This window comes from Cryptomeria japonica, chromosome 9 (genome assembly GCF_030272615.1).
Source record: "Cryptomeria japonica chromosome 9, Sugi_1.0, whole genome shotgun sequence".
Taxonomy (NCBI): Eukaryota; Viridiplantae; Streptophyta; class Pinopsida; order Cupressales; family Cupressaceae; genus Cryptomeria; species Cryptomeria japonica.
Window position 1 is genome coordinate 212,522,058 of NC_081413.1, and position 72,089 is coordinate 212,594,146.

The window sequence follows — 72,089 nt, forward strand, 5'->3', positions numbered from 1 at the left end:
TGAATGAATAAATAATGCATTTGGCAAATGGTCAAATTTTCACATAAGAAAATAGGATGGATAATCAAACATTAAGGGATGCATTAACTCGGATTAGTTTTTATTAGAATGTAAACATAATGGTTAAATCTCCTTATTAAATAATTTAGTTGAATTGGGAAAATGAAGGGATAGAAAAAAAAAATATTTCATCAATGATACACTTACACTTATTCTATTGTATTGGTTATCTTCTTCATGTGTCACTAATTAGTCTCAAATAAATCCTAGTAGTAAATTCCATCAAGACATTCCATGCATTTCGAATATTTAAGTTCTTTATTTATTAGACTTCAAAACTAACTTTTGCAAGGTAAAATAATTTACCTACCAACTAAATAGGTTTAGATTCATAGTTACTCTTTTATGTATTTCAAACGATATGAAATAACGTTTAGTTTTCCCTCAATTCAAGAAGTTAAATATTTGATTGGGCAAGGTTAAATTTCACAGATATACAAGTCAAGTCATTGAGAATAGTCAATTCTATTGATAGTCAAAAATATTTACCCTCTAGCTATAAAGAAAACATAAGACTAGTAAAAGGGAGAAATTTTATTTGAAACTAAATAGCCTTAGCATATGGAATGAAATAAAAACCGAAATCTTTTACGTGAAATTATTAAACTTGACCTATCCTATGAACTTATCTTTTGGTGTAAATGTCTAATGGAAGATGAAATAAGGTTAGAAATTCATCATGCTAGATTATTGGGTCCTTACCCTTATCAAATGAATGAGTTTAAAATACCCAAGGATGAAATTAACGTTCCTTCAAGTGAAAGAAAAAGTTAGTTATAATTTTGCAAATGATTTGGCATTAGTTCAAAGCAACTAGAAGTAGATTGATTAGAATTATTTATTAGAAGACTTAGTATTATTTACTTTGGTTAACTAGCAAGTGTTTACACTCTTTTCTAATCTCTTTTTCAAACAATTAGTAATTAAGAATAATGTGGTTATTTTGAAGCTTATTGTTGAATAGTTTTTCCCTACAAACAAGTGACTATTAAATTCATTCCCAAAGTATTATTATTTTATTTCAAGCAATTTAGTACCTTTCAAGTATTAGGATTCACATTTAAAGTAGTGTTATCATTTGTAGATGAAATTTATGTTACTTCATATGGAAGAATAAGTTGGGCTTATTATTAAATAGTTTTCACTTCAAACAAGTAGGTGTTAAAATTCATTTCCAAAGTATTGCTATTCAATCATTTAATTTTCTTTCAAGCAAATCATTACTAGGATTCATACTTAATGTGTAAAGGTTTGTTCCAAAACAATTATTTCTTGCAAGTAATTCAAATCATTTTCATAAGTTGTCTTTGAAAGTATCATAGTTTCCAAGCAATTAGTACTTCATGTATTTAGTTCAAGTTTCAAAGTTTTAATAATCATCATAGTTTTCCTTCAAATAAAATACTATTCCAAAGTATTTGATTTGTTATGTTCCTTTCATTTACGTTGTATATAATAATTTATTTTTCAAGTTGTATTAGTATATTTCTTTGCTTAAGTTTTAATTAATTCAAAGTTAAATTCCTAGTTAGACAACTAAACAAGAGGAGTTGAAACCAAAAACCTTAGCAATGTTCGGTATCTATGGTGCCTCTAGGTCACTCTTACAAGTAATGTCGTTGTGTTGAACTATTGCACTTAATGCCTAATAAAGCTGCAACAACGACGTATGTGGCATCGTCCCTATAAACCATCAAGGAGAAATAAGGGTCATTTGGAAGTTAAAATCCAAGGGGCGGGTAATCCCCCTTGGATCGATAATCTAAAAAGATCAATTTAAAAATGAATTTACATCCGCTCAGTTAAACCTTAGAAAACCCCACTAGGGTTGGTTGTGTGTGATGTTTTTTTTAGAATTTACATATCTTGATGGATTTTGGTGGATGAGAATGGGTTAAGGGTGGCGCATTTAATAGGAAATAGGACCTAGTTGTTTTAGGCTATAAGCATGAGGCCACCTTAAGCCTTTTTTCTATAGAGATACCATCGTGGGTAGCAACCATAGGGAAGCTATCTAGGACATTGACCCTAGAAAGGATTGCATACCCACCAAATAGTTTACATTAAACCATAGTTAGAAACTAGAACTACATACTTTACACTTTGATCTCGTGCCGAAATGGGTATGTAGGCAGTCTAGGGATGGAGTTGTACCTTATACTCAGGTGTTTGGGGATGGGGATTAGGATTTCGTTATGGGTGGGTAGTTGGTTCTTCAAACTCCTTGGTCTTTTAATCAAATGGTGCAAATACTAATTGAAAGGTTAAAGATAATTGAATGCATACTCAGAAGGAATATCGTATGGATTCTCTTGACTTCTCGAGACTTTAGGCCAAATTTTGAGGCGAAACTCAAGCTTGTTTATGTAATTATTTTTGTATTCCTAAGGATGACAACCTTGGTGCACTCCTAGTAGGGGAGTGTAGTCTTTAGAGAGTGGCTCAAGACCTTAATGGTCCCAATGAGTCTAAAGTCTCTTGCCAAAGAATATCTTATTCTTATGAATAAATGCCTACCCCGTTTGGGTAGATGCCTATCCCGGATTGGATAGATGAAACCTCTTGTCCTATATGGATAAATTCCTAACTTGTATGGTTAGATGCCTAACCCATATGGTTAGATACCTAGTCTCGTATGGATGAATTCCTAACCCGCATGGTTAGATGCCTAAGCCGTATGGTTAGATGCCCATCCCAATTAGATGGATGCCTATCCCATTTGGATAGATGTACCTGAGTATGTGATTGAATCAAACACAATTAAAAATAAGTAATTATAATTTATATATATATACTCAATTGATATTTTTTTATTAAGTTAAGTGGGTTATTACACTTCTTCCCCCAACAGTGAGACTTTCTGAGCAATGAGCCCTCCGATAGTGACCACCCTGACAATGAGCCCTCCAGCAGTGAGCCTTTCTGGCAATGAGCCACCCTTTGTAAAAACCACCTTAACTGGTGTTATATATTGAGAACTAACATTATCTATAGTGTTTCCCTTCTTGGGTTTTCCCCATCATATCTGGTGTTCATTGTGATCTATTTTGTGTATGAGTTTGTTGGCATAAGATACTATTTCGATGATGCTCTTGTTAAGATTGATAATGTTTGGTGCATGAGATTTCTTAGGAGTTGTCATTGATGACAACTTAGCCTATTGATCTTATCTTGTATGGACTTTGGGATATCCAGATGTCTTGAGCAAGTTTTGGTAGAAGTCTATCAATGATACTTAGTGTACAGTCTTGGTGAGCATTTCTCATTTTTGGTGATGTATTTTTGGCTTCAGTGATTAGAGTTAAGTTGGTTTGGTATAAGAAACAAATTATCACACAATCCTATCCTCTGGTGTTGTTTCTTAACCATGTTACAAGGTCTGGTATCTAGTAGAGCAGTAAAACAAGGTTATCTTCATTATTGGTGATGTACCATGTGGACCGGATTCTTTGAGGTGATTCTGGTGGTTATTGGCAAGTTTGAGTTAATTCAACTGGTTTATGGGAAGCGTGTGATCATATCTTTTGGATCTGGAATATGGTTTTGTGAAAATTTGAGCTGACTTGAAGCTACACGTTTCATATTTTGATATTTTGAGAAGCCGACTTGTGGAGATCAATTTTGTTAGTGTGGATATATAAGATTGAATTGGATAATGTCTTTGAGTGATGAGATGATATGTGAGATGATTTTGGGAGTGATTGAGCATAGTTTCACATGTGCACATTAAGTTTTGTTGATCTAGTAATCAGTAGCAGAGCAGAATAGACCAGTTATCAGAACAACAATAGCGGATTACTTTTTGCCTAACCAGAACTATCATTTGGCATAGTTAGATATTTTTCTTCATTTCATTACTCATTATAATCATTTTGTATTAGATTTTAAGGCAGTGAGCCTTACTTCGGGTTGTAGCCCTTTTGTAATTAAGCAGAGAGCTCTAGGTAGTGTGCCTGAATGCATGTGTATTCCCCTCATATGATATTGTTTTACTATTGGCCATAGTATAATAATATTGTGGGTTCAAATCCCACCATGGTTTTTCCCTTTCCGGGTTTCCACGTAAAAATATTTGTGTTATGGTTAAGTGTTTATTTACTTTGTGTTTCTACATTTTATTTTCTTACTTGTGCATCCATTGGATAAAGAATTTGGTTAACAAATTTGATAATTTCATAACACTGATTCACCCCCTCCTCTTAGTGTTCATTGATTCCAACAATTGGTATCAAAGCCTAGTTCCTCCAAGGAATCCTAACAACTTGAGGAAGATCCAGAAGATTGAATCAATGGACTCCAATTTGCAGAGACAACTTAGTGTGGCACTTGAAGATCTTGATACAGCAATGAAGGAAAAGAGTAACCTAAAAAGAAATCTGAATGTAGCTAAAGACTTCATTAAAACCCTAAAAGATCAATTAAACACTTCTTGGGAAAAGATAAAGGAGTTGATGGACAAGCTGAAGGAAAAAGAAGAACAAAGTGTTGACAATCAAATTCTACAAGATAAGACAAATGAATTGAGAAGTTGGCCAAGGAGAATGCAGTTTTGAAGAATGAGATGCAATCTATTGTGATGAAGCTGACTATGGAGATTGAAGACCAGAAGAAGAATGAAGAAAGCTTAACTCAATCATTAAAGGAAAGATCAGATGAATGTAGCAGACTAACCTATGAGAATGACCAGTTGAAGCTTGAGTTGATGCAAACAAAGAATGATGGGCAAGAACTTGAAAGACAAATTATAATCCCGAGAGATGAGCTGACTACTACTAATGAATTCAAAGAGAAGTTCCAAGCTAGTTCAGCTTGGTTGGATGAAATTTTGGATAGTCAAAGACATGGAAAATACACAAGAGGACTTGGATATGAGAAAGGAGAATCCTCCAGTTCTGGACAGAGCAATGCAAAATCTAAACATCAACAGAACAAGAAACCTCTAGTAAGACAACCTAATTCCTATAAATTCAATGGTAGATGTTTTACTTGCAATAGATTTGATCATATGGAAAATCAATGCAGATGTAGGATGTATAATGGGATAATGAATAATATGAATAATGGCCTACCTTTACCGGTCAATGTTTCAAATGCAACAACTTTGGTCACAAGTCAAATATGTATCAAATGATGAACAATTTCTAGAATAACAAATATTTTGCATGTGTGATATTTGGACATATCTCTAACCAATGTAGGAGGAGACCAAATCAAATGAATTTGAGGCCAATGCAGAGAAAAGTTGTCTGCCATGCATGCAACAAACTAGGTCATATTGTAAGACATTGTAGAAGCAAGAATGGTATGGTCAACAAGAACAAATCTGATGAGAAAGGCAAAGCAAAGGTAGATGAAATAAGAGATCAACATAAGAATATGTGGGTTAAGAAAGAAGATCAAAATGTGCATAATGGCTCCACGGTGATGGAACCTCATCCGGTAACTAGGGATTTTTGGCCTTAGGGGGAGTTTTTCATACAGATTAATAGAACCCCCTCTTTGAAGATCAGTAATTGGTTCTAGAAGGTTGCAAAATATTTAGATCAAGCGTGCTAACAATATCCAAAAGATTTCATGGAGATTGGAGACTCAAGTAGGCAATTTCATGAAAAGTAAGGTAACTGGAAGCTTTAAGGATGAGTATTAGGTTTTCAAAGGTTAAAAGAGAATTTAAAATGTTTATTCTTCATAATGCAAATGAGAGAGAAGAGCACAACAACAAACAGAAAGAGATTTGACAACAAAAATTGAGCTTGAAGTGATCATTCAGCGATTTGTTGCACCCAATTGTGAATCAAGAGGTATTTATCCATTCATGAGCTATTGCTTTAAAACCTTAAATTTGTTAATGGCATCTGCAATCGGTATTGCTACACCTCTGGTAGTTGAAATTTTTGATCGAGAAAGGCTCATTTTCAAAAAGCACCCCTTCAAATCTATTGAAGATGATCTAGAAGGAGCATTTTCTTCAGTCACGTATGGTGTTCTTCACAATCAACATATCAGGGCATATATTCACTATGATATTAAAGAACTTGGCAATGCAAATATGCTTACACTCTATAACAAGCATGGGGTGGATAGATTGGGAAATCTGAAATCAAAATACAAGATTCTTCACGACAAGGGTTTCACACAGTTTATCAATTTCCTCGTATTTGATGAAGCGAAATGGGTCTGGTACATTCTGAGTATGGTTCATGATGAGTTCATATGACTAGAAAGACCTCATCAGATTACAAAGAAGGCCATTCAAGTAGTCACATACTTGAGTGCAAGCGATGAGATTGCTAGTATGCGGAAAGTACAAAACACCACTATGGCAGTTGTTACCGGTTCCCAATATGAGAACCGATCGATGAGAATCAATGAAATTGTCAAGCATGATGTAAGATTTGCCTCAATGGTGGTGGGCTACAAGGTTTATCAATCCTATTGGCAAAACTTAGTCTCAGGTACTTCCATATTTAGTGCATATTAGATGCTCAAGGAGGATAAAAGGTATGATCTTTGTTTAGTGAATTGATGATCAACTTGAAGAAAATCAAGGAGGACAAGAAACACACCTTCAAGTTTGGATCCCTTATTATATATTTAGCATTATACTTCATGAATGAGATCCTCAGTATAGGGAAAGTCCAATGGGGTTATGAAAAACCGGTGGCTATGCAAATTATGGAAAGATTGTCGGGTATAGGTGACAATGTAATGAGAATATCTTCCTTATGAGGATATTTCAAGAACTTCCAAGCCACTATGAAAGAAAGAGAGAGAATCCCTAAGACCATAGTAGAGAAATATGAGAAAAATATATGTTTTATGGTGGACAAGGATCAATGTCTGATGGAGACAGTTGGGCCCATAACTGTGTTGATCATGCCCATGGGGTATGAGGTTGATGATAAAATGCTTGATGCATATGCTCAACACATGTTGATCCAACCGGTGGACCCAAAAGAGCTGAAATTTGGCATATTTAAGGAGAAGGATATGGACTTGCACAAGAAATTCACTGCACCAGCAAGGAAAAGGAAAATGAGAAAGGAGGTTGAGGAGCTTGCTGAGTAGATGGAGATTACAAGACAAGAAGTGTAGAGAGAAAGAGAGAGAAAAATTATGGAGTAAGATGTGGTGAAGTGGTGCAGGACCACCTAGGTCCTAGTTTTCTTGTCTTTACAAATTTTGGCTTGTACTGACCCTAGCCAAGTCAGTAGTAAATAAGAACTCCAAGAGGGTCCAAGAGTGAGTATTTTGTCAATGTAGGCCTAGGTGGAGTTCATTTTACCTAGGTTTCCATTTTTGTGTAAATAGTGTGTTTGAGAAGGTTTTTGGCCTTTTTGTTGGTCAAAAGTGTCAAATATTATCAAAAGCCTTAGAGAGGGTCAAATAGGTCTTAGGCATGTTTTAAATTTCACATGTGAGGAGGTCTGAAAGTGTCATTTGATATTTTTAGCATCTTAAGCTAGGCGAGTCCAAGAGCAACTCGGGTAGAGAAGGCAAGATGAAAAGATAGCAGAAATTGCAAGGGTGAATGTAAATGAAAGTCCCAAGCTTTTGGGAAGTTGTAATAGGATTATATAGATTTGGTTGTGTAGGAGGAAGCCTCAAGAGTTCCATTTGAAGGTCCAAAAACAAGTTTTACTTGTTGCTTCCAGTCAAGTGCCTAGAAGCCCTTGAAATTCTCATTTTGGGGTTTGTGTATGCAAAGAAGGGTTGGAAGCTTAAAACCATTGAAATCCCTTGGAGTTGAGTGAATCATTGAAGAAAATCCACTCTTGTTTGAGGGTCCTTTGGATCATTTTAGCACAAGACCTCAAAACCGGTTCTAGGAGGCCTAATTGGGGCTCTTTCTCTTGTAACCCTTTTCTAGACCAATTTTTGAAATCAATAAGAAACCTTTAGACTGCAAACCACAAATGGACCTTAAAACCATCTAAAAACATGAGAGAAGAACCCTCTACACCTCTGCAACATTTCAAGACCTTTGGAGGGCAGTTTGATGAATTTGAGCTAAGAAGCCATCATGGAGCATATGGGGAACATAATGAACTGGTAGGGTTCCTAGCAAGGACACTTGAAACAAACACCTTAGAGTGAGTAAGAGTCAAACCCTAGAAGAGATTGAGAAGGAATTGTAGGTCTAGAAAACAACTAGGCCTGGTGAGTTGGTGGAATTGAGCAACATCAACTTAGTGAAGTGTTGAGCAGGCTAGGTGAACCCTACCAAATTGGTATCAGAGCCTACAAGATTTGGGCTAGTAAGGTTGATGTCCTTGTTGTCAGGAGAGTCAGTTGGAGACAACATGGTGACCAATGCTGAATTGGCAAGGAAAGTGGAAAATTAGGAGGAAGAGAACAAGTTCCTGAAGGAAAAATCTGAAAGATTGGAGAGTAAGCTTGGTGATATTGAGGCCAAGGAAGAAGAAGTGTATGTAAAAGTTGAAGGAGTAGAAGGGAAGGGCAAGGAGGTGGCTGAGGTTGATAAGGTACCTACACCTGATCCTGTTTAGGGGCAATAACCCTTCACCAGAGCATTGAAGGCCTTGAGTGGGAAGTCACTAGAAGGAATACCATTGTTCACTGGAAAGATGGAAGTGGAAGTGGTCCTAGAATGGATAGAAGGCATGGAGAACTATTTTGAATGTGAAGGTATAACTGAGGCACAAAAGGTCAAGGTGGCCAAATCTAGGATGAGAGGTGCTGCTCTCACATGGTGGAAGTTTGTGCAAGATGAGCGGAAGAAAATAGGCAAGGAACCTATCTCCTCTTGGAAGGGAATGCTAGTTAAAATCAAAGAAGCCTATCTCCCTGAAGACTATGAAGTACAGATCCATAGGAAGAGACAAAACCTAAGACCAAAAGACCTTGATGTTAGCAGCTATACGAAGGAATTCCAAAAACTGTCTTAGATATCAAGTGGTTGAGGAAGAAAGTCTCAAGGTTGCTAGGTATCTCAATGGACTGCGGTGGAACATCCAAAAAGAAATCAGTTTGATGAGTCCAAAAATAGTCCATCAAACCTTTCAACTTGCCCTTAAGGTGGAGGAGAAACTAAAAGGAAGACATGATTCAGGAAGCAATAGGGGCAGGGGTAGAGGAAAGGATAATAGAGGCCATAGGTGTGGCTTTGGAGGAAGGAGTTTTGAACAAAGAACACAAGGAGAGTCTAAACTCATAGAGCAACAAGAGAGTGGCACTAGTAGAGGGGGACATAATAGAGGAAGGGGATCAACCAATAGTTCTAGAGGAAGATCTAGTGGCCAAGGTAGAGGTTCCTCATACTTTGCAACAATGAAGTGTTACCATTGTAACCTGCTTGGTCATCTAGCTTATAGGTGTCCAGAGAAGTCACAAGGTGGTGAGAGAAGAGTGAGTTATCTTCAGGAAGAGTCTTCAAGCAGCAAGACATCAGAAGTTGCCTTAGAGTTAGAGGTAGGTGACAACTTGATGATAAGAAGAACCTTGATCAAGGGACCGATCAGTGAATAACCAAGCCAAAGAAGGTCCTTATTTAGGATCAAATGCAAAATAATGGAAAGGTATGCAAAGTAATCATTGATTCAGGATCCACAAACAACATAGTGTCACAAGAGGCAGTGAGTAAGCTTAGATTTTAAAGGATTCCTCACAATGATCCTTATAGAGTCACTTGGTTGAACAAAGGCCAACATGTTTTGGTTGATGAGAAAGCATGGGTTGATTTTACCATTGGAAGGTATAAGGATAAGGTACTATGTGATGTCCTGCCCATGGATGCATGTCATCTTGTATTAGGAAGACCATGAAAATTTGATCGACAAGCTATCCATGATGGAGCCAAGAATGCATACTCATTCAAGAAAGATGGAGTCACATTCAAGATTCAGTCTATCCTTGAGGTAGGTGGAAAAAAGGCAGCAGGTCCTAATGGCCTTTTGGTGAGTGAAAAACAATTCTTGAAGACACTTGAGGAAGGTGAAGGTGTGGGGTTTTCACTAGTGATGAAGCCTAAACATGAAGGTAAGAAAGAGTAGCAAGTTCTACCAAAAGAAGTGCAAGATTTGTTGGAGAAGTTAAAAGGCATTGTAAGTGATGGGCAGCTAGCTACATTACCTCCCAAAAGAGCCATAAGCCACCAAATAGATTTCATTCCTGGAGCATCCTTACCTAACAAAGCAGCCTACAAAATGACTCCCCAACAAAATATTGAGATTGCCAAACAAATCCAAAAGCTTTTAGATCAAGGCTTAATTAGGAAAAGCATTAGCCCTTGTGTTGTCCCTACTAGGTTAGCACCAAAGAAAGGTGGTACTTGGAGGTTGTGTACTGATTCTAGAGCCATAAATAGGATCACCATCAGATATAGGTTCCCTATTCCTAAAATAGAAGATCTAATAGATTGTTTAGGGGAAGCCAAGTTCTTTACCAAGATAGATCTCAAAAGTGGATACAACCAAATCAGAATCAAGGAGGGTGATGAATGGAAGACAACATTCAAAACAACAAAAGGTCTTTATGAATGGCTTGTAATGTCATTTGGCTTGTCCAATGCTCCAATAACCTTCATGAGGCTCATGAATGAGGTGATGAAGGACTTCATAAGTAAATTTGTGGTGGTTTACTTAGATGATATTCTCATCTCCAGTAAAGATAGAGCAACACATCTTAGCCATTTGGAAAGTGTATTAAAAAGGTTATATGACGGAAAGCTAACCATGAATTTGGAGAAATGTGAGTTTGTTAAGTGGGAATTGGTTTACCTTGGTTTTTTGTTATCTCAAGGAAACCTCAAGATGGATCCCAGCAAGGTTGAAGCCATAGTGAATTGGCCCACTCCTAGATCAACAACAAAGGTGAGAAGTTTCCATGGATTAGCTCAGTATTATAGGAAGTTTATTAGGCAATTCAATGCTATATATGTCCCAATGCTAGATATGATTAGAGGTGGTATGAAGGCCAAGTTTCAGTGGGATGAAGCAGCAAACAAAGGTTTTGAAACCTTGAAGGAGAAAATAGCTACTCAACCGGTGCTAGTGTTGCCTAGTTTTGAGAAACTTTTCATTGTGGAGTGTGATGTAAGCAATGTTGCAGTAGGTGTTGTCCTAAGCCAAGAAGGAAGACCAATAGCCTTCCATAGTGAGAAGCTAAGTGATGCCAAGAGGAAATACTCTTTTGACCTTGAGTTGTATGCTTTGGTGCAAGCATTGAGAAAATGGAGACACTATCTCTTACCCAAGGAATTTGTGGTATACATAGATAACCAAGCATTGAGTTTTCTGAATCCCCAAGACAAACTCAGTCACAAACACATGAAATGGGTGGAGTATATGTAGGCCTATACATTCACCATTAAGCATACGAAAGGGCAGCAAAACTGGGTACCTGATGCACTAAGTAGGAGGCTCTTGATAGTCCAAGAAATCCAGTTGAGAAGCATAGGTGTGGATAGTTTTAAAGACTTGTATGGAGAGGATGAATACTTCTCAAATGCCTACCAAGTGTGCAAGGAGTATCAAAATCATTTCCATAGGAGACTTGCATAGTTTGCCAAAAAGCCAAGGGTACTTCAACAAATGTCGGTTCGTATCAACCTCTTCCCATACCAAGTAGACCTTGGGAATGCATTAGCATGGACTTTGTGGTAGGTTTGCCAAAGACAAAGAAAGGATATGATAGTATTTATGTCATTGTGGATAGATTTAGCAAAATGGCTCACTTTGTGCCTTGTAAGACCACTCATGATGCATGCCACATAGCTCAGTTGTTTTTCAAGGAAACAGTAAGGATACATAGTTTACCATTGAGCATAGTTTTAGATAGGGACTCCAAATTTATGAGTCATTTTTGGAAAACATTATGGAAAAAGCTTGACATAAACCTCTCTTTTGGATCAACCTACCATCCTCAAACAGATGGGTAGACTGAGGTGGTGAATAGAAGTTTGGGAAACTTATTGAGGTGCCTTACCAAGGACTATGGGCAGACATGGGATCAAATACTTGCACAATCTAAGTATGCATACAATGACACCATAAATATGACTACCGGTAAAAGTCCTTTTGAAGTAGTCTATGGTGTGCACCCAAGAGGCATTTTTGAGTTGAGGGATTTAGGAAGTGCAGTGATCATAAGTGGATATACAGAGGACTTTTCTCAGTCCATGAAGGAGGTCCATGAATCAGTTAGGCAAGCTTTGAAGGAGAACACAAGCAAAATTAAACAAAATGTTGATGAAAATAGGAGAAATATACAATTTCAAGTGGGGGATCTTGTTATGGTTCACTTGAAAAAAGTAAGGCTACAACAAGGAGTGCCAAACAAGTTGTAGATGAGGATGATAGGTCCATGTGCCATTCTAGCTAAGTATGGTGAAAATGTATACAAAATGGATCTACCTAGTGACATTGGCTTGTCACCGATTTTTAACATAGCAGACTTGGTTTCATACAAGGGGTCAGTCCAAGGTGCAGAATGCAGTCACTCAGAGGTTTTAGATGATGTGCATAACCTTCAGTTACTAGCCAAGCCTAATCCTCAGGCCGAGAAGGGGTTAAGTTCAAGAATTGCCCAGAAGACTAGGCATCAAACCTATTGGGAACACCTCATTCAATGGTAGGGCATGGATGATGTTGAGGCTACATGGGTGATGGAGTCAGAGTTTTAGAGGCTTGGAATTGATCCAACATTGATTCTTCAAGGGGTGACATGATCTCTTTTTGTTAGGGAGAATGGTGCAGGAGCACCTAGGTCCTAGTTTTCTTGTCATTACAAATTTTGGCTTGTACTGACCCTAGCCAAGTCAGTAGTAAATAAGGACTCCAAGAGGGTCCAGGAGTGAGTATTTTGTCAATGTAGGCCTAGGTGGAGTTCATTTTACCTAGGTTTGCATTTTTTTGTAAATAGTGTGTTTGAGAAGGTTTTTGGCCTTTTGGTTGGTCAAAAGTGTCAAATGTTGTCAAAATCCTTAGAGAGAGTCAAATAGGTCTTAGGAATCTTTCAAATGTCATATTTGATGACTAGACATAGGTCTCTTAGGTTGGAGAGATCAAAAGTGGAAAAAGCACAAAGTTGCAAAAAGTTGTCATGACAACTTTTGTCCTGAATTTGGTTAGCATTGAAGCTAGGGATTTCCCAATGCCATGGAAGGACTCCACATGTAGGAAGGATATATAAAATCTCTCTTGAATGTTTTCCAAGGTTTCTGTACTTGGTTTTTGGAAGCAATAATTGAAAAACAAGATTTTGGACTGCACTTTTCCTTATTTTTGTCAAATTTTGCATTTATTGAAGGTTTAAAGGATTGAATCTGTGAATCCAATGATGGATTGAAGTTTGGTAGTGTTTTCTAGGGTATTAATTTCAATTTCAAGCTTTGTACATAACATTTACTACTGTTTTGGTGTTTTGTTTCACAAATAGCCAGTTTATGCTTGTAATTAGTAGTTTTTGCTAAAATGGGTGCCCCATAAAATCCCACCATGTGTTCATCACGGCCTATTGGGAAATGGTAGCTAACAAATTTTATAATGTACATATGGAAGGAGGAGTTCTAAAAGTGTAATTTGATATTTTTAGCATCTTTCCCTAGGCGAGTCCAGGAGCAACTCGACTAGAGAAGGCAAGATGAAAAGATAACAGAAATTGCAGGGGTGAATGTAAATGAAAGTCCCAAGATTTTGGGAAGTTTTAATTGGATTATAAAGATTTGGTTGTGTAGGAGGAAGCCTCAAGAGTTCCATTTGAATGTCCAAAAATAAGTTTTACTTGCTGCTGCTAGTCAAGTACCTAAAAGCCCTTGAAATTCTCATTTTGGGGTTTGTGTATGAAAAGAAGGGTTGGAAGCTTAAAACCACTGAAATCCCTTGGATTTGAGTGAGTCATTGAAGAAAATCCACTCTTGTTTGGGGGTCCTTTGGATCATTTTAGCACAAGACCTCAAAACTGGTTTTAGGAGGCCTAATTGGGGCTCTTTCCCTTGTAGCCCTTTTCTAGACCAATTTTTGAAATTGATAAGAAACCTTTGGATTGAAAACCACAAATGGACCTTAAAAACATCTAAAAACATGAAGGAATAACCCTCTACACCTCTGCAACAATTTAAGACCTTTGGAGGGCAGTTTGATGAATTTGAGCCAAGAAGCCATCATGGAGCATATGGGGAACATAGTGAATTGGTAGGGTTCCTAGCAAGGACACTTGAAAAAAACACCTTGGAGTGAGTAAGAGCCAAGACCTATAAGAGATTGAGAAGGACTTTTAGGTCTATAAAACAACTAGGCCTGGTGAGTTGGTGGAATTGAGCAACATCAACTTAGAGAAGTGTTGAGCAGGCTAGGTGAACCCTACCATGAAGCTACAAGCTAAGCCGACTACTCCCAAGAAGTCCAAGGTGAAACCCAACAAATCTGCACCTACCTCTAGTGTGAAAATGTTGGTACCTCTGCCCAAGCCTAAACCAACAACATCTATTGGTGGAGCTACGAAGAGAAAGAAGGAGAAACCTACAAGGCAATATGTTGTAGCAGAAGAGGAAACAAAGTTGGATGAAGAGGTGAGGGAAGTAAAGAAGACTGCCACCTATGCAAGGGTAGTGCAGAAACCTACTTTTGGTGATGCTCGTCCTACTAAGAAAGCTAAGTCACAAGGATTTCCATTTGGAAGGACAAGGGTAGGCAAGAAGAAATATGAGTTAGATGAAGCTCTTAAGTCCGGTAAGCTTGAAGGCCCATATAAAATTGTGCCTCCTATGAATTTGCAATAGTTAATTCATGAGCTACCTCTTCTACAGTTATTCTTAATGGACCTCCTTCCAGTTTCTTCAAAATTTCTAGAGGTTTAAGATAGGGGGATCCTATTTCTCCTATTTTGTTTACTATTCTGGCTGAAAGTTTGGGTAGATATATTATGAGAAGTGTGGAAGAAGGGAAAATCAAAGGCCTTAAACCTTCCTTGTCCAACTTAACCTGTACTCATGAACAGTTTGTTGATGATTCTATTACTATGGGAGAAGCTACTATAAGAGAAGCGAGAAACATGAAGAGTGTTATGGATTCCTATGAAGCTTCTTCTGGTCAAAAAATAAATTGGTATAAGAGTTCTATGTTCTTCATCAATACCCCTATGGATAGACAAAGAAGGATTGAAAGGATCCTTGGATGTAAAATTGTTGAGTTCCCTTCTACTTATTTGGGTCTCCCTCTGTGCTTAAAGCCTTCAGAGAATTTATGGATGAAGTTGGTTGATAGATTCAATTCCAAATTGGTTGGATGGAAAGGAGCCCTCCTTAGCCAAGTGGGTAAGGTGACGATGCTTAAGGCTACTCTTCAAAATTTCCCTATCTATGCCCTTAGTCTGTTTAAATCCCCAAGAAGTTTGTTGAAGCCATTGAAAGAATTCAAAAAAAAATCTTATGGTTGGGAGTGGAAGATAAAAATAGAATCCCCCTTATTACCTGGAATAATATTTGCACTCCTGAGGCTTTTGGGGGTCTGGGAATAAGGAACATTATGACTATGAATAATGCCTTGTTACCTAAACAAATTTGGAGAATGAAAGGGGGGGAAAGGGACTGGAATTCCATTTGGAAAAAGAAATACCTTCACATGCAAGCATCTAAGGAAGAATTTATGGATAAATATTTTCTTGTGGAAGGTTCTGCAACTTGGAAGGCAGATCAAATGGCTAAAGTTTGGGTTGCTGCTAGAAGAAAGTGGAAACTGGGGAATGGAAGAATTATTAGATTCTAGGAGGATAGATGGTTAATGGATAAACCACTGGAGGAAACCCTCATTCTTAAGGAATGGAAAGACTGGTTTAAAAGTGGGTATGGAGACTTTGTCAGGGACTACTGGAGAAATGGGAAGTGGATTAAGTTTAGCCAGCTTTTTCCAAGACTAAAATTTTTGGAGACCTTTCTTTCTTCCAAAATATTTATGGAGCATTCTGAGGATTGTTTGATTTGGAAGAAAACTTCTGATGGGAAATATTTTGTGTCTTCAGTGGTTTCTATCCATTACAAAGTTCCAGAAGAGATCCCTTTGTGGGTGAAAGTGTGGATAAAGAAGTTGACGCCCAAAGTTAATATCTTCTTTTCGATTTTTATCAAAAATAAGGTGCTAACTCTTGATAATCTCCGTAAGTGTGGATTTGTTTTTCCTAATAGGTGCTCTCTTTGCTGTAGGGAGGAGGAGTCTGCCTACCATATCCTCTACCATTGCAATTTTAGTTAGGAAATATGGAATATTATTCTTAGTAAGTGAAAGTTGAGCTAGGTTTTCCCGAACTCTTTGGAAGAGTTTTGGCAACAATGGTTTTGCCCTAGTTCTAATTCTAAGAAGTTTGAGCTTTGGAAACTTACTCTCCCTATTTTCACCTGGAACATCTGGAAGGAGCATAACAACAATATTTTTAGGGGAAAAAAGTGTGAACCCTGATGTGGTGGTGGATAAAATCTATAGAGGGATCCATGAATGCTTATATGGAATTTATAATGGTTTAGCTGCTAAAGAAGACTTTAATGAAAGATGGAATCTTTTCAATAGTATAAACAACAAGGATAAAGGTAGAGATGGTCTTTTCTGGTGCTTTCCTTCCTAGGGATGGATCAAGGCTAATTTTGATTGGGCCTCTCAGGGAAATCCTAGCAATGTTCGTTATGGGGGCATTGTCAGGAATTTTGCTGGAAGTTGCCTTGTGGTTGTTGTTGGCCCTTTGGGTAACCAAACTAGTCATTATGTTGAAGGCTTAGCCGCCCTAAATACATTGATTATAGCTAAAAATATCAATCATGATAATCTATGGCTGGAGGGAGACTCTTTTAACATTATTAAATGCCTTAAAGGGATAATTTTTAAAGCCAGAGAAATTATGTCTAGCTTTAAATCAATTATTATTGAGCATGCTTTTAGGGAAAAAAATGTCGTAGCGGACGGTCTGGCTAACCTTGGCATTATTTTCGAAGATCAAAGCATATGGAATGGGGAAGATAATATCAATTTTAATATTAAAGACCTCATTAGAAAGGACAAATTTATGGGGAAAGAAGGATGACACATTAATCATGGAAGTATTAATGATTAATCATCAAATATTTAGAAAGGTAATGATAGCTCGTCAGAAGGGCAGAGTGCTAAATAAGAATATTAAAAATTTGCACGCTTTGTGGGTGTGTATTTTCAAAAAGCCCAGTGTCATTAGGAAGATAGCTTTGAAGTTGCAAAAGCAAAGAAATAGTAGAACGAATTCTGAAATGGGAGGTAATCTTAGAAGAGAGGAACCTGATAATATTTCCAAATGGCGGGAGATGCCTAAGGTATGGACAAAGCTGGAGAAGGGTTTCATGACGCATTTCATGGAAAAACTAGTGGATTATGACAAAATCAGAGTTAACCTAGCAGTTACCAAAGTGATTGAAAACTAGAAAAATGGCTCCTTCAAAATTCATGGTGTTAAATTCAAGTTGGATGCGGAGCTCATCTCTACAGTCACAGGTATGCCCCATTCTGGTCTCAATTTCTTTAGGGACCTGAAAGTGTCTAATAATGTTGTGAAGCTCTTTCCACACAAAGAGAAGGAGAGAGCGAAATTAGGCAAAGCTTCTGGGGGGTATTATGATGCATCTAATATTAAAAAACTTTAGGGTTGTGTTCTTAATTCTATTATGGAGTATATCACAGTGGAGGGTCATTTTACTAGGGTCTATACCTACCACTTTGTGCTTCTAAATCACTTTAGGATTTATCTTCCCTATTACCTTTCCAGGTCTATGTCGCGGTCTTTGAACAAGCACAGTAAGAACCCCTCTTCTCCTGTGCTTCATTATGGCCTTATTTTGCTCATTTATTAGCATTATAAGATTTTGGCAATTCGAGAAAATAAAAGGTTGTCGGTGTTGCCAGAGAAAGGAAAGAGGAAAATTGAGGAATCTGGGCCTCATAAGGATGAGTTGAAATAGAGTAAAAAGGTGAAAAAAGCCATTGTGGAGAAAATTCAAGAGGACATGGATAAACAAAATGATACAGAGGTTGATTATGAGGATATGGGAAAAGAAGGAAGTGAGATGGAGACTAATGAGTCTGATGAAGAGGAGAGTTGGAAAGAAGAGGAAGTGGGAAAAGAGGAAGGAGGAGTAGATGATGTTTCTAATCAGAATAGCCCTACCCATAGTGCGAGTACTGGTAATTTTAATAGCTAGCCTGTGGAGGAGCAGGACAACCAGATAAATAAGGAGGAAAGGGAAATGGAAACTAAGCAGAACAAGGATAAGGAGCAAACGAGCAGGGAAAAGGATAAAGATGGAGATTAGATTATTTTGGATAAACTCAAGAATCATTATGAGGCTCATCTGGGTTTTGATAGATGGGTTTATGAAAGAATAAATAAACTAGAAAAAATAGTTAAGCAACAGGAAGACCAGGGAAAGAAAGATAAAAGTAACCGGGAGCAAAGGAAAAAGGTTATGGATGAAAAAAGTGGAGAAGATGGAAGCTCAGATTAGTAAGATGGAGGAAGAAAAGACAACCATGAAGAACTTCCTGATTATGATTCCGGATATCCTCAACTCTGTGACCAGGACTATGGAGGAAATTGCCAAGTACCTTGATGGCTCAAACACTTCCAAACCTGTTGTGGACCTTGATGTTGATGATGATGCTATTGAGGCTCGGAACATGGATAGTGCTCCTAGAGGTATGGCCAAAAGGACTAGAGCGAGTATGAAAAAAGTTGCCTTGGCCTCTTCCAAGGAAATCCCAATGCTCAGGGATAATACCAAATAAATGCAAGGGATTGGTGGAAAATTGGCTAATGCCCTTAAAAACATTAAGTAATTTATCTTTTTTCTATTTTGCTTGGATGTTGCTAGTTTTGTTGGGCTGTTGTATTGGCTTTTGCCCTATACTTTGGTGATTTTTTTGCAGAATGTCTTATCTTGCTTCTTAATGCTCTTATCTTTTAAGGTTCTCTTGTAAAGGGTTTCGAGATCCCTTCAAAGCCTTCTTTTCCTGTAATAAAAAATAGTTAATAGATGAGATTTTGAAAGATGGAAATTTGAAAATATTTCTATATATTATGAGAATTATGAGGATAAAGATCAACAAGCTATAGAAGAAGAAGCTATTGTATAGTATATGGATAAATTTAGTAATTTCTTGATAGAATTATCATCTATAATCCCCAAGAGCTTGTATGGCATTTTGGATGCAAGGAGATATACAACTTTACTTGAGGATGGGAGAATAAAAGAATATGTACTGATAAATCTATCTCATAGTATTTCTAAGGAAGAAGCCATTAATTTACTAAAGCTTGCAAAGGAAAAATTATAGACAAAGAGGAGAGTTATCAAGATTATGGTCGGAAAAAAGGATGAAGTCATAAAGGAAGCCAAAACAATTTTAAGAGAGTTTTTGATAGAGCAGGGCATAGAAGTAATTTTGGAATAATCTTCTTAAGAAAAATTTGTTCTGGAAGAACATGCAGCAGTCTTTGAGCCTAAGGATACTCCATCTATCCTAGATGTGTCTGATGTTCCTGGTGGATAGTAAGATTAGCGATCTATAGATTTGGTTGGATAGGAAGCTGTAGATGATCTCACTGCAAATCAGGAAATCAACAACTTCAGTGAAGCTATGCAAGATCCTCTTGAGATAGAAATAATTGTTGAGATGATAGCTCCCGAGTTAAGTGAAGCAGGGAAGAATAAAGATGATGGCAAAGAGGGTGAAAAGGATATGAATGAATAATTTGGTAAGGATGAGGGTGAAGAGAAAACTGACAAGGCTCTGACAAGCATGACAAAATCCATTGTTCTTGACAAAGGAAAACAAATTGGAGTTGAGGATGATCTTTCTCATGATTTGGTAGATCTAAGCATTATGTCCCCTCTACAAGCACTAAAATTGGCCACCCTTGTGTAGATCAAGGCAAGTGAGGACTTAGTCAAGTCTGCACCAGAAGAGAAAGAGGTGTTATCTTTGGCAACTATAGTTTTGGAGAAAGTTTTGCCTAACCTTAAGCAGATTTCCAATGACTCACCCTTCGGTAAGCTTAAGGAAATTTTAAATAAAGTAGAATCCAATTTTGTATCATTAGAGAAAGCTACAAATATAAAGGTTTTGAATAAGTTCAATGAGATGAGGCTTTAAACCTATTTGAAAACAATTGAGACTGATAGGGAAGTTTTGAAGTCTGCAGTGAAAAGTGTAGAAGATGCATTAGATGTAGGCAAAAAAATATTCAAATCATGTCTCTTTTTGCCCAAGTTTATTGTAGATATTGATAAGAAAATAAGAGATATTGAAGGGAAACTTTCTAGTACTAGTCATTCATTTCCCCCTCATTCAGTTTTTCCAAGTTCCCTTGAAGCTCAAATAATGGATCTCGCTGACAAAATAAAGGCTTGAATAGGGAAAAAGAGCTAGTGTTAAGAAGAGTGGGAGAACTAAGAAGTCTGATCACTCCCCGGATGGACACCTTGCTTGGAGCTCAATGGGATGCAGTCAGTGCTTTAGGTAAACCGATGGCATCAAATCTCACATGAATTGAATTTCATGCATACATGTTTAGTGCTCTGATTAATGTTTTAGATTGTTTCCTGAGAGGATGGAATGAGTACTTGAAATCCTTGCAGCTCACTTATGCAGCCATTTTTAAATTCATGTAAATTATTGCATTCATTTGTACATAAGTTTTGGCGGATTCCTACCCTTTGCCATTGATCTCAAAGAAGGAGAGAGTAGAGAGTAGTGAAAAATGATGTTCATTCTTAGGGGGAGTCAGTTGAATGTAAAAATTTTAGATTGTTGGATTGCTTGCAATTTTTGGAGTTTTGGAACACTTATCATTTTTCACAAAGTTTGCCATCAATGCCAAAGGGGGAGATTGTTGGCATAAGACACTATTTTGGTGATGCTCCTGTGAATATTGATGATGTCTAGTGCATGAGATTTCTTAGGAGTTGTCATTGATAGCAACTCAGCCTTTTGATCTTATTCGGTATTGATTTTGGGATATTTGGATGTCTTGAGTAAGTTTTGGTATAAGTTTGTTAGTGATACTCAGTGTACAACCTTGGTGAGCATTTCTCATTTCCGGTGATGTGTTTTTCTCTTCAATGATCAGAGTTAAGTTTATTTAGTATAAGAAACATATTATCACACAATCCTATCCTCCAGTTTTGTTTCTTAAGCATGTTAGAAGGTCTAGTATTTGGTAGAGTAGTAAAACAGGGTTATCTTCATTATTGGTGGTGTACCATGTGGACCGGATTAATTGAGGTAATTCTGGTGGTTGTTGGCAAGTTTGAGGTAATTGGACTTGCTTATGGGAAGTGTGTGATATATCTTTTGCATCTAGAATATGGTTTTGTGAAGTTTGAGCCGACTTGAAGCTACACATTTCATATTTTGATATTTTGAGAAGTCAACTTGTGGGATATCAATTTTGTTAATGTGGATATATAAGATTGACTTGGATAATGTCTTTGGGTGATGAGATGATATGTGAGATGATTTTGGGAGAAATTGAGCGTAGTTTCATGCACGCACATTAAGTTTTGTTGATTTGGTAATTAGTAGTAGAGCATAACAGAGCAGTTATCAAAATGGCAATAATGGATCACTTTGTACCTAATCAGAACTGTCATTCGACAAAGTTAGATGATTTTCTTCAATTCATTACTCATTGTAATCATTTTGTATTATCCTATAAGGTAGTGAGTCTTCCTCTCATCTCTTGGTACCAAGCATTTGAAGGAAGTTCACTAAGAATCCGACTCCTCAAATCCATGCTAAGAGTCATCATTGATAACTTGTGTCTCTTGCAACTCAATGCATCCACCACGATATTCTTTTTCCCTTGAATACACTTAACCTTAAAATAATACTCACAAAGGAACTCCATCCATTGACATTCCTTGACATTCAAGTTCAGTTGTGTGAAGATACAATAAACTCTGATGATCATTATACAACTGAAACTAATGCCTGAGAAGAAAATTCCTCCATCTCACCAAAGAATGAACAACTACCACCAGCTCCAAATCATGAGTGGGATAATTTAGCTCATGATCCTTGAGTTTGTGAGACTCATAGGAAATCACTTGTCCATCTTGCATAAGAACATCTCCCAAACCTTCCAAGGAAGCATCAGTACACAACAAAATCTCCTGTTGGATCTGGCACTGCTAAGATAGGTACACTAGTCAAACACTCCTCAAAGTTCTAAAAAGTTATCTCACACTACTCCATCCACACAAACTTCTTCACTTTCCTCCAAAGAGAAGTAATGGGATAAGATAACCTAAAAAACCCTAGAACAAACTAACGATAATATCCTCCAAGGCCCATAAAATGGAGAACCTTTGCCACATTAGTAAGTGTTGGCTAATCCACAATTACTGGAATCTTAGAGGGATCCATTGTGATACTATATTATGGTGAAAATTAGGGTTTCCACCAAAAGAAGGATGAAAACTACTAACTTTTCTTAGGGACCATTACATTAGGAACATACAAGAATTTGATAGATCTCAACCTAGGTGGTCTAAATGTTGATCAGATTTTAGGTGTCTTGGATGAGCCTCTTCTTTCCCTTAAGTTGACTTGATTTGTTGAAGATGTTGAAATCAGGGTAAATGTGTTCAAATAGAAGTAATTATAGGCAAAAAATGAGCTACAGTCATCAGATCGAGCCATGAACCTGAATCTAAGGATTGTAATAATATTGGAACCTATTCCCAAAAGAATCTCATGATTTGTCGAGACTAGTATGGTACTCTTTCTAGTCCTCCACACTTTTTGCACTCCAATGGGGGATTGATTCATCACTATAAATAAAGCTTATTCTGAAGACTCAACTATGTACCTATTCCTGCACACACTAGGGAATGGAAATAGGTTGGGAATGGGGGTTTGCCTAAGTCAAACCCTAGTTTAGGAATTAAAATTGAATGTAATATTGCAAATGCTAAAATAAATAATGGAAAGCTATACCTCAAATCTACAATGACTAATAATGATCCTTTTCTTCTTGAATGTAATCACATATGTTGTATGAAATGGTATGAAAATGACAACCCTAATCACATTCGCATGCTTGCATATCAATGTTGTAATTTTCTCCACAATCATTGAATGAAGGAAAAGTAGCCTTAAAGATCCCTACAAATTCTTGATGATGAACACTTTAATGCTTGAATTCTTTAGGTCAAATTCTTGGAGTCATAGTATTGAAAAGAAATATCTAAACTCGTATTCGTTGTTCAAATTTTCCAATTCTTTGTCCTCTAAAACCTTGTTTTGATATTATGTTAAATCCACTCCTATAAAGATTTCCTAATTGAAAAGGAGCAGGAACATTATAATGAATTTGTAGTGTAAGCGTGTTTAGAAGGAACAAAGGGACAAGTATATGATGAAGAAATATCTTGTAAAGGAGGATTTTCCTTTCTTTCATCGTGCATATCCTCTTTGGAAAATTGGGAAGGAAGATTCTTATCATCTAAGGCCTCATCTTTACTTAATTTTATGTTGGGAGATAGATCATGAATAAAATACATAACATCATCTTCTCTACAAATGTTTTGATGACTAAGATAGGCTCTAGGAGAATAAGGGGGATCTACAGAGATTAAAACACCAATATTTTAATCTTACCCCCCTTGCACTGGGGTATGTGTATGAGAAGAAGATGGTTCCATGTTGCTCTTCAATGCTTTCTCTCCATTAGACAGATCATTGATAGGAGTACTATCTTGTTCTTCATTCACATTAGATACCCTAGGAGAGGTACAAGTATTAGGTTTTCCATTAACATCTCTAGGATTGGGATCTACAAAAGCTTTAATGTGATATATATATATGCAATGCATTTTCCTAAAAATGCCATAGTAAAACAATATGAACTATAAATGAAAGCCTCAAGATCTAATTGATTGAAAGGAATTAATTTGGAAATTCTAAAAATGCAATATGTTGAAGTTCTATGAATGAAATGAAGCAATGTGAAGTGAAAGAAAGCATTATCCAACACATGATTCTGATAAATATAAGTAAAAATAAAATTAATCATATGTGAAACATAAATAAATTAGATCTATTAAGTGTCTTTTAAAATCAGATCTGAAAAATTAAAGTGATGAATTATGCAACCCAGAAATCCAAATAACCAAAATAAATTAGGGTTTTTATGAATAAAACCTCTAAATTTATGTGATTTGGTTAAAATGAGATCTATGAATTTAAATTTGAATTTCGAAATGTTTCTAAATTAGATCTAAAACAATTAATACAAATTAGACAACCCACAAGCTTAATTTTATAATTTAAAAATTACGGTTTTTGTTGAATTTAACCTCTAAAGTTTTAAAAATTCAATTGGAAATTAAAATTGTAAAAGTAAATTTGAATTTTAAATTGCATAAAAACTCAAATCTCAGAACATAAATTATAATTATCTTGGTGTAAGGAGTCAAGTTCACCAAAATGTATTATGGTGAAAATTAGAGTTTCCACCACAAGAAGGATGAAAACCACTAATTTTGCTTAGGGACCATTACATAAGGGAAAGATAGGAATTTGATAGATCTCAACCTAGGAGGTCTAAATGTTGATTATATTATAGGGGTCTTGGATGAGCCTCTTCTTTACCTTGAGTTGAATTAATTTGTTTAAGAAGTTGAAATTGGGGTAAATGTGTTGGGATTGAAGTATGCACAAATAGTGAGCTATAGTCGTCTGCTCGAGCCACGAACTTGGATCTGAGGATTGTAAGAATATTCGGACCTATTCCTAGAAGGAGCTCTTGATTAGTCGAGACTCATACGGTGCTCACTTTGGTCCTCCATACTTTTCACACTCTAATAGGGGATTGATTTGTCACTATAAATAAAGCTTATTCTGAAGATTGTAGCTCGGTACTCGTTCCTGTACACACTAGGGAAGGGAAATAGGTTAAGAATAGGGGTTTCACTAAGTCAAACCCTGGTTTAATTAAATAAATATTTTATTTATTTAATTATCTAAGCCTAATTCTTCTATTAATTAAATAAATCCTTATTTATTTAATTAATTCATTTATCCTCTTCTAGCCTTATTTCTCATTTAAATAAATACATTTATTTATTTAAATTATCCTTTTCCTAAATTAAATAAATATTTATTTATTTAATTGATCCCTATTCCTCTATTAATTAAATAAATCTTTATTTATTTAATTAATTCATTAGCCTTTTCTACACATGACACATGTCACTCATCTCTTAATTCATACACTACCTACCTCTTTCATTATTTTGGTATTTCTTCTACCTACCCTCTAATCTTAGCCGACCTCTCTTTTTACACCTCTCAATCTTAACCCTCCATTTCATATTGTGTCTTCTATTTAAGAAGATGCTTTCTTCATTGTCAAACCCTAATCACTCATGCTAATGACTAATCTTGAAGACTTGGCTACACTATGATCCTACTTGCAACCACATTTTGTTCTTTGTTGAGCTCTTGTGCATATAAAAATCTAAGAGCAAATATATATCAAGCAAGATCAATGGAGATAGGAAGAGTGAAGATCAAAACCCTATTGGACATGTGATGGTATAATCTTTGTGATTTTGAGTTATTTGCATTGTCTTAGGTAATCTTCATATGTTATGGTGGATCTTTGTTGATTGTTAGGCTAGGGTTTTGTGGTTGGATTCATTTAGCCTTTCAATATTGTTATTATTGTTGTCCATTTTCACCATACACAGAAGGAAATGCATCCTTGAAGATCTCTATAAATGCTTGATGATGAACACTTCAATGCTTGAATGATTTAGGTCGAATGTTTGGATTCTTCGAATTGAAATGAATTAATTATTAATGTCTTTATATATGAGGATCTAGGTTAATCTACTAATTAGGCTAACCTCCAATGATCATATAGAGCGACAAAATTTATTTCCCACCAGAAAGATAGGTTACACCTCTCCCTTCAAAAATGGGCCCCATTGAGGGGGACCAGAGTGCTAGTGCCCTAGTCCTCCTATATCAGTGACCAAAATTAGGGTCCAAGGAGGAGGACATAGCCCCAAAGGATCATTTGGTAGGTGTATAAGGCATAAAAGTTGGAGTTAAGGCACTAAATAGACCCAAAGAGAAGATGAGGAGGAGACGTGTTAAAGTAGGGGCACAAACATGAGGTGTAATTTGGCCCAGTGATAATTTACGACACTACATTTAGCCCCCACTTTAATGAGAGTATGAACCTATGCAAGGTGTGATGACGTGTTGATTCAAAGAATAATCTTAGGTTTTGATGATGATATTGACTTGATAAGATGCCCCAACTCTTGCAACTATGGTTTGATGAAAATGCAAGTTCTTCGATTAACTTGATTGCTTAGGTTGATAAGATTGAAAAGTCTTGATCAATTTGATTGATAAGATCTAGATTCAGTCTGGTTTCAAGGAGGATTCATCATGTATAAGACAAAGATGATCAAAGCATCTGGTTTCAAGAAGGATTCATCCTGTATAAGACATGATTGATCACAACGTCTGGTTTCAGGAAGGATTCATCCTGTATAAGACATGATCAGAGTGTCTGGTTTCAGGAAGGATTCATCCTATATAAGACAAAGATTGCTCACAACATCTAGTTTCAGGAAAGATTCATCCTGTATAAGACATGATCAGAGCACAACGTCTGGTTTTAGGAAGGATTTATCCTGTATAAGACATGACTAATCACAACGTCTTGTTTTAGGAAGGATTCATCCTGTATAAGACATGATCAGAGCGCAACCTCTGGTTTCAGGAAGAATTCATCCTATATAAGACATGACTGATCACAACGTCTAGTTTTAGGAAGGATTCATCCCGTATAAGACATGATCAGAGTGCAACATCTGGTTTCAGAAGGATTCATCCTGTATAAGACATGATTGATCACAACGTCTAGTTTTAGGAAGGATTCATCCTGTATAAGACATGATCAGAATCAAAATTAATTATGTGAGGAATTAAAAATAATTAAAAATAATTATTTTGAAGTGTCTACATTTTGGCGATGTGTACAAGATAGAAGAAGAAAAGGATGCCCCAACGTAAAGCATGGGAGGTGTATGCCCCCTCAAGAATTTTTTCAAAAAAAAGGACAAAAAATTCTTGAAAAAAGAGAGGAAGAAGAATCAGGGTGGAATGGATAAATGAGGAATAAATATGAAGAAGTCATGAAGAATTTGGAAGGAAGAATAGGAGAGGTGAGACCGCGGGGGAAGATGGGCCCTCATGGGGGCCCATATACACCACAACGGACCCAATGAGGGGTCATTGTATCATGATGAACATATTGTCCTCTTTATATATATATATATATATATATATATATATATATATATATATATATATATATGATTCGATTGGTGATAGATGATGTGTAGCATTTATTGTGATGGATTATTTTTGTTTCTCTTATGATGTCATATATGGATGTCATCATGGATGTGCTATGCTGATCTATTTTGTGATGCAGAGTGGATGCTTATCTATGTATGTTTATGATGTGTTGCTGACATAGTTTTTGGATGCAGGATGAGTGATTTTTATGTTTTATGTATAAATACACGTGTGAATGATTTATGATGTAGTCTAAATGTAATGCTATATGGATGAGTGTATCTTTTATTTATGTGATGCAATCTTATATGGTAAATGTTTTGTGGAAAAAAAGAATGACTATCTAAGAAATGCACTCTACATGATGTGAATGAATTAATAAAAAGAGGGAATATGCCAATAATAACACAATGATCTTAGATAGAAGAATATGGAATAGATGGGGAGTGGGGGAAATTGAGAACTCCATGGGATTATTGAGTTTAGGATTTGATGGAATGATGGTGAGATGACATTTTATGTTTTTCCGCGTCTGCAAGCGTTCGGATCGCGTCTTTGATTTTCAAAAGCATCTGCGGTGGCTGGAATCGCGTCTGCGTTTTTGCCAAATTTTATTTTGCAGGTTTCTGAAAGGGGCGTCTGTGTTTCCGAACCGCGTCTGGGCTGTTTCTGCCCGCGTGTGTGTCCGAGAGAGGCGTCTGTGTATTTTGGCCACGTATGTGCATCACAGAACCGCATCTATGTCATAAAGACATGTCTGTGTCTGGTATAACAGCGTCTGTGTTTTTACTGTTTCAAAATTTTAAGATTTTCTTCAATTCGGTTTTTGGATTTCGCACTTAGGGTTTCAGATCTGGTTTATATTTTGGACTAACCCTTGCAGATCTAGCTAACTAAGTTTGTGCAGCTTGTTTTGGGAGCAAAAACGTTTTTGTTGAAGGCCCCTTTTTCACAAAGTCTTTTGGGTTTTTTAAATTTACCTAACTTGTGTGCTTGCAGGAAGGGGTGATCATTTGAAACAGCCCAAACTACTAACAAATTTTGTTGCAGGGCCTTGGCTAGGGTTTTGTAATTTTGTTGTGTGCCTTGTTTTCATAGATTAGCAAACACTTCCATTGGTGCACTAAAATTGAATCATTGTCTTTTGTGTCTTGAGCAATAGGCTCTTTTTGTTTAATCTTTAGAGGGCCTGTCTTCCCGTGTGGTCATTAGGATTACTAGTGAGAAGAGAACGACCCAAGTGGTAGCAAAAGAAAAGCCATCTTCTTCCAAGCCACTATAATCAAATGTATTCATGGTGAAAACTATGAATAACGTGTGCTGATTAGTTCATACCAACACTATGTCTCCCCATAAACCCGTTTGATCAAATTTATTTGATCATTTGTAGGGCGTAACCCCTACCGGCTGGGAGCCTTCTGTATTTATAGAGCTGAAAGTGCCGCATGTATGGCCACACGAGCGGATGCCCTTACTAGCACCTTTTTGTTTTAGAAGCCCAAATCCTTCTAGTTGTTGAGGCAGGAGGTCGGACCTCTGGTAGCGGCCCACACACATACAGTTCTTAGTAGAGATACAAAGTTCGCCATGGGGAGTTTTCATGGGGACTGATGCTTGGCTGACCCGAGAAGTGAGTGCTGAGGGTGGAGCCAGTGAGGTCAAGCATCTAAGTATCCACTCTGAATAGCGTAGCCTCAGGGGTAAAACCCTATGTGGGATCAACAACTATTGTCTTGGCCAGCCATAAGAATTGTGCTTGTCTTATGTTAAACACTCAAACATTCAAGACCAAACAACAAAACATTGTGTCTTTTGTGTCTTCAAGTGTATGCAAAACATTTTACATCAAACAACACACTTTTGGAGTCTAAACACTTGCAAACATTGAGTCCTCATCAACATTGTGTCCTCTTGTCACGAAAAACAGTCAAACAGTCGGATTTGGTCACAACAAAACAACTTCACAGATTGGAAAAATTGCACGAAGTTTACAGAAACACGTCTGTGTCTATTTTAACCGCGTCTGGGGCATCTAAGTGCATCTGTGAAGGGCAGAATAGCATCTGTGTTTTTAGCAGCGTCTGTGTCCAACAAAGAAGCGTCTGTGTCTGGGAATTGCGTCTGTGAAGTATACAGAAGCGTCTGTGTCAGGAATTGAAAAATTTTACAGTCCAGCAAACAAAGGAAATCAGTTTCGGAATACTTGAGCTTCCTAGGTTGTCTCTTCAGGTTTCATCTAGCATTCAACCTGTTCTAAGGTCTCATACAGTCTATCATTGCTTCACATCTCATTTTACATTCATACTTGTCTAAACTTGAGTCAAAAAGGTCACTTGCTTGTCCTCACTATACTCTTTCAACACACTACATACAACTACACTTTGCTAAGTGGTCCCTCATCAAGGTTTCTTACCTTTGGGTCTCATTTGGTCTTACTTAGAGTCAAGGTCAGCTTACCTCATCAAGAGAAACAATCATCTCTTTGGAAGTCACACCTACTCTACTACTTACATACTTGGTCTTACACTTTGGACATTGCAAGTACACCTCAAGATTCATTTACATTCCATACAACTCTTGGTCTTCCATACTCTTTTCACTTTTCATCTAGTCTCTCATAGCTTGGTTAAACACCTAGTTCATGGTTGAAACCCACCTTCAAAAATCTAGGAGAATAGCTAAAGAAGCTCAAGAATCCGCAAACATGAGTTCTTATGAGTATGACAATGATTTATTCTTTAATCCTGAGCACACTACATTACCAGACATGGATGTTTATAGAAACAATCCAAATGTGGAAAACACAAACACTACAAACAACAATGCTACACACAATGACAATGTGGACAACTTTTCAATACAATCAGCAGATATAGAAGAATCCATAATGAATCCTCATTTCAATAGATTGGTTGAAGAGATAATGAGAAGGGATAGACAATACTTTTTACACATGATGGCACAAAGTGGAGCTAAAATACCTCATGACTTTGACATGTCTCAACTTATGGAAAATCGACCCTCACAACAAACTCACTCTAACATGGATCAAAGGAGACCAAATAGTGGAGGAAATAGAGGACCGAATATGGTACCTGAATCACCATCAGCTTTGCTTCAAAAACCAGAAATTCCACATACACAAGCTCAAACATATGATACTTACCTTCGAAGACCATTATGGAAGCCCTATGCAGATAGATATGCTCAATCACATGCTCAAGGTATGGATCAATCAAAACAAGTGGATACTCAAAGGAATCCTCAAAATTTGGACATAAGGAAACCTCATGTCAAATTTGGGGGCAACACAATGGAAAATGAAATGCCTATTGAATATGGTATATATGCACAAAATAGATATGGGGTTCCTCAACATGAAGCCATGCCAAGTGCTCCCTATATGCCGCATCAATATAGACCTCCATATGGACATGTCTACGATCAGTATCATCCATACATGCAACAAGCTCCTCAAATTGGTGTCTCAAACATGGGCTATGCTACAAGAAATAGATCGCCACCTAAGAATACTTTGGAGCAACAAGTCAGAGATCTACAAAAGAAAATGGAGGACATGAGTACATCAAAACCAACATACACTATGAGAGATATATGTCCTTATCCATTTGATAAGAGCATCCCAATGCCTCCATTTCCTGCACACTTTGTGACACCAAAATTTGACAAGTATAGAGGAAAAGGAGACCCCAAGGCACACATAAGACAATTTTTCATAGCCTGCATTGAGGTAGCGGTAGAAGAAACATATTTGATGAGGTTGTTCCCGCAGAGCTTAGGCGATCAAGCTATGGAATGGTTTTCTCAATTACCTCTTGGTATTAAGTCATGGGGCGACTTAGCAGAGGCATTTATTCAGCATTTCTCCTACAATATAGAAACGGATATCTCAGTCATTACTTTGTGCAATACTAAACAAAAGGAGGGAGAATCCTTTGCATCATTTTTACAAAGATGGAGAAATCTAGCTAGCAGATGCTCTTGCGAAATCCCACAAAAACAAATGGTAGAAATGTTCACTCAAAACGTTAACAAGGACATTGGCTATGATCTAAGGAAAGCTTGTTTGTCCACCTTCAAGGACGTTATTGAAAAGGGCTTAGCAACAGAAAAGGTCTTAATTGAACAGGGAGTCATTAAGATATTCAAGGAAAACAAAGATGACTTTAAAGGAAAAGACAAGCCAAGATTTTGGAATAAGAACAAGAACACAGTTAATGATGGTGTTGTTGATGCCAATACCGTAAGACCCAAGTTCATCTTTTTCGGATCAAGTTCTACAAACAATCAAGTGAATACTCAAACAACTTCTAAACCACGAAGGAAGTACACTCCATTGGGAGAACCACTCGAATCACTATTCAAAAAGCTAGTGGCAAACAAAGTGATCACAGTTCCAGATTTTCCTCCATATGAACCAAAGGTCAAACCCAATTGGTGGAATGATGATGAGTATTGTGAATTTCATAAGAGCAAGGGTCACAAAACAGGTAATTGCCATCGACTGAAGAACATTGTGCAAGATCTCATTGATAGAGGTGACATTGAGATTGAGGGACACTCATCTAATCAAGAACATGAGATGTTTAAGGAACCATTCCCAAAGCATGACAAAGGAAAAGCCAAAGTCACAGATGATCAAGCCAACTATACTAGAGCACCTTACAACTATGACTCAACTATCAACCACATCTCGATGGACAATCATATCTCTACTATTACCATCAAGAACAAAAATCCTGAGAATCCTCCTCAGAGACCCAAGATTGTCCTAAGAGGTGTTGGATCTTCTTCTGAACATACCTCTGAATGTCATGTTACAACTCATCGAGGTAAAATTACATTGCCAAGTGCCTCTACTAAAAATACCGCTTCTTCATCTACTAAACCTGAGTATGACCTTGTAGAACAGTTAGGGAAGACACCCGCACTCATATCCATCCTTGAGCTCTTACGCATATCCCCTGCTCATAAGGCTATTCTTGACAAAATCTTGAGAGACACTGCCATTCCTACTGATCTGAACGTGGACCAGTTTCAAGCCATGGTGGGATACCTTTCCATTCCACATTCCCTCACATTCACAGAAGCCGATGAAGCCTCCGTAAGTCAGCCACATAATGCACCTTTACATGTTGAAGCCTTGATACACAAACATCGAATAAAGCGAGTCCTGATAGATGGAGGAGCAGGTCTAAACATTTGTACATTGAGCACCATTAAACAATTGGGATATTCTGATAAAGCTGTGAATTCGACAAATCAAATCGCCATCAAGGCATATGATGATGAAGAACGCTCATCCAAGGGCACAGTCACCTTACCTCTAAGAATTAGGCCAGTCACAAAGGATGTGGTTTGTCAAGTCCTAGATCTAGATCTCACATACAACATATTACTAGGACGTCCTTGGATTCATGAAATGAGGGCAGTCCCATCAACATATCATCAATGCATTAAGTTTCCTCATAATGGAGTCGAGGTAACAGTCAACGGTGATCCTAATCCGTTCATATATTGCAATAACTTGAGATCACATACTGAGACTATCATTCCCAGTAATCGTGAGGCTGCTCCTTCTTCAGCATACATTGATCCTAAGTCATTGAAACCTTCGACATCAAAACAAGGTGAACTTAAAGGCAAATTTCAAGACAAAGGCATGGGAGAATACACTTTGAATCAAACCATGTTTTTACGACAAGTCATGAGTTCTCCAAAAGAATATGGAAGGCCATATCCTAACAAGCAAATATCCATCATGATACTCAAATGGGATCCTACTACCTTTCAAAGATGGGGCAAACTAGAAGAGGAAAATTTATACAAAATGCTTTACAAAGACATTGAAGAGGACACACATGATCAGATTAATATACCCTATGAGAACTATGGCAAAGGCTTCAAGATTCTACAAAGATTTGGGTATGATGGAAAAAGCCCTCTTGGGTTACGCAAAGAAGGCGTCATGGAGCCCTTACAACCTGAATTGACTGTAAGAAGAGAACGCTCAAAGGGACTTGGTTTTCTGACTTCCAAGATCCACAATAAAAGGACAGAAAGGACATCACAAATCAAAGTGGCCAAAATTCAACAAGAAGATTACTATTCCACAGATTCCAACGAATGGGAATGGGGTTCAGACAAATCCTCCAGTGACTATGAGCTCACCGAGACATTTAGAGAGCCAGATGAACCCACAGAAGAAGAGGAATTTTATAAAAAGTTCAGAGTTGGTCAAGAAACAACTCATAAGGATTCCCCACAGTCTTCATTTCAAGGTCTTAGGTCGAAATCACATAGGATGAGGACACCTGTCCCAGAAAGCGCTACTAGTGATGACAATTTAGATTCGCTTGCGATCGAAACTGATGAGGAGAGTTCCATCGATGACCTCGATGATTGCCTTGATATACCCGAATATAACCACATCTTCACTCTTAGCCCTGCAAACTCTGAAAACATTACAGGCCTTCCCCTTGCTCACCCCCAACTCATTGACTAGGATTATGAAGGACCAGCACAATTTGACACATTTCAAAATGACGAAGCTATTATTGACTATCTTGGCATTCGAGATGATCTTCCCCCTGGGGACCACAAAGCAAGATACACCATAGAACTCAACAACATGGCATATTTTGGTGAGGGTGTCGGACCTTCCAGTTGCAAAAATGTGAAAATAAGAACAAAACAAGGATCTTATGGCAAAAACCACACTGTGGCGCTATCTGATCCCAAAAAAGTAAAAAGAAAGGACGTATTTGAGGGCGAAAACCTCTCTGAGGCACCCGAAGATGGAAGGCTCGACATTCTCCCAGCATCATATGAGGAAAAATCATCCATGTTGGTAGAGGAGACTATAAAGACAAACATTGGTACAGAAGAAGTTCCACACAACATATTCCTGGCTCAATCATTGACAGAGTCCGAAAGGGCAAAATTCATAAGCTTCTTCAAAGAGCGACAAATCAACTTTGCATGGTCATACGCTGATATGCCTAGATTAGATCCGGATTTGGTAATGCATCATTTGACAGTCAAACCGGGGGCAAAGCCAGTAAAATAGAAATTAAGGAAAATGCATCCACAAGTGGCATTACTAGTCAAAGCAGAGCTGGAGAAATTATTGGATGTCGGATTCATACGCCCAATTGATTATCCTAAATGGATCTCCAATTTAGTACCTGTCAGTAAACCAGATCACAGCATCAGAATATGTACGGATTTCAGAGACATCAACAAAGCTTGTCCGAAAGATGACTTCCCATTACCAAATATCGACTTGATCGTTGATCTCACAGCAGGTCACGAAATGTTATCTTTAATGGATGGGTTCTCTGGTTATAATCAAATCAGGATTGCACCCGAGGATCAACACAAAACATCATTCACTTGTCCGTGGGGAACTTTCTGTTGGAATGTCATGCCCTTTGGGCTGAAAAATGCAGGTGCTACATATCAAAGAGCAATGACCACTATCTTTCATGATCTCATGCACATAACCGTGGAAGATTATGTTGATGATCTCTTGGGAAAATCAATAGACAGAGATACACATTTGGACATACTTTCAGTCGTCTTTGATCGGTTGGAAAAATACAAGGTAAGATTAAACCCCAAGAAATGTGTCTTTGGAGTAACCTTCGGGAAGCTCCTAGGATTCATTGTGTCTAAAAGAGGAATCGAAGCCGATCCAGCAAAAGTCAAGGCTATCTTGGACATGCCGCCACCCAGAAATATCAGTCAACTCTGATCCTTACAAGGGAGACTCCAATCTATACGAAGATTCATAGCACAACTTGCAGATAAGTGTAATCCTTTTCAGCACCTGCTACATAAAAACATCAAGTTCAAATGGGATGATAACTGTCAACAAGCTTTTCAGACGCTCAAAGATTATCTTTTGAATCCGCCAGTTCTGATGCCACCAATTCCAGATCAGCCTTTGCTACTATACATATCAGCTACTCCAACAGCACTGGGGGCACTCCTAGCACAACAAGTTGCTGACGGCAAGGAAAAAGCAGTATACTATATCAGTCGCACATTGGTGGGATATGAGCTAAACTACACACCAATTGAGCATGCATGTCTCGCTGTGGTCTTTGCTTCACAAAAATTACGACATTATATGCTCACTCACAAGACTAAGTTGATTGCAAGAATTGATCCATTAAAATACCTTCTCAACAAAGCTACACTTACTGGGCGATTGGCCAAATGGGTAATGATCCTGAGTGAATTCGACATCGAGTATGTGGACAGAAAAGCAATAAAAGGACAAGCAATCGCAGATCAATTGGCAGATGCCCCCATGATAGATGATGCTCCTCTAAATTCAGAATTTCTAGATGAGTCCATTTTAACAATATCACATGCAAAGCCATGGCAACTATACTTTGACGGGTCATACACATAGCATGGGGCAGGAGCTGGTATTCTCTTTATAACTCCTCAAGGTGATTCTATACCAAAATCATACCGCTTATCATTTCCTTGCACTAACAATATAGCGGAATATGAGGCATTAACAACTGGATTACGAATTGCAGTTCAGTGGAAGATCCAAGAACTTCGTGTTTTTGGGGATTCTCAACTTGTCATCCGTCAAGCAACTGATGATTACCAAACAAAAGATGAAAAACTAATGCCTTACAAACAACTGGTAGATGATTTAAAACAGCACTTCACAAAAATAGATTTTGAGCAGATACCAAGAGAGCAGAATCGTGCTGCAGATGCTATGGCTACAATTGCTTCACTAATTGACCTGCCTCAAAATGAAACCTGCTATGAGTTCCTGATAGACAACCTGTTGGTTCCTTCATATGAGATCACTCCTACTGAAATGATATGCGTTGTTGGTCCCGAATCCCAGTCATATGGTTCCATATTCACATATCTTTGTGACAATACCTTACCTCCTGATCTATCAAACAACCAACGTCGCACTTTCATTCGCCAATCCTCTCGATATGTCATTCTAACTGATATCCTATACCGACGAGGTCTAGATGGCACTCTTCTTAGATGTTTAGATAGGGACAAAGCTCAGATTGCGTTACGTGAAGTGCATGAAGGGATATGTGGTCCGCATGCTAGTGGTCCTACCTTGGCCAAGAAACTCGTCAGGACTGGATATTACTGGCCCACTATGGAGAAAGACTCATATCAATTTTTCAAGAAATGTAAGCAATGTCAAATTCATGGAGACCTCATACATGCACCAACACAAGAACTACAACCACTGGCGTCTCCTTGGCCCTTTTGTCAGTGGGGACTCGATCTCATAGGCAAGATTCACCCTCCTTCTTCCAATGGTCATAAATTCATTATCACAGCCACAGAGTATTTCACAAAGTGGATTGAAGCCGTGCCTCTCACACAAGTCACTGGGAAACAAATTGCTACCTTCATCCTGAACTACATCATTTGCCAATATGGTATTCCTAATTCCATTATTACTGATAACGGGCATCCCTTCAAAAATCAGGATGTTCGTGAACTCTCTGAGCGCTTCCATATTTCCCATCATTTCTCCAGACCATATTACCCCCAAGGTAATGGCCAAGCTGAGGCATCTAATAAAACAATTCTTAAAATCCTCAAAAAGACAGTCGACGACGCTGGTCGTAACTGGCATATCCAACTCAATCCTACACTTTGGGCCTATCGCACAAGTGTCCGCACACCTACAGGAGCTACACCCTACTCACTTGTCTACGGTGCTGAAGCCATCTTGCCTATTGAGGTCGAGTTACCTTCTTTATGGGTCTCTTTGCGAAACATCATCAACGATGAAGATTACAGGGTCTCTCGCTTACAAGAACTAGAACTGCTGGATGAACGAAGACACACTGCTTTTAATCACCTTAAGGCTTACCAACAATGAATGAGTTGTAGCTACAATCACAAGGTGAAGCCTCACACATTTGAGGTAGGTGACTTAGTTCTCAGAGAAAACCCCAAGAATCAGCAAGACAGAGAGAAGAAGGGCAAGTTCGAACCAAACTAGCTGGGTCCTTACATCGTTACAGTAGCCTATGGATCTGGTGCATATCAGCTCTCGACTATAGAAGGTGAACCTTTGGAGGATCCTATCAACAGCATGCACCTTCGCAGGTTCTACACATAGCTCTTTGGAATATCCTAATTCAAAAATACAAAAAAATCAAAAAAATTTCAAAGATACAAAAAAAATTATAAAACAAAAAAATCGTTACTTGGTGAAAACCTGGCAAACAGGCACCTTGTGACACAAAAAAATTGAAAAATCCAAAAAAGTAAAGAGAAATAATTTCATCCAATGGTGAAAACCACTTCGATGGCGCCCTGGGCAAGTACCATGGTGAAAACTGGGTCACCAGCGCCATGCGTAGAGACATTGCTCCTCCCTCCTTCAGGATTCTCTTTCATCCTTTCACTTTGCACACACTCACAACCTATTCACTCATAATAAACTTACCCATTCCCATCATGGCTTGTTAGTGATCTACCCAAGATTGGTTAGCTATTCATAATAAACCTCCCTTTCCATCCATAATAAGTCAGATCCTATCTGTGGCTAAGGCAAATCCTACGTCTAGTGAGGGGTGTGGAACTAAGAAAATCACATGTTTCGAGGAGTACAATTTCTTCCAGCTTCCTTCAGTCTATTCGTGCACAATCTGCAATAAAGCAACATTTGCATCACAGATCCGCAATAAAGTTTCGTCTTCTCCGCAATAAAGTATCAGCTTCATGGATTCAGTCAGTTTCAGATGAGAGACAGCAGCAACAATGGGCTTCAATAAATCAAATCTTTCAACAGACTCAGACAACATATGGTTCGGTGTTAATCTATCCTTTTTGTGAAAGTAAACATTGTGACCACAGTCAAATAAGACTTATACAAGTGACAAGAGACACTAAACTTGAGGACTACAGTGGATGTTGGTGTCGAGTCTTGGTTTTCTTTTGATTTCATCTTTTTGGTGACATGTCTTTTAGCTTTTCCAGGATGTCTCTGACTAGAAATTCTATCTCCAGGATGTCTTTGACTAGAAAGGCGAGGATAGGGTATCATCACCTATTTGCATTTGCTGTCTGTGGATTGTCTCTTAGTAATGCTATGACTTGTCCAAGGATATGAGGACACTGTGAGTCTAGTGTGAACTAGGGCATTCCTTGTTTGTGACTGTCTTATCTCCATGCAAACGGGTACAATGACTTTCTGGGTCGAACATATGCCTCGATTGTCATAACCTATTTTGCCATAATAAAGCTCAATGATGATAACACACAAGAAGCTCTTTCATTTCCATATCTTCTGTCTTTTATCCCCTTTTCTTGATTCACTTCCATCGTCCTTCTCGAGTCCGTGTAGCCTACTATCACATGACTGAGTATAATGAAACACCAAAAACATTTGCATTTCATGTAGTTACACCTACATTACCGCATATAAGCATATCATACATACATATAGATATCACAACTGCAGCACATCCTGCATACAACACATGTTAGCACATCTTACATTTTCATCATGAAAATAATCATTTGCATTATCATATTCATCTGCATTTCATACATTCACATTTGCATCATGCATAACATATAAAACATAAAAGAACAAAAATATTGCATTGCATCATGTACATATTTGCATCCATATCATAAGCATCCATATCATAAAACATGTATCACATAAGAACATCTCATCACATAAGGTACACATGCATATAGCTACCGCAAAAATGAATCATCTCTCATATATAATCAAATATGTCATGATACAATGATGTCAAAAGAATCATATGGCTACAAAATCACCCGTAGGTGTCTACAATACAAAAATGGTACAAATACTGATACAAGGGGAGCCCTCTATGGCTATGATGAACTCCCTCCCTCGGAGCCGCCTGGCCTCGACGGAGTCTGAGCTCTAGAGGGACCTGCTCCAGGATCACCCTGCCTGTCTGGTGGTGGTGGAGGACCCATGACCCCACCACTCAATGCCTGTCTCCTCCGGCTCCCTCCCGTAGTCGTCGCTGTCCGCGATGGTCTATGGAAGCTCCTCACCCGCTAATCTGCTGGCACGACACCATAATACAGGTCCCTCCAGTAGGCGATCCCCTCTCTGGCTCGCAAGACATATGCGTAGCCTGCTCCTACATCCTCCGCCGCTTATCTCCCTACCCTCAGCGTTGTCTCAGCCTCAGTATAGCGCTGGATAGCCTGATCCCTCTCCCGCTCAGTATCCCTGAGCCTAGTCCTGAGTCGGTCCCTCTCCTGCTCCAACTCCTGGATCTCGTCTGCCTGGCCCTGGCAGATCTCCCTCAGCTCTAGCAGCTCATCCTCCTCTGGATCCCCACCCTCTGCCTCTGCCTGTGGCTCTCCCTCTGCGGGTACCTGCCCCTGTACCTATCTCTGTGCATGCCTGGGTACCTGTACCTGTCTCTGACCCTGTGCCTATTCTGGCACCTATCCCTGCACCTGTCCTTGTCTTTGTCCCTGTGCTGCTGGTACCTGCAGGGGCAATCCACCGCGACCCCTCACCACCTGAGCCTATCTCTCCTGTCCACCCTCCCTCCGAGGTGCCACCCTCCTCTCCCCAACTACTCCCCTCCACCTCCATCGACCTCTGCCTCCATCACCCCCACTGTCATCATCATCATCTCCTCCTGCATCTCCCTCCAGTAGCTCCCCTGGATCTGTCAGTCGAGGGAATGGATGCTCTGCCCAGTAAGCTGTATACTCTGCATCCATACCTGCATCCTCAATCTCTGGCCACATATCCCAGGGTAGGGGCATCATCTCTACCAGCTGTGTGATGGCCTGATCATATCACAATAATGGCCCGAACTGCACCTGATCCCTCACTGTGCAAGCATACATACCCGAGCCTCGTGGCATCCTCTGGATCCTGCCAAACTGTATATCTGCTCCTGAAAGTATAAGGAAGCTCCACTGCATCATCCTCCCACTCCTCACACCCCATATACGGCCTCCAGATGACTACATCAATGTCATCTATCACACACCTCCAGTGCTCTAACCTGCCAATCCGAGGCTGTGAAGTAATCATATCATAAAGATGCACAAAGCTCCACCCATGACCTCTGCCCCTGAAGTGTATCGGCCGTGTGATAGGCAGATGCTCGTATGCCCACACCTACAATAGTGTTACTCCACAACCCAGTCCCACTGATCCATGGTAGACGAACTGGTGAAGCTCATAATACAGGTGTGCCAAGACACATGGACCCCATGCATATCTGGTGTGCTGAGTCACCAATATCTCTAGTGCTCCTCTCCAGCCCACTGCCAACCCCCGTGTCGCTCTGTCTGGACACAAGAACCCACTAATGGCTCCTCCGATCACAACTGGCAAAGCTAACCCTATCGCGGTCATGGTGTCCCATGCCACATGCCCTGCTCTCATCTCTAACCCGGGATCCTAAAACACCCGTCTCAGCGCCTCTCTGTCTCCATCTCAATCGTATGGAATTAGCTCTCCATCAATCGGTATGTGCAATATCCTATAAACATCCTCGAGGGTCACTGTCATCTCCCCCATTGGCAAATGAAATGTGCATGTCTCGGAGTGCCATCTCTCCGCCAGTGCAGTCAGCAAACCCATGTTTGCCCAAAACTCAGGCACATACAGCACATGTCTCAATCCCATCTCCTCAATAGCAGCTCTGTCCTCAAATGAAAACTCCGGTCGCAATCTCTATGTAGACGGGAATCTCTCCCGTGACTCTAACATGGGCAAATACTCCTGCAGTCAAACAATCAATCATGTCAGTCATCGTGGCATTCACTGTTCATCACAAAATGCTACTTGCTATCTAAATGCATATGGTTATCTATCCTAGTGACACTCACTGTTCATCACAAAGTGTTACTATTTATCCTAGTAGTGCTCCCTGTTCATCACAAAGTACTACGTGTGTGACATTCCCTGTTCATCACAAAGTGTTACTCACATTTAGCACTCCCTGTTCATCACAAAGTGCAGCTCATACTTTGGGTACTCCCTGTTCATCACAAAGTACTCTATCTTGGTGCTCCCTGTTCATCACAAAGTGCCTTGATCTATCCTAGTCTTCCTCGAGGACCTGCTTGAGTGTATCCTCTCAGCAGCTTATCCAATCGACAGCGTATGTTCATCACAGAACTGCCAATTTGACCTAGAAGAACCTTGCATTTTTAGACATAAACACGTTTTAAACTCACAAACGCACCTATAGATTGCACAAGCGTGCCTACACAACACAGACACCCCTTCTGGACATAAACATGCCTAAATTTAACACAAACGCAACTTTGGAGCATAAACGCCCCTTTCGAACGTAGACGCGCCCGCATTAAGTATAAACGCGGTTCTAAACGCATACGCGCTTGGAACCGACACAAACGCGCCTGGCGGACACAGACGTGCCTAGCACCGACACAAACGTGATTGCATGTTTTTGCACTTTTTTGTGCCCTATTCCTAAGCGCATTTATTGCTAAACTACCATGCATTAATGACAAAAATTGAAATGCGTCAAAGTACGAGGAGGTTTGGTGGTACTTACCGGCTCTCCTGCCTCTGCTAGCCTCTGAAATCGACGAACGCAGTCGAATCTGTGTACGAAAACCATCGCTGCTGACTGCTGCTGCTCTTTTCTCGCTCTGCACTATGATCTCGTGAGGGTGTAGATGACAATGAGGATGTCTTTTGCCCGTGGTCTATCTTATAGCCTACCCTAGCCCTTGGCCTTCATTTCTCGAGTCAGTATTCTTCATCCTGTGACTTTGTCACTTTATTCGGTCAGTCCATTCTAGCCTTTTCTTCTTATCAAGAGATTGTCTGTAATCTTTTCAGACATTTTCATCCAATCTCTCAAGGGGGCATATCAATCCCATTCTGGGGCAACTCTGTATCAGTTCATCTTATCTTCTTTGAAACAACGCGACAAGCCGCATTGTCTCAAAGAGGGGCAAAATGTAGACACCTAAAATTGTCATGTTTAATTAAATAAATATTTTATTTATTTAATTATCTAAGCCTAATTCTTCTATTAATTAAATAAATCCTTATTTATTTAATTAATTCATTTATCCTCTTCTAGCCTTATTTCTCATTTAAATAAATACATTTATTTATTTAAATTATCCTTTTCCTAAATTAAATAAATATTTATTTATTTAATTGATCCCTATTCCTCTATTAATTAAATAAATCTTTATTTATTTAATTAATTCATTAGCCTTTTCTACACATGACACATGTCACTCATCTCTTAATTCATACACTACCTACCTCTTTCATTATTTTGGTATTTCTTCTACCTACCCTCTAATCTTAGCCGACCTCTCTTTTTACACCTCTCAATCTTAACCCTCCATTTCATATTGTGTCTTCTATTTAAGAAGATGCTTTCTTCATTGTCAAACCCTAATCACTCATGCTAATGACTAATCCTGAAGACTTGGCTACACTACGATCCTACTTGCAACCACATTCCGTTCTTTGTTGAGCTCTTGTGCATATAAAAATCTGAGAGCAAATATATATTAAGCAAGATCAATGGAGATAGGAAGAGTGAAGATCAAAACCCTATTGGACATGTGATGGTATAATCTTTGTGATTTTGAGTTATTTGCATTGTCTTAGGTAATCTTCATATGTTATGGTGGATCTTTGTTGATTGTTAGGCTAGGGTTTTGTGGTTGGATTCATTTAGCCTTTCAATATTGTTATTATTGTTGTCCATTTTCACCATACACAGAAGGAAATGCATCCTTGAAGATCTCTAGAAATGCTTGATGATGAACACTTCAATGCTTGAATGATTTAGGTCGAATGTTTGGATTCTTCGAATTGAAATGAATTAATTATTAATGTCTTTATATATGAGGATCTAGGTTAATCTACTAATTAGGCTAACCTCCAATGATCATATAGAGCGACAAAATTTATTTCCCACCAGAAAGATAGGTTACACCTCTCCCTTCAAAAATGGGCCCCATTGAGGGGGACCAGAGTGCTAGTGCCCTAGTCCTCCTATATCAGTGACCAAAATTAGGGTCCAAGGAGGAGGACATAGCCCCAAAGGATCATTTGGTAGGTGTATAAGGCATAAAAGTTGGAGTTAAGGCACTAAATAGACCCAAAGAGAAGATGAGGAGGAGACGTGTTAAAGTAGGGGCACAAACATGAGGTGTAATTTGGCCCAGTGATAATTTACGACACTACATTTAGCCCCCACTTTAATGAGAGTATGAACCTATGCAAGGTGTGATGACGTGTTGATTCAAAGAATAATCTTAGGTTTTGATGATGATATTGACTTGATAAGATGCCCCAACTCTTGCAACTATGGTTTGATGAAAATGCAAGTTCTTCGATTAACTTGATTGCTTAGGTTGATAAGATTGAAAAGTCTTGATCAATTTGATTGATAAGATCTAGATTCAGTTTGGTTTCAAGAAGGATTCATCATGTATAAGACAAAGATGATCAAAGCATCTGGTTTCAAGAAGGATTCGTCCTATATAAGACATGATTGATCACAATGTCTGGTTTCAGGAAGGATTCATCCTGTATAAGACATGATCAGAGTGTCTGGTTTCAGGAAGGATTCATCCTGTATAAGACAAAGATTGCTCACAACGTCTAGTTTCAGGAAAGATTCATCCTGTATAAGACATGATCAGAGCACAACGTCTGGTTTTAGGAAGGATTTATCCTGTATAAGACATGACTAATCACAACGTCTTGTTTTAGGAAGGATTCATCCTATATAACACATGATCAGAGCGCAACCTCTGGTTTCAGGAAGAATTCATCCTATATAAGACATGACTGATCACAACGTCTAGTTTTAGGAAGGATTCATCCCATATAAGACATGATCAGAGTGCAACATCTGGTTTCAGGAAGGATTCATCCTGTATAAGACATGATTGATCACAACGTCTAGTTTTAGGAAGGATTCATCCTGTATAAGACATGATCAGAATCAAAATTAATTATGTGAGGAATTAAAAATAATTAAAAATAATTATTTTGAAGTGTCTACATTTTGGCGATGTGTACAAGATAGAAGAAGAAAAGGATGCCCCAACGTAAAGCATGGGAGGTGTATGCCCCCTCAAGAATTTTTTCAAAAAAAAGGACAAAAAATTCTTGAAAAAAGAGAGGAAGAGGAATCAGGGTGGAAGGGATAAATGAGGAATAAATATGAAGAAGTCATGAAGAATTTGGAAGGAAGAATAGGAGAGGTGAGACCACGGGGGAAGATGGGCCCTCATGGGGGCCCATATACACCACAACGGACCCAATGAGGGGTCATTGTATCATGATGAACATATTGTCCTCTTTATATATATATATATATATATATGATTCGATTGTTGACAGATGATGTGTAGCATTTATTGTGATGGATTATTTTTGTTTCTCTTATGATGTCATATATGGATGTCATCATGGATGTGCTATGCTGATCTATTTTGTGATGCAGAGTGGATGCTTATCTATGTATGTTTATGATGTGTTGCTGACATAGTTTTTGGATGTAGGATGAGTGATTTTTATGTTTTATGTATAAATACACATGTGAATGATTTATGATGTAGTCTAAATGTAATGCTAAATGGATGAGTGTATCTTTTATTTATGTGATGCAATCTTATATGGTAAATGTTTTGTGGAAAAAAAGAATGATTGTCTAAGAAATGCACTCTACATGATGTGAATGAATTAATAAAAAGAGGGAATATGCCAATAATAACACAATGATCTTAGATAGAATAATATGGAATAGATGGGAAGTGGGGGAAATTGAGAACTCCATGGGATTATTGAGTTTAGGATTTGATGGAATGATGGTGAGATTTTGTGCACAACAAATGTGGAGAGCCAACCTAGTTTGATGTTGCCCAGAGTGGCTTGCACCACTGATTATAGAAATCAGGATACCATGAGAAACCCAGGGCATGGACTGACTCTATAGACAAATGGAAATTTCTTGCACACAACAATGCAAGTGTTAAGAAACACTAATATAAAGTTGTGGGTTCATGCAAGGAAACCCTCAAACACACTGATACCTCTTGTACACGAGAAGGTAAGTATTGATAAACACTAGTACCAGGTCATCGGTTTATACAAGAGGGATCCAAAACATGCCACACTATGAAATATGCCCCACTATGCACCTATCATAACGTACCTGGATATGGAAGAACCCAGGCAATCATAAATAGTGGTAGTCATAGGGCAAAAGATGCAAGTCTATATAAAAAGATCTAAAAAAAGTGAACAAGTCACTTCCTTGTGACCAAATGATACCTCTTGCCAAGAGTAGAACTAGGATGAAGGATTAGGTTGCCCGACGAGGGAAGGGGTCATCCCTAGGGCAAAGTGGGATTTTGGATTAGGCAAGTGATTCTATGGTTTTGGAGAGTGACTAGTGGATTTGGGATTGTTTCTCAAGACTTCTTGAAGTTTACAGACAAGCATAGAAGCTTAGTTTAATGGGACATTCTTTGTTGATGACTTAGGCAAAGACTCATCATCATACGTGTGTTTTATTAGAAGGCAGAAGAGAAGGAATGTTGTGAATGGGTGGACTAGATGGCGGGTGATTTGCAGTGTCGATCAGATAGATAGTGGATCCAGTTATTTACCTTGGCACCTACATGGAGGTTTTCACCAAGGTACTTGTCCATAGCACCACAAAGTGGTTTTCACTAATGGATGAATTTTTATTTTTATTTTTTTATTTTTTATTTTTTGATTTTTTTTGACAATTTAAGACTTTCTGAGGACTAAACATATTCATTGGATCATCCAAAGGATCGCCTTCAAGAGTAGCCAACTAATAAGCTTCTGATCCATATTTTGCTGTGATTACATATGGTCCAAGCCAATTAGGTTCGAACTTGCCTTTCTTTTCTCTTTCTCGTAGATTTTTCTGATTCTCCATGAGGAAAAGATCACCAACTTGGAATTCTTGGGTTCTGAATCTTTTGTGATAACTCATCTACAAGCGGTTCTGATATACCTGGAGATGGTTCAAGGCCTTGAGGTGCCTTTCATCTAACAATTCTAGCTCTTCTAAGTGGGCAATTATGTATTCTTCCTCTGGTAGGATGTCTTGCAGCGATACCCTTAGAGAGGGGATCTTGATCTCAAGGGGAAGGATGGCTTCGGAGCCAAAGACCAAGGAATAAGGGGTGGCACCTGTGGGGGTGCAGATGGAGGTGCGGTAGGCCCACAAAGTGGGATGGAGTTGGAGGTGCCAATCACGGCCAGCTTCATTGACTATCTTTTTGAGGATTTTGATTAAGGATTTATTAGAAGCCTCAGCTTGGCCATTGCCTTGGGGATAATATGGGGTGGAGAAGAGATGTTGGATGTTTAATTTTTGGCAAAGTTCTTTAACATCCTATTTTTTAAATTGTTTGCCATTATCTGTTATAATAACTTTTGGGATGCCATACCGGCAAATTAGATAGTTCAGGATGAATTTGGATATCTGCTTACTAGTGGTAAAACTAAGAGGGATAGCCTCTACCCACTTGGTGAAATACTCGGTGGCAGTGATAATGAATTTATGTCTATTGGAAGATGAGGGGTGGATTTTCCCAATGAGATCGGGCCCCCACTGTGAGAAGGGCCATGGTGTAATGAATGGCTGCAATTCTTGTGACAGTGCATGAATCTTGTCACCATGTTGCTGGCAAGAGATGCATTTCTTCACATAGTTGTATGCATCTTCTTCCATTTTAGGCCAATAGTATCATGTTCTTAAAAGTTTTTTAGCCAATGTGAGCCCACTTGAGTGTGCCCCATAGATGCCCTCGTGTACTTCGCGTAATGCCCATTCTGCTTCTTGTTTATCTAAACACCTTAGGAGGGAACCATCAAAATGCCTTCTGAACAAGGTGTCTCCAAGGATGGTGTAACGAGTGCATCGACGAATGAATGTTTGTTGTTGGGTTTTGGTGAGATGTGGGGGAATGGTGATGTCTTTGAGGAAAGCAAAGGTTTCTTGGTACCAAGGGGACTTGGGACCAACAAGAACACACACCATTTCAGACTATGGTAGGTCATATGCTGGTATAAACAATTGCTCAACCAAAAACTCACACTTCTGACTGTGTGCTAGCATTTGAAGGAGGGAGCCAATGGTGGCCATTGCATCTACAGCCCTATTGTTTGTTCATGGAATTTGATCAAACTTGATTGTCATGAAATGTTGCTTAAGATCTTCAACCATGGTACGGTAGGGAAGGAGTTTATCATCTTTTGTTTGGTATTCGTCATTGACTTGTTTTATGACAAGCTGGGAATCGCCATAGACTTGTAATTTTTTTATTTTCCAATGGATAGCCAAGTGCAAACCTCTGATGAGTGCTTCGTATTTTGCTATATTGTTGGTACATGCAAAGGCTATCTTGTATGATTTGGGGATGCCATCTCCTTGAGGTGTGACCAATAATATTCCTGCCCCCAATCCATTTTGGGTGCAGGAGCCATCAAAGTATAATTGCCATGTGGAGGATGTGGAAACAGTCATAATGAACTCATCTAGTAATTCTATGAGAATAGGATGGTCACCTGGAAGTGGAACTTCAGCCAACTAATCTGCAATAACTTGTCCCTTGATTGCCTTTATGTCCACATATTTGATGTCAAACTCACTTAGGAGCATGACCCATTTGGCGGTTCTACTAGTGAGAGCAGCTTTTGACAGGAGATATTTAAGTGGATAAATCTTAGCAATTAATGTTGTCTTGTTGTTTAGCATATAGTGTCGTAGTTTCTGTGTGCTAAACACTAATGCCAAACATGCTCTTTCAATGGGGGTATAATTGAGTTCATATCCTCCTAGTGTTCGACTGATGTAGTAAATGGAATGTTCTTTCCCTTGGTCATCTATCTGTGCCAATAATGCCCCCAATGCCACTGTAGTAGCACATATATACAAAATAAGGGGTTTTCTAGGAGTAGGAGACGTCAACACTGGAGGTGATGCTAGATATTCTTTTAGTTTCTCAAAGGCCTTTTGACATAAGAAGTCCCATTTGAATTTCGCGTCCTTGCATAGAAGGTGTGCAAATGGATGGCACTTATCTGCTAGTTGTGAAATAAAACATCTAATAGATTGGAGTTTTCCCTAGAGACTGCGCAGTTGTCTAAGAGTTTTTGGTGGAGGCATTTCCATGATAGCTTCTACTTTTGTAGGATCGACCTTGATGCCTCTATGGGAAACAATACATCCTAATAATTTTCCCGATGTGACTCCAAACACACACTTTTTGGGATTCAGGCGTAGTTTGTATTTTTCTAATCTTTCAAAGATCTTCTTTAGAATGGGAATGTGTCCTTGTCTTGTCTTAGATTTTCCTAGCAGATCATCCACATAGTCCTCCATAATTTTGTGTAAGAGGTCATGAAAAATTGTTGTCATGGCATGTTGGTATGTAGCTCTAGCATTTTTTAGACCAAAAGGCATGACCCGATAACAGAAAGTACCCCATGGCGTTGTGAATGCGGTTTTATGTTGATCCTCATCTGCTATCCTGATTTGGTTATATCCAGAAAACCCATCCATTAGCAATAGCATTTCATGTCCTGTTGTAAGGTCCACAATCATGTCTATATTGGGGAGCAAGAAATCATCTTTAGGACAAGCTCTATTTAGATCTCAGAAATCTGTGCAGATGCGGATGCCCCCGACAGGTTTGCTGACAAGTACAATGTTAGAGTCCCATTCAACGTAGTCTATGGGTTTGATGAATTCTACATCTAACATCTTTTGGAGTTCTGCTTTAACCAGGAGAGCAATATGCGGGTGCATTTTGCATAGTTTTTGTTTTATAAGTTTTGCATCTGGGCGGACAGCAAGATTGTGAACCACCAAAGCAGGATCCAACCTTGGCATATCGGCATAGGACCATGCAAAATTAATTTTTACCTCTGTAAGGAAGTTGATGAAGTCTTGTTTCTCTATTTCTGTGAGGGATTTGGTAATGAGCACATTTTTTGGAATGACTTCGGTGCTTATGTTGATGTTGTTTATTTCTTCTATCAACAAAGTTGATTTGTCCTATGGAAGGTAACCAATGGTAGGGAGGTCAAGTCCCTCATCGTCAAGTGCCTTTTCCAATTTTTCACTTTCGGATATGCCCTTTGTTTTTATTTTTTGTTCATCCAAAGGTGCCTCAGGGAGGTTTTCACCTAGGGAATCATGTCTTTTCCTTTTATTATCTTTTTTGTGGCTAAGGGTATTGACCTGACTACCAAATTATCCCTTTTCATGTAGTTGAATACCCTCAATTCTGTTACAATCTTCTTAGTTTCGCGTCGTCAGAAGAGCAATGAGAGCATTATCATCGGCATAGATATCTAAAGTGGGTTTGTCTCATTGGCCCCAGTCAATGAGTTTGGGATGGACAAGATGTAGCTCGTGTGAAGTGAGAGGGGTTACCGGGGTGATGGTATTGATGTAAGTGTGAAAGAAGATATCTTTCTCATATTCATAAGGCATTTCATGGAATTCCTCTTCGTCAGCGCTTTCGATATCCGAAGAAGGACTAGAAGGGGCACCAACGATAGTAATCTTAGGCACTGAGGTGTACCCCAATCCTCTGTTATATCTGTAGGAGATAGGATTTATGGGTGCTTTTCTTCCTTTCTCCTCTGGTCCCAAGCCATGTCCTTTGTAACCTATTCTTTCAACTATGGCAGATGCTTTTGGGTACATTTTTTTGGATATTCTTGTTGGATCATCATCCTCTTCCTGGTACAACCAGGAAGAGACATCTGCTTCAAGGATCTCCTCATTAAGTGGGCCCCATTGCTAGAAGGTGGTATTTTGGCATTGCATGATTGGTTTTGGGTCCTTTTTGAGCTCTTTTGGTTTGCCAAATGACTTAGGAGAGAGAGGGAGGTTTCCTATTAATAAGACGTCCTCCAATTTGCATTCTCCATATCCATTGTCCAAGATCTTGATTGATTATCTGGTTGGGATGATGTGGAGGCAACATTTGATGTGTCAGATGGAGGCATTGGAGAGGTTCTATTTAATGGGAAGTGATATGGAGGGTTTTCCTCTAGGAGTTTGCAATACTGGAAGGGTTGTGGATCACTTTTGATAGTTATCTCTCTTCCATTGAAGGGGAATTTGATGCATTGGTGATAGGTGGAGGGTACAACCTTCAAGGAGTGAATCCATGGCCGATCAAGGAGAATGTTGTAGGGGAGATCAAGATCTAGTACTTGGCAAGGGGTTTCAATTGAAATGGGGCCCACTTGAAGAGGTAAGGTGATCATTGCCTTTGAAACTCTTTCTGCATCATCATATGCCTTTATTGTGATCCTTCCTTATGTGTCTACAAGGTCCTTAGAAACTCCCAATTGTTTTATTAATTTGTATGTACACAGATTAAGCCCGGATCCACTGTCTATCAGGATACATTTGACCTTGTGCTTGTGGATAAGAGCTTCGATGTGTAAAAGTTTTTTATGGTCTTCATCTGTGGGCACATCTTTGGAGGTAAATACAAGGTGCTGCTAGGCAGAAAGGTTTCCAATGAGGGCTTGGAATAGGGTGGCATCGATATTATCAGGAACACGTGATTCGAGAAAGGCTTGTTCAAAAATTTCTTTATGGACCGGGGAAGTTTTAAGAAGTTCCAAAATGGAGATCTGAGCGGGGGTCTTCCCAAGTTGGTCTAGGAGGTCATATCGGTGGGTGGAAGACATGGGTGGTGGATTTGGTGGGGGAGGGACTCCTTGGATGGTGACTTTACATCAACATGTAGTTACATTGTAGTCATTCTGGAAATGGGAGGTGGAAGGTGTGGTGCCTTGAATGACTATCCTAGCAAGATTTGGTCTACTTTGGGAAGAAGGAGGATTAACTCCTTGGATGGTTATGACATTGATATGATTGTCTATAGGTTCAATGCGACCTACTAAAAAATCAAAGCCGGTTATGTGGTTAGCGTAGTCATAACCCACTGCGTTAGATGATGAGCCTTTTCCTTTATCATGCTTCAAGAAGGGTTCCTGGTACATTTTGAGTTTGTCATTGTTATTACCAGGTTTTGCATTTGCTACTTCAATCTCACCCCTATCAATGAGGTCTTGTATGTAGATTTTAATTTTCATACACTTTCATGTATCATGCCCCTTGATATGATGGTATTCACAATACTCATTTTCATTGTACCATCTTGGTTTAGGTTTATTGGGGTCAAACGGGCGAGTGATTGGAAAAACCACTGCACCTGCTTGGACAAGTTTTTGAAACACCATTTCAATAGGCTCAACAAGAGGACTGAAGTCTCTTGGGGTCTTGTTATTCGATTGGGGTGGTCGTCCCTGGATTGAGACATTGTTGTGAGGTTTTTGGGATTGATTTTAATTGTTTTGATTATTGAATTGATGATTATTGGTGGTGGATTTTGCAGGAGCAGCCACGGTTTGGACCCGCTTTGCATCGATTACACCATCATTGACCACGTTTTTGTTTTTAAACCAGAATTTTGGCTTGTCATTATGATAAGAGGGAGAACTTTGTGTCGACTTCTGGCAATGTTTCAAGGTTCCTTCCTCCATCAAGACACGTTCGAGGGCAAGGCCCTTATCGGTTAATTTTTGGAAGGATTTGATACATTGGGATATTAAGGGTCTCAAAAGTTCAGGGACCAAGTTCTTTTGAAATAGCTCAATTTGATGTTGTTCTGACATGTCCCACTAGAATTTCTTGATAAGATATCGCCATCTTTGTAGGAAATTGGCGAAGGTTTCTCTGGGCCTTTGTTTTGTATTGCATAGGTCCATCATAGAAACATCATTAACCATGTTGTAAGCATAGTGGGCCACAAAGTTTTCTGCCAAGTCTGGAAAAGAGACAATGGAACCTCACGGTAGAGATGAGAACCATGCCAGGGCATCTCCCGTGAGACTCTCAGGAAAGAGTCTGCGAAGATAAAGGTCACTATAAGAGACTTCTTGGCATAAGATGTGGAATTCTCGGACATGGTCGCGGGGGTCTCCTTTGCCTTCATACTTGGTGAATGTGGGGATCTCAAATCCTGGGGGATAGGGTGCAACTGATATAGATGGGATAGGGAAAAACTCTTCGAATGAGTAAGTTTTCCTTTTATTAGTCCTTTGTTTCATGTCCTTGATGATATTTTTCATGTCTTGAATTTCCTTGATGAGGTCTTGTTGTGGACTTTGATAATGATGAATTGTATTTGCCCCAAGAATTCGGTGAGCCAAAGAAGGTGCACCACCACCAATGTATTGATATGATGAGGAGGCGAGAACATGGGATGTGAGGACCGATGTTGCAAGGATTTGTGTGATAGTTGGTTGCGGTCCGTAAACTGTTGTGACAGGATTGAGTATGGCCCAGATGAAATTTGTGACATTGTTGGCAGGAAGGGAAGTTTGTGGAATGGAAATATGTGGTTGAATGGAAGAAGGTAGTATAGAAGTATGTTGGAGAATAGATGAGATCAGATTTGATAGTGGTATAGATGGTAAGGAGGAAGAAGGTGGGATGGAGACCACAGTGGGAGGTGTCGCGGGTGGCATTGATTGAGCTTGGATGATTGATGGGGCTGCGATTGATTGAGATTGAATAATAGGTGCAGCACTTTGTGTGGGAGTGAGGTCTCTTTGTGGTTGTTGGGCGAGAGCGGACCTGTTAAATTCAGGCAGAAGTTGAGCTCCATTTTCAAGGAGAGTTTTTAGAAATGCAGTGGGCTTGTGTTGAATAAACTTTTCCATCATCTCTTGGTTATAAGAATCCGCTAGGAAAGTTTGCACTTCCGGAGAGAGTTCATCTTGGCTAACCATGTTAGGATTTTGGCCTTGATCTTGATTGCTAGGTTGCCCACTTTGTGTAGGATCTTGCATGGGATCTTCATATAGGGCACTAATGTCCGACATGCCATATTGTTGTTCAACCATATTTCTCTTTTGGGATCAAGTTGTGACCATGCACGAATAACCTTAGAAAAGTTTGGAGGGGGAAATTTGTGATGAAAGCACATAGCAAGATATTTGTGAAATTTTGGATTTTGTCTTTTATGACAAGGGATTTTTTTGATTGGTATGGTTCTTGGATTACAGCCCAGATTTGATTAGGATTTGACACCTTAGTCCTTGGATGAGGATTTTAGGTGGTGGATGCAACCACAAGTAAGGTGATGGCCAATTTGTGTAGGATTTAGACCTTGGATTGATGATTAAAAAGCCTCTCTTATACCAAGGGTTGACTAATGACCCTAAGCAAAGTAAAGACATGAGTTAAGAGCCTTGATCGACTCAAAAGGATTAGGCAAAAGGTACTTGGAGAGGATTCCCCTTCAAGCACGAGAGCCAATTGATTAATGATGAGGTCTAAATGGAATTTCATAAGGCATGTAACCTTAATGCGAGGTGAAATTGGATTAGAGGATGATTGGATTTGAATTTTGATAATTGATTTGATAGCGGAGGGAGATTGATTTGATGTGCTAAGTCCTTGGGAAATTTAAGGATGATTGATGGAGGAGGTATGGTAGTGATGGCTTAGAAGAAACTTGATGACTAGGTTGTCTTTGGCATGAACATGACTTAATGGAGGATCAATTCGAATGGCAAGTTTTATGAAGGGACATGACCACCCTGATTTGGATGATAGTAGGTGTTTCAAAGGACAAACTTGAATGTTGATGGAGAGGATGAACTCCTAGCTTCTCTCTTGGGCTTATGAAACATGGGACGCAATTTTGGACTTTGTGTGGGTAATGACTTTGACAATTGTTTGTGTCTTGACAAGTGTTTTTGCAAAGTGTTTGGGGATAGTGATGTGGTTTTAGCCTTCTCTTGGCAAGTATGTATCAAACAAAGAAAACACAATGATCAAATGCATATTATCTCAAAGACACTCATGCTTTTATACAAAATTCTTAAGGCTGGAAAGGACAATAGTCATTGGATTCCAATCGGTTTCCCAGCTACACTTACCTAGAGTGGACACTTAGATGCTTGACCCCATTGGCTCCACTCCACAACACTCACTTTTTGGGGAAACCAAGCATCAATTCCCATGAAAACTCCTCATGGAAAACTTTGCGTCTCTACTAAGGGCAGTAAAAATATGGGTGACTCCAAAGGTCCGACCTCCTGCACCAATGACTAGAAGGTTTTTGGCCACTATGAACAAGGTGTTTAGTAAGTCTTCCCATTAGGAGCTACCCTTTGAAGTTGCGCAAGCGCAATTGAGGCCTATAGCCCAACGAAGCACCAAGAATTTAATAGTCATGCAAGCGTGAATGAGATCTCTAGGATCCTACTAAGCACCCAATGTGAGAGTGAACTCTCATATAGCCCCAACCATTGACCCTTTCATAGTCAATGGCCTATTTATTATAGTGAGTTGGGAACCCCAGGTCTAGGTGTACTCACTTGGGTCGTTCCCCTCTTACCTTCTCAAAGAGCAAGTTGGGAGGGCAGGCCCGCTAGGGGTAAACAAGCAATCAAACAAGAAAAGGTTGGAGGGTTTGGATTTCTGATCGTCTAGTAAGACAAGAGCATACTCTCCTACCTTTATGCTTTTCTTAAAGACATATAAGACAATGTTTCATTCCATTTTAATTAATATCTAGGTGCCTAATTTAAATAAATGCACAATATTTGGTTGAATCAGCTAGGCAACTTGCAAAACAACTTGTTTAGTAGTTCAAAAAATGAAGACTTCAACAAGCATCCTGCAAAAGACAACAAAATGACAAAAATATTATTTTTTTTGAATTTTTGGGAATAAGTAGAAAAACATGAATAAAAACTTTTTTACTAATGACAAATGTGGATTTGGAGGAAGCTTTGATGGGTAAATGGGGTTTGACTAGGTTTTTGCCACTTTCCAAGGGATAGGCAAGCATAAAATGAGGATTTTGGAGTAGAGGTGAAGGAATGGAAAAATTTGTCCAAGAGGGACAAAGAAGAAAAAGTTGGAGATAGACAATGTGGGAAAATTTGGAGCTGATTGGGTAAAAGTGGAAGGAGTTATGACAAACCCTAAAAATAGAGGAATGTGGGATTTTGGGCTTTAAAAAGTGGATTTTGGGATAAGGTCCCCTAGGAAGGAAATGTGCAAAATTGCCATACAGAGGATCTAGTGAAGTTTGGAGGGAAATGGAGTGAAGATAAAGCAGATATGGCAAAAAAACATAATGAATTAAACAGTAGATAAAAATAGAATTAAACAGCAAAAAAAATAGAATTAAACAAAGCAGATAAACATAATTAAACAAAGCAGATAAAAACATAATTAAACAGAGCAGAAAAAAAAAACAGAAATAAACAAAGCAGATAACAAGAATTCAAATTTTCACAAAAATGCTTGCGCTAATCGCAGAGCTGTCGTGCTGAAACAGAAATAGAAAAGAAACAGAAGATAGATAGAAGAAGAAGAATGAGGAGGAGATGGGAGAATGTGCAGAGCGGTCACGCTGAAGCCAATGCGCTCATGCTAAAATATAGAGCTGCCAAAATAAAAATTGAATTTTTTTTCCTGCGATCACACTATTCCAGAACCTGCGTCTCACAACTCACAAAAACTCATAAAAAACATTAGTTCTTAGGGACGTGGGTCCCACAGGGCATGCCAAAATGAAGAGGGGAAAAGACTTGTGAAGTGGATTTAGTTATAAAACATGCAAGTCAAAACATATAATCATATGAAATCAAAGACAACTCCAAAACACATGAATAAGATGCATATACCTTAGAAAACCTTATACCTCTGCCTCGGATTGAGCTTGATGAAGTGAAGGCGCCCCTTGGTGGTGCTCCACTTGATGTGCTCCTCTTGCTTGCTTGATGTGGATGGCTCTCCAATGTTGTGCACAAATGGAATGGATTTGGAAGATGATAAGGATGAGATGATCAAGTGTGGATGAGATATGATTTGAACATGATAAAATTGCCAAGATGATTTCCTGGGCTCAAAAGGACAACATAAGATTACTAAACTTGGAGATGAAGAATGGAGGGATGGAGTCCTCAATTAATAGGAAGAGGAGAGGAAGAATGGATGGTTAGGATGGATTGAAGATGAAGGGCTAGGATTTCTTGTGAGCTCACACAAAGCCCAAGAGTGGGTGTGGAGACCAAGAGATATGCCTTAAAGGCATTTCTTGTCTCCACACTCCTCAAGGTGGATTGGGAAGATTTCCCAAGGTACCTTGAGAAGAGCAAGGTGCATTGGGAAGGCTTATCAATGTGCCTTGAGAGGAGCAAGGTGCATTGGGAAGGCTTCCCAATGTGCCTTGAGAGGAGCAAGGGATGTGACATTCCTTGAAGAATGGAGAGAAGGAATTAAAAATTCTCCAAAAAGGGATAATCATAGGCATTGGAGGAATAAGAAGGAATTAAAAATTCCTTGGGAGAGGGGATGCCTAGAGGAATCTCACATTCACCTAGGAAAAGTGCATTTAAAGCTAGTGGTTGGATGGAAGGGACAAGGGGTTAACTTTGTGACTCATCATGATGATCAATCACTAGCAACTCATTAGGAAGGGGATTAGAGGAAATGTTAGGTGGGATTAAGATTTGTAGGAGGATTTGATTAGGATAGAGAATGAGTGGAGGGAATTAAAAATTAGAAGAATAAGGTTAAGTGAGTTTAGGGAGTTTCTAGAAGACTTTATTAGGTTAATGATGAACTAAGAAGATGGTTTGTAGGAAGCATGTGGATTAACTAATTAATTGAAATTAATTAGCTAAGAGGGAGATTTGTGATAATTCAATTTTTAGAAGAATAAAGAAAGGGATTTATTTATTAAATAAATCAGTCACATACTATAGTGACAATATCAATTATATTTAATTAATATTGAGGAGAATTTGAATTAACATAATTAATTAATTAATTATGTGAGGAATTAAAAATAATTATTTTTAAGTGTCTACAGTGATCATATATGTTAGGGTTTCAGGCAGATCCGAAGCAAATATGAACTAACAATTACATGTAGATTTAAATACAAAAGATAAAAAATAAAACAAGACACAGATAACACAGAGATTTAACGTGGTTCACCCAGAATGGGTTACATCCACCATACACAGCCGTCCAATCTTTCTTATTATCCAGCAAAAATAGTACATCAACCTTCCAATGCCTTAAGCATCCCAGCTGCTTATAACATGCATTTTTAGGGCAAAAACAAAGTCAGGCTTTTTAGGGTTTTATTACAATGTCGGTTTTCATTAACAAACAAAAAAAAATACCCAAAAAAATTTTTTTGCTTTTCTTGGGGGCTGCCGCCCCCAAACCCTTGCTCAGGGCTCGTCTCGGCCCCGGACCCCGGCAGGGATACGCGCTGAGTGTACAATACTTTGCTTATCAATCACCACATTTCAACAATATACAGTAGACAATCATACATCATAAATGAATTACTAATAAAAAAAATATGAGCTCATGTGAAGAAGGAAAGAGAGAGCATGGACACATTTTCTAGATGTGTTTTTCTAGGTGATCCATGAGAAGAGAGAGAGGGGACATGGATACACATTCTATATGTCTTTTTCTAGATGATCCATGTTGGGGAGGAGAGTAGTAATAGTCTATCTATGTTTTACTAGTTCCACTCATCCTTGTGTGTGTGTGTGTATGTGTGTGTGCAAGTGATGTCTAGTTTCAAGTATATAGCACCACGTATAAGAGTTTTTTTCCTCTAATTTTGAGTGTGCATCAACCTGTTTAAGACATATAATGCAAATGCAAATTCCAAAGGACAAATGTCTGATTTTGGGAACATCTTGTTTAAGATTTTTTTTCTGTGGTTTTAAGAATGTGTAACCGTGTTTAAGGCAGATACATGTCTGGTTTTGAGGACATCTCATGTAAGAGTGTTTTATCTAGTTTCGGTGATGTGTACCCCATCTAAGACACATATCAAATGTTGCATCTAGTTTCGGACATGAAGCATCTTATATAAGATTTTTTTTTCGAGTCTAAATACCCCTTTTAAGACATACAAAAATATGGTACAATATGGTACAAAGAGGGCGATATGGGTGCCCCCCCTTAAGATGTCAACATAGCCCTATGTTTATTGTCTTAAGGAAGCTAGAAATAATGATACCCACCTTCAACACCAAGGAGATATCATTTAGGAAACAATTTCATAAATCCAAGCTAAAGAGGGAATACTCTTATAAGCAAGGGATAAGATAGTTGAAAAAGAGATTTCTTCCAACAAGTGTAAAGAGGATGCTTGGAGGAGAAGAGATCTTTTCTCAAAAGACATCTACCTCCAAGATGATTTCTTGAACAAAAATAACATCTTATACCAAAAGAAAGGAAGGGGAACAAGAATTCATACCTTCCCCATATTATTAGATGAAGGGATTCTTCATGAAGGACAACATGCTTTTGACCCAATGTGATTAATAAGTTTATAATGGATGTACATTTCCAAATGAAAAAGAGGTTGTAGCCAAGGACATACATCTCTTGCATAAGAGAGAATCCTTAAGAAAACAACAACTTCACACAAGGAATGACATCAAATCATAAGCAAACACCACTCTACGAAGGAAAAGTGGATCCTAAGAAAGGATAAGAGAAAGAGATCATTTCCCCCAAGTGTAAGGAAAATGAGAAGCATTACACAACCTCTGAGGAGAGACTAGACATAAGCCAATGAACAATATACTCACATGAAGGAATATTCCATGCAAGAAAAGACATTAATATATGTAAAATGCAACTCTAAAGAAGAGGTAATTTTCAAAGAGAGAGAGAGAGAGAGAGAGAGAGATCACAATCTCCCTTAGGGAGAGACATATCATTTCATGCAAGAAAGGATATCAAAGCATGAAAAATGCATCCCCTAAGGGAATAGTGATACTTTAAAGAAAAACAAATAAGATAGAGGCAAGGATGAACCATGTTTCTACCCCAAGAAGTTTTATTTTTAAAAAGAATCACCTCTTATGACAAAGATCCCCTAGTTAATATAACTACAAGTTTCATAGGGTGAGGAGAAACATGAAGGGTGAGAAGGGTGCTAAGGGAACTACTTTGTCACTAAGAAAAAGAGCAATATCAGTTGAAAATTTTATTTGAGCCTTATCAATTTTTTCTTGAACAAATTCCTTAAATGCTTTACATTTTCCAAGAGAATGACAATAACTATGATGAAAAATACAATGATCACTACCCTTTTTATGCTTTTTGCTGAATTTTACAAGAGAAAAAATAACATTCTTATCGTACTTTAATTTCCAAAACATTATAGTTGCCAATCTTTCTTTATCATCAATAGGATTAGGCCTTGTCTCTTGTGATGTAGGACAAGGATTTTTAAAAGAATAAGGATTGTCATCCATGATTTTAACTATGCCTCTATCAATGAGTCCTTGCATTCCATTTTGAAAATTGGGACAATCATTGGTAGTGTGGTCATTAGTTTAGTGATAGGAGTAAAAAGGAGTTTTTGAGGAAGAAGCACCTTTAGATGAGCGATAGGTTTGTTATCTTGCAAGATGATCTTTGAAGTCTTGAATCTTAAGGATCTCATCCATAGAATAATTATGATAATGTCCTAGGCCTTCCATGCTAGCTTGTCTAGGAGGGTTTATCCAGATTCTAATTCCTTGTTCAAATTTTCCAAGTCCTTGTCCTCTAAAACCTTGTTTTGATATTATGTTAAAGCCACTCCTATAAGAATCTCCTAATTGAAAAGGAGGAGGAACATTATAATGAATTTATTTGAAATTTGTAGTGTAAGTGTGTTTAGAAGGAAGAAAGGGACAAGTAGATGATGAAAGAATATCTTGTAAAGGAGGATTTTCCTTTCATTCATCATGCATATCCTCTTTGGCAAATTGGGAAGGAAGATCCTTATCATCTAAGACCTCATATTTACTTAATGTATGTTGGGAGATAGATCATGAATAAAATACATAGTATCATCTTCTCTACAAATGTTTAATGACTAAGATAGGCTCTATGAGAATAAGGAGGATCTATAGAGATTGAAACACCAATATTTTGATCTTGCCCCCCTTGCACTAGGGTATGTGTATGAGAAGAAGATGGTGGCATGTTGCTCTTCAATGCTTTCTCTCCATTAGAGAGAGCATTGATAGGAGTATTAGCTTGTTCTTAATTCACATTAGATACCCTAGGAGAGGTACAAGTATTAGTGTTTCCATTAACATCTCTAGGATTGGGATCTACAAAATCTTTAATGTGATATATATATATATATATATGCAATGCATTTTCCTAAAAATGTCACAGTAAAACAACATGTACTATAAATGAAATCTTCGAGATCTAATTAATTGAAAGGAAGAAATTCAGAAATTCTAAAAATGCAATATACCAAAGTGCTATGAATGAAAAGAAGCAATGTGAAGTGAAAGAAGCCATTGTCCAACACATGATTCTGGTAAATATAAGTAAAAAGAAAAGCAAGCATATTTGAAATAGCAAATAAATCAGATCTATTAAGTGTTATTTAAAGTTAGATTTGAAAATTAAAGTGATGAATTATGCAACCCACAAATCCAAATAACCAAAATAAATTAGGGTTTTTATGGATTAAACCTCTAAATTTATGTGATTTGGTTAAAATAAGATCTATGAATTTAAATTTGAATTTTGAAATGCTTCTAAATTATATTTGAAACAATTAATACAAATTAGACAACCCACAAGCTCAATTTTAGAATTTAAAAATTAGGGTTTTTGTTGAATTTAACCTCTAAATATTTTTAATTCAATTGGAAATTAAACATGTAAAAGTAAATTTGAATTTTAAATTGCATAAAAAATCAGATCTTAGAACATAAATTAGAATTAAAAGTGTAAGGAGTTGGGTTCACAAAAATGTATTATAATAAAAATTAGGGTTTCCACCACAAGAAGGATGAAAACCGCTAATTTTGCTTAGGGACCATTACATTAGGGAAAGATAGGAATTTGATAGATCTCAACCTAGGAGGTCTAAATGCTTATCACATTCTAGGGGTCTTGGATGAGCCTCTTATTTTAGTTAAGTTGAATTGATTTGTTGAAGATACTGAAATTAGGATAAATATGTTGGAATTGAGGTATGCACAAACAATGATCTACAGTTGCTCGATCGAGCCACAAAGCTAGATCTGAGGATTGTAAGAATATTCAGAAATGTTCCTAGAAGGAGATCCTAAATTCTCAGGAATGGTATGGTGCTCGCTCTGCTCCTCCACACTTTTTGCACTCGAATAAGGAATTGATTTGTCACTCTAAATAAAGCTTATTCCAAAGATCGTAGCTCCATACTTGTTCCTCTATACATTAGGGAAGGGAAATAGGATGGGAATAGGGGATTGCCTAAGTCAAACCCTAGTTTAGGAATTAACCTTACATGAAATATTATAAATGCTTAAATAAATAATGGAAAGGTATACCTCGAATTTGCAATAGCTTACAACTTTCCCTTGAAAAATGGGCGCCATTGAGGGGGACCAAGGCGTTGGACACTCTAGTCTTGGACCTGGGTGCTAGCGCTCTGGTCTTCCTCAATCAGGGACAAAAATTAGGGTCTAGGGAGGAGGATATAGCCCCAAAGGATCATTTGGTGGGTGCATAATGCATAAAAGTTGGAGTTAAGGCACTGAACATACCCAGATAGGAGATGAGGGGGAGACACACTAAAGTAAGGCACAAACATGAGGAGTAAATTGGCCTGGTGACAATTTATGATGCTATAGATACCCTTTCTACAAATAAAATGGCCTAGATACTTCACTTCAGTCTAAAATAATTCACACTTAGCCAAATTGACATACAATTGATTATCTGAAAGATATTGTGAGACCTATCTCAAATGCTCCTCATGCTCCTTTGTAGTCATTGAATAAATCAATATGTCATCAAGAAACACAAGGACAAATCTATCAAGGTAGGTCCTGAACATACCATTCATCAAACTCATGAAAATTGATGGCATATTTGTAAAGCCAAAATGGAACCATCATAGCTCATAGTGTCCACAGGGAGTACGCAAAGTTTATCAATGAATGTCTGGCTCATGAATTTGAAGTTGATGGTACCTTGACTTAAGGTCTATCTTAGAAAAGACCTTGGCATCCTTAATATGATTGAAAAGATTGTCAATCATTGGCAAAGGGAAACTGTTCTTCACTGTCACCTTATTCAACTGTCGATAGTCTATGCACAAGTGAAGAGATTTGTGGGTATGTACAAGATCATGAGGGGCTAAAAAGTGGCGATATGAAAAAAAATTGCTTTCTCCACTCACCCAAAAATGTTAAAAATCTGTGTTGGCTTTTTGTTTGGCTTGAATGTCAGTACATCTGGCCATGGCAAAAGCCCAAGGAAATCAGATATTTGATATTAATGAAATATTATATTAATAAAATATATATTATATAGATTATATAATATATATAATATATTGTGTTATATTATATATTATATAACATATATAATATATATTATATTATATTATATGATATATTATACGATATATAATATATATTATCTTATATAATATGTTATAGATTATTCATATAATATATTATAAATTATTCATATATAATATATAAGAGATCTCATATAATATGTCGGAAAAAAGGTTTAGGTATTGGATATTTGATTCAAAGGCATATTTTTTGTGATTTTTTCAACAAAGGTATGTGCTTTTTTCCAATTTTATTGTCTTTTCATCAATTTTTCACATTTTTTATTTGGTTTTTAATTTTTTTGATAGAAATTAGGTTTTTCATTTCAAATAAATTTTTCTTTCAAATTTGTTTATTAAATTCAAACTTTCAACTTCAATTAGGTAAAATGGGGGCTAATGGTGCAGGAGCACCCTTTCAAGCTCTCCCTCCTTGTTTTGTTGGTGTTATGCTTCTTATGAAGCCATTGTACATAAAATAAAGAGCCATGTGCCCATAGGTCCTAGTAGAGATCTTAGGGGTCATAAGTCAAGATTGTGATTTTCTTGAAAATGGAGGGTATGTGTGTCTTCGAAGCAATGTGAAGTGAAAGAAGGATGAAAACTGAGACTGAGACTATAAATTGTCACCAATCAGTTTGAATGAAGCAACCAAGCAGGTTAATGGATTGACAAATGTCCAAAAATGTGTGAAATGTCTTTCATGGTGTAAATAATTTCTTTTCAAGCAAATAGTTTAGGTTTTTATTTGCAGATTGAGTGTGTTTGTAAATAGTTTGTAAATAGTCTTCTTTCTGTCCAGTTTTGGATAGGATTATGTAAATGGCTGCATAACTCCATTCCCCGTTGTGGAACCACCATGAAACCATGGGGGATGAGAGTGTAGACCTTGTACCATATTGCAAAATAAGTAGGGCCCTTGAAAATGCAAGGAGGCCATGAAGAGACCCAATCCTAGGTGAGACTGAACAATGTCTGGCTAGGAAAGGGTAAGTTGCAGGGGTCATGGAGAGAAAGGTTGGATAGAGGAGAGTAAACCCTTTGGAGGAGGTGTAGAGGAGTGTTTGAAGCATCATTGGTGTGAAGGAGGAGCCTTCAAAAATCCAAACAAGGTGGCTAAAACAAAAAACATTCACTGTGACCCAGGCAGACCATAAAACCCTCACAAAACCCTTAAAAACCCCAAAATTCGCCCTAGGCACTGTACGGCCACTTGGAGGCCCAAAACCTAGAAAATCCTTGAGCCCTTGCCAATTGAATGGTAGTCCATTTTGGGAGTTTGGGTTTATTGTGCATTGTTTGTGAGAGGAAGCCCTAAAGGACCGGGTAGGAGGCCTCATTGGTCCTAATCCTTGTAGCCCTATTTGAAGGCAAAAACCCAAATTTGTGAAATCAGTAAGGGGTTATAATCTTGAAACCTCTTGGAGGCACATGAATGGGTGGAAAGACCATGAAATAGACCTGTTACAACCTTTCTAAGACCTTGGAAAGTGTGGAGCAAGCCTAGCCCTTATTAGCCATAGTAAGGGGTTTTGAGTCTCATGAGTAGGTGAGACCTTAGGAGCAGCATAGCAACTCATTGGTGGGTGGATTGGGAAAGGTCAGGGGATTCCTCAAGAAAAGGGAAGTTCTAGAGACCCTAGGGTGTGGAGAGAACACCAGGTGATCCCAGGGAAGGATCTAGGAGCATAAACTAGGCTAGTTTATCCCAAACCCCATCCCATCAGATAACAATGACAATCCTGAACAACCGCAACTGCCATAACTACAAAACCCTCTATATCCAAACCTCCCCTCAATTAATGATTTAATTGGTCAAAATTTGAAACAATTAAGGGGTATTGCTAATATTTACAGTAGAATTCCTCATCTAGCCCCAATGTTAGCTCCACTTAATACCATAATAAATAATGTAGAAATAGTCACCGTGGAGCACAATTTCATTCTTTTGTGGCAAGAGTCCATGAGGAATAAATATACAGATGGATTGATCTATTATTGGGTCAAGGAGCTTGAGATATCCAAAGTTGATATTGTCGCATTGTTTATTAATCCCCGTACTAGACAACCTGTAAATGTGAAAAAAAAACTTTCCATCAAATCATTTTTGATAGACCACCCAACAACAATCTTGATGTCCCATTTTATTTCATCAAAAAATTGCATGTTGAGTTTGTTTTGGGCAAGCATGTCAACTACTTTGACATGAAGCCTTTCCAGGGTATGGGTTTAGGTATGCGTTAAGATAGACCTAGAGAAATTTGAGTATTATAGGGCCCATATGTTCACCCTCCTCCCGTTGATCCCCCACCTTGAGTATAGCATCCAAATATTATTGTTGAGGAAGCTTCATAGACTATATCATCTATTCACTCTCTGAGTAGCCTTTTGGTTTCTCTGGCTGGGGTACTAGCTCATCCTTTTGGTGATGCTAGTGGTAGATCCAATGGTGCTGACACATCCTCTTCAGCTCCATATATTTGTGTGCCACATACTTGTGTTATGTGTAATCAAGTATGCTTAGGTCCTATTGGAGAGCGTATTGAACGTCCCATGCACTCTCATGATTACGAGGTGCATGATATGCCCAATGAACTAGATGTGATGATGGGGAATGGAACATACCCTAGGGATTCCTTGCATACTAGAGACGAGGAGGTACCTTCATCATACAATGATGATATAGTGGTAAGACTTGTAATTTTATAGTGCATTTTGATTTAAATGAATATTTATAAAGGATAGTAATAAGTAATATTTTTTATATGCATGGTCTATTTAACAGTTCATGTTCGAGGAGGAGTTATCACAAGTCCATGATAGCACCTTGACAACCAATTCATTTGGATTTGACAGCTATATGGTACATATATTAGTGCACCTAGTTGTTTACATTTTTTATTGTATACATGCTTGTCATTTAAATTGCCATTAATTAAATTATATAGTAACTTGCATGTTTATCTTATTTTACTCTTGTAGGACACACCTAGCATGAGTGTGGTGTTGCACAATTCAGGCTCTGGTGGCGCAGTCAGAGACAAGGGAAAGGTAATTGAATGTAAACATGATTGAATTAAGAGTTTAAATAACTTATAATGATTATACATGTCTAAATAGATTAATAGTTTCACATACTTGTCGTCTTTATGTACAAAGGATTGTTGGCTTCACATCCTTGTTGACTACACCCACAATACCTGAAGAAGCAGAAGAGATGCCTCAGGTACATGTGTTTATTTTATTTTGTGTTTAGTAGATATAATTTTTTCCTATCATCGACAATTATGTGCTAACTTGTATCAATATTATGTTTGTGAACATATATAGGTTGTTTATGAAAATCTTGATGACATCCCTACTCTAGCGAAGATGTATTCCAAGACTCCAGATCATCTTAAGAGAAAACGTGGATATGAGGTAATCAAGAATTCAATTTTAGAGTTCAATTATAGTTCAATGTATTTTGATTTTTATGTTAACTTTTCGAATGTAAATTATATATTATAACTAATCTCAATTGTGGTTTGATTTTTCTTGTGTAGGATCCTTCAGAGCCAAGAAGTGCTTTGAAGAGGATCAATTTAATGATCCATCAGTAGTTCAGGATGTGATAGAGATATTTTGGGATACTCACATGTCTAGTTGGCATGTATATTTTGTATATGGACATACATTTTGTTTGAGTTGGTGTTTATGCCATTTTTGTATATGGACATACACTTGTAATTATTTGACATTTTGATATATAGAAGTTGAGATTCGATATAAGTTGATCCGCATGTGCATGGCTTCATTCTTTTAAACTTTAATCTTGAATCCAAAAATTAACAATGGTTAAATAATTAACAATAGAATGTAGCAAAGCATCTTCTACAATAGAATGCAATTTTTTCATATTCCATTGGTTACATTCAACAACAATCCCCTGTCATTAAAGTTATCTCAGTAGGGAGATACTGTGAAGAGGTCCATTTCCACACATTACTCATTAAATTTAAGACCTAAATATATTAACTCTAAACATAAACTTGTTTTGATTTTCATTCAGTTGTTGAAAGATATAAATGTTACCTTTCTTTTATTATCAAATGCAAAATATCTCCACCCCGCACTGAAGGTAGGCATATTGTGCTTCATAATGCATTGTACCATCCATTCCAATATGTCTAGTTAGGAATTCTTACCCCAACCATGATCTATTCCCCCCCCCCAACTCAGTTGAATGCTAAGGCCATACACTACCGGCGTCATCCCTCAAGCGCCCTAAGTGCGAAAAACTATCAAAATCTGACAAGTCGTATGTGGCACTTGCAAATGATCTATTTGAACCTACGGAATCATGTGAGGAATTCTTATAATAGTCTATCTCATATTTTTGAGATTCAGAGTTGTTTTCGTAGGGTAAGGATTTTTCAGTTGATGAAATAAAGGTCAGATGCATTCAATGAAAAGTTGCCATGGAGCCAAACTATCATTATGCTCATCATGGGAATGAACCATTAGTTCCAACATGTCTGATTAGGAATTATTACCCCAAGCATGCATGCTCCTATTCCCCGCGCCCCCCCCCCCCCAACTCGGTCAGGACCATACCCTACCGACCTTGTCCCTTGAGAGTCCTAAGTGCGAAAAATTATCAAAATTTGGCAGGTTGTATCTCAAAATCTGTGGCACTACCAAATTACCTAATTGAACCTACAAGGTCATGTGGGGCCATCTATAATAGCCTATCTCAGATTTTCAAGATTTGGACCATTTTTCATAGGGCAATGATTTTTCAATTGATGAAAAAATCATCGGATGCATTTAATGAAAAGTTGCCACAGATCCAAAAAAAAATTTTGCTCATCATCGGCATGAACTATCAGTTATAAAACATCTAATTATGAATTCTTACCCTATCCATGGTCTTGTGTTTCCTCCCTACTCAGTCAAACGCTCATGACCATACCCTACCGATGTTGTCCCTTGAGTGTCCTAAGTGCAAAAAATTATCAAACTTTGAAAGATCGTATCTCAAAATCTGTAGCACTTGTGAATGATATGTTTGAACCTACAGGGTCAAGTGAGGTCCACCTACTATTGCTTGTCTTGTATTTTCAAGATTCAGAGTGGTTTTCATAGGGCAGCAATTTTTCAGTTGATAAAAAAATCATCAATGCATTCAATGAAAAGTTCTCGTAGAGCCAAATTCTTTTTTTGCTCGTCATGGGAAAGAACCGTCAGTTCCAACACATCTGGTTAGGAAACATTACCCTCTCCATGCTTCTATTTTTCCTCCCTACTTTGTCGAATGCTCATGGTCATACCCTACAACATGACCCCTTATGACACCATATGACCACTTAGGACGATATGATGTCCTAATGGGTCATATGGTGTCCTAAGGAGTCATGTGGTGTTTGAAGGGGTCACATGGTGTTCTAACATATGTGTGGCCCTAAGGACCCCATATGACCCCTAACAAAACCATATGACCCCTTAGGACACTGTTGTCACAAAAGTTGCACCCTGTGATGATCAACCTTCTGAAACTTGGAAACAACCTCCCAAGTGTGGGAGTTGCAGAAGTGAGGTTGATTCTTTGGAGAAGGTCAGATTCCTCTTCAATATGATGCAATAGGACCTGTAGTCACATAAATCTGTCCACTTAATTAAATGAATATTTAGTATTTATTTGATTATTTAACCATCAATCAATAATTAATTAAATTAATATATTTAATTAATTCATCTTAACCCTCTTCTCCTATTAATTAAATAAATTATTCAATTTATTTGATTTAATTCACTTAACCAAATTCAGACCATTAATTAAATAAATAAATCATATTTATTTAATTAAATCTTCTCTCACATTTAAATAAATTAATATTTATTTAAATCCCCCAAAATCCCACCTCTCACATTTAAATAAATTAACAGTTATTTAAATCACCTTTATCCTCTACCCACTTGCATTTTCCTACAAATGCAAGTTGCACAATTATTTTAAATAAATAATTTATTTAAATCACCTTTATCCTCCACCCACTTGTATTTTCCTACAAAAGCAAGTTGCACAACTATTTTAAGTAAATTATTTATTTAAAATCCTATTTATCCTCACCCACTTGAAACCTTTAATGGTTTCCCTTAAAGTCTTCAAACTTGATGGCTTCCTTCTTAAAGTCTTCTTAAGACTTTAATGGTTTTCCTTAAAGTCTTCAAGCCTTTAATGGTTTCCCTCAAAGTCTTCAAGCATTTTAATGCTTTATCTTCCTTTTTCTCATTTAAATAAATTAATATTTATTTGAATATTTATCCAAATGCAAATTACACCATTTAATTGAAATAAATGATTTTATTTTAATTGAAAATACCAAAATTTCTCCCACTTGCATTTTCCTACAAAATCCACTTGCATGCCTAAACCCCTTCTAGAATTTTCTAATCACTTCTAAATAACCTAACCCCTTCTCTAAACTTTGTCACATTCCTAAGAAAAAGGGAAGTCACTTCTCAAACCCTCAAAGTCTTTGATAACCATTAAAGGCTTTCAACCTTCAACCACTAAATGGCTCAAAGTCTTTGATAACCATTGAAGGCTTTCAACCTTCAACCACTTAATCCCCAAAGTCTCCAATAACCATTAATGGTTACCTCAAACCCTCCCACATGGTTAAAACATTTGTTTTGACTCAACCTCTACCCAACCCAAAGGTCTCATCAGGCCATTAATGCTTTGACCATGATTATCTCTTAAACATTTGCACAAAGGTTTATCCTTGGATTAACTCTTAATCCAGTGGGTAATCTTAATTTGGACTTGACCCTTAGCCTCTAGATAACCATGAAGTCTTCTCAGGCCTTTAATGCCTCCAACCTCTTCTCTCAACCCAATCCTATGTTGACACTTGCAACCATTTTATTGGTGCCAATTGTGCAAATGGATCCCCAACTTTCAAACTTGGCCCTTGATTAAACCATTCAATCTTAACCCTTCATTTCCCCATTTCTTCTATAAATAGAACCCTTCTCCTCAAGCAAAAGGAAGCATTTTAGAGTATTGTTGTTATACTGGCATTAGCATAGAGCTTTTTCATAGCATCACTATCTACTCTTGCATAGTATTTGCTTATCATATTCAACCATCTTGAATCTCCATATGGCATCCATGGCTAGTGCTAAAAGTTGAGAGCTACACTCATTTGGGACTTGGAGAGGAGAGGAACAAGGGAGGAGCATCTATGAGCATCTTGATTAGCTATTTTATTCTATGTTTATATGCTTTCTATTTCATGCTTAATATCTCTCTTGATATGCCTGCTTAGGATAATCTTTTGTTGCTAACACTAATGTTTGTTTCTTGTGCTCTTGTGTGTGTGGCCATCAAACAGATTTTCTAATCCTTTTTGCAGAGCATCAGGACCTAATATAATAAATTTGTTGGCATTGAGTTGTCATTGATGTCAACTGGTAGAGTGTGTCAACCAGTATGAAGAATATTGAACCAACATAAAGAAGAGAAATATCTTTTGAGTTGACAAATGATATCACTGGTATGAGGTGAGATGCAGGAATGTGTTGGCACACTTGAGTAATAACTGTTAAGGCATAAACCAATATGAAGGTTGGTTGTTTGTTTGTGATAAAGAAGGGGAATGTTAAATGAATCACAACAACACCCGATGCATAGAACAGAAAGAATGTCATGAAGACATACCATAAGACAAGATGAATTGTGTGTTGCTGGTAAGAGTGATTGTTTAGTGTGTTGGACATACTGGTAAGGGTTTGTACCAATAGGGATGTTCTATTTTGAACCGGCTCTTTGTCGATGAGTTGAATGTATGTTGATGTGTGCCCCGTGGAGCTGAGGTGGAAAACATGCAGAGGTCGGTGAACTATTCATCGGCATGGTTGTCTGTGTAGTAGGTGGTCATTAAATGATAAAACCACAAATCATGGGTTGATATCTGACTGATGCGGCTCGAGGAAGAATGGACGACAGAGAATGATCAAATAGTTGAGCAATTGTGTTCAAAGCATGAAATATGATTGTAAATTGACCTCAAGAATGAAACAACCGGATCATAAATGTGTCAACAAATTTCAAGGTCAAAAAACAGGGTTAGGTTTTCTATTTTTGGCAAACATGCTTTGGATAGATGAAAAACGTGTGATGTTTTATCTTCCCAAAGCGAGTGATCCAAGGCAGATCAAATCAAATTGGGTACAGATTTGATTGAAGGAGGGTAACCCTAACCATCCTAAGTTTGAATTATTTTTTGTCGGGAAGCCTCAAGTTTAAAAGATGTCAACCTAAGATCTTTAAGTGTTGATGTTGGAGAGTGAAAGTGTGTGAGCCAATTTTGTTTGAGAAAAAGATAGGAAAAATATGAAGTGTTTGTGTACCGATGATAAGGAACTAGAAAACCAATATACAGCTCATACTGGCAGAGGAAGTGAAAAACACAGAGGTATCAAAACCGATAGAGGTTGAATCAAACAAAGTGTGGTCAAGTGTGAAGTGAATCTAACAGTCGAAGGGAGAGAAGTTTTTAGCAAAATAAGAATCAACATAAAGGCAGTGTTGCAGGGTGTGTGGAGTTTTTACAGATCAATAAGATTGAAACCGGTAGTGCAAAGTATTGAAGGGTTGCAAAACTTCATTTGTAACAGGGAATATATTCATGTATTTGAATCTTCATATTGTCTTCACTAAGTAGGTGCTTAGTGTAGGGGTTGTAGCTCCTTTAGGTTGTACCTTATAAATTGATCAGGGATCGGTGCTCCTTTGAGTTGGTGCTCATAAATCAAGGGTTGGTTCTCCTTGGATTGGTGCCCTAAAATTATAATCAAACCATTTTCATTGTGAGGCTGGATTAGAGAAGAAGATCTCTAGTAGCTATTCTCACTAAAGTTTTTCCCACATTGGGTTTTCCTCGTATATCTGGTGTTATGTGTTGCATTCTTATGTATGTGTTATATCGATGTTATATAAAATCCTTTCACACACTTAGTTTGCATTGTTTGGTTTACCGGTTAGCTCTTTGTTTATTTTATATTGTATCAGTATATCCCTAATTATGAAAGAAGTGTTTAAATCACTGATTCACCCCCTCTCAATGATCCATTGTGTCCAATGGAATCTGACAGGGAAAAGAGAGAAAGAGGGAA